Source organism: Rattus norvegicus, chromosome 11 (genome assembly GCF_036323735.1).
Source record: "Rattus norvegicus strain BN/NHsdMcwi chromosome 11, GRCr8, whole genome shotgun sequence".
In the NCBI taxonomy this organism is placed as follows: Eukaryota; Metazoa; Chordata; class Mammalia; order Rodentia; family Muridae; genus Rattus; species Rattus norvegicus.
Window position 1 is genome coordinate 48,972,588 of NC_086029.1, and position 67,570 is coordinate 49,040,157.

At 45.5% G+C, this 67,570-nt stretch overlaps 1 protein-coding gene across 6 annotated transcripts; it reads left to right on the forward strand.

The window, feature by feature from the left end:
• The first annotated feature begins 445 nt into the window (after window positions 1–445).
• Window positions 446–24,741, forward strand: Sh3bgr (SH3 domain binding glutamate-rich protein). 6 transcript variants are annotated; one of them, XM_006248184.3, is made up of 8 exons: window positions 446–807; window positions 5,930–6,115; window positions 12,903–12,983; window positions 15,970–16,041; window positions 16,843–16,935; window positions 20,565–20,618; window positions 21,234–21,348; window positions 24,331–24,741. In XM_006248184.3, exons 1-7 carry the CDS (start codon window positions 763–765, stop codon window positions 21,315–21,317), a joined length of 615 nt encoding a protein of 204 aa, XP_006248246.1. In that variant the 5' UTR covers window positions 446–762; the 3' UTR covers window positions 21,318–21,348; window positions 24,331–24,741. The 6 variants fall into 6 exon arrangements, with proteins under 6 accessions (XP_006248246.1, XP_063126768.1, XP_038944503.1 ...); XM_039088574.2 differs by having other exon boundaries at window positions 765–950; XM_063270698.1 differs by lacking the exon at window positions 24,331–24,741 and having other exon boundaries at window positions 515–807; window positions 21,234–21,349.
• Window positions 24,742–67,570: the final 42,829 nt, after the last annotated feature.

Below are 67,570 nucleotides of genomic sequence, written 5' to 3' on the forward strand. Positions count from 1 at the left end.
CAATTCAAATCACTATATAAATAAGATGCATTAGAACTCATTATAAACATACCTCAAAGCCTTTAAAATAGGGGAGATTATTTCTAGTTAGTCATTGGCAGCCACCAGCTCTGAAGTGTCAGTGAAGTTTTACAGCATCCAACAGCTGGTGGAGGGAGAAAGCAAGAAACAGGCCACGCACAGAGGAATCCTTGTTATGCGTCAGTTCGTTGGGTTTTTAAATAACCCTCTAGAAAACTAAAGCAGGAAGCCGCGCTTTATTTAAATGGCCACTGCGGCTGTTTCAGTCTTCAAAACTCTGTTGTTTGTCCAAAAGCCCTTGAATCCAGCCTCCTCTTGGATAAGGTGGATTTTTCTGGGCTTTTCCCTAGGCTCTGGACTCCTACGCTTCTTTTCCACACCCCACAGCCCCGCCTCTTCTGCCCTAGGCACCGCTCCAGGGTCTGTGATTGGTGCGCTTCTGAGCTCACAGCCTGGCCTTTTAGGGACTGTTGTTAGGCCTTTAAAGTGATAAGGGAAAGGGTCCAGTGGCCGCTTTTATCAGCCAATCATTTTCTTGACATCCCAAACGGAGGGGGAAGCCCAGGATGCCTCCCTGTTACTCTTGGTTAACCTCTTGGTTGGAGGGGAGGGTTGGGAGCAGTGGCTTGGATCACAGCCAGCGCTGACCTGGCACCTGCTCCCCCAGCGTCACTGCGGGATTTGTCCAGCGACTTCCCTAGCAGGGGTGTGTTAGGGGGAGTCCTCTTTCCGACTGTCGAAATGGTTATCAAAGTGTTTGTTGCCACATCTTCTGGGTCCATAGCGGTAGGTGTCTGGGGGCTTTGTGGGCTTTCTTCCTATGTGATTTTCTGGATCACTCTTAGCTGGAGGCAGAAGGAGTGGGTATGCCCTGGCTTTGGCCTTAAATGCTGTTTTTGTTTTTGCGTGGGAGTCAACTGCTCAGTGCGGTAAGCATGAGTGCCCTTCGCTTTTTGCCTCTGTCTTCGTGATGTTGGAAAAAGTTTGTGAAGTGTGTAATCTAGCATGTGATTGTGAAAGGTGACTGGAGGGTGGAGTGTTTCTCTTTTTATCCTGTGCTTTGTGTGCTGTTGGTATTAGTCATTTGGTTGTTTTTTTTTTTTTTTTTTTTTTTTTTTTTTGGGTGCTTTACCATTCATTCCGTAAGACAGACTAAAACTTGGAGACAGATGATGATGGGTCAGGGAGAGATGGATCAGATCGCCAAAACAACTCCTCCAGGGCATAGCTCCTCCTATATGTGAAATAGCTGGAAGCATTTCGAAGATAGTAGGTGTGATGCTTTTATTTGTAGAAAATGATGTCACAATGACAGCAGCAAACTCATCTGAGGCCATAGTTTTAAATGCTCTCAGAAATGAGGGCACCCAGAATGTGAGCCAAAAGGCCGGCTCCAAGCACGGCTTATCCTGGATTGCTCGAGACCACCCACCCTCTGATTCCGGCCTGGATTCATCCGCCGGCTGAAGAAGTAAGAGCGACTTAGAGGCTCAGTTCTAGGAATGAATCGTAGGAGACTGGATTCAGGTGGACTCCAGTATCTGTCTGGTGGAGGTTTCTGGCTCGTATTTTAGCAGAAACGAGGAAGGCCATGGGAAAAACAGCCTATTAACCCCAAGAGTTAGAGACCACAGAGAGGGGCTGTTTCCTTTTATAGCTGCTTCCTACAGGGTCTCAGGTTGCGACTGCAATTCTGACAGTCATTCCGCAGAGGTGTTTCCAGGCCTTGGCTAAGTACCAGCCCCAACCACAGTTTGTGGAAGGCCACCAATCCCAAAGCCCAGACATTCAGGAGAATTTCCAGAGAAGGCAGGTGAAAAACAAAAAGAGTTTGGCAATCCCATCCACCCGTCCACGATGGTTTCTGTGGTTCTGTTCATTCTGTAAGATATAGACTAACTCAGGCTTAGAAATAGATGACATGTCATGTGGCCCCAAGCTGATGCCCTGGACTAGGGGAAAAAGAGGCATACACAGCTCGAGTGGAGAATTCCAATCACAGAACTTGCCATCACAGACCTTGGCTATTGGTGACTGTGGACTTGCTGTTTGATGGGTATATATAAGAGCACCATCCATGTTTCTTCAGTGCTGGGTTCACACCCGGGGCCTCACACTTGCTGTGCAAACATGCCTCCTTACCACTATGCTGCATCCTGGGAGTTTATGCTCGTGCGGGGGGTTTTAAGATTGAAAATAAATTTTCAAGGAGAGTCGCTTTGGTGGGCCAGTTTTGAAGCGCGTTTCAAGCGTTAGCACTCAGTGTTGAAGACTTTTCACAGTCATTTACTTGTTTTTAGTTTTAGGTGCACGGATATGTTGTGTTCATGTATGTTAGTATACCACATGTATACCTGATGCCCATAGAGGCCGGAAGAGGTGTAAGATCCCCTGGGACTGGAGTGATAACAGATGGTTGTGAGCCACCACCCAGGTGGGTGCTGGGAATTAAAACCAGGTCCTCTGTAGAGCAGCCGTGCTCTCAGCCGCTGAGCCATCTCTCCAGCCTATCATTTATCTGATCTGTGTGGCTGTTTGTATTCTTCGGACAACGGGAATAAACCCACGGATTTCTTTGGTTTGTTTATTGTCCTGCATTCTTGAAGTCTGGGAGTCCATTCTGGCCTTGGAGAATCTGGCTGGCATGGTGTGGTGTGGTGTCTCCCTTCTTCATTCAGGACCTGGGAATGGCTGAGTTAACTGTGACTCCCTAGACGAATATTTCAGTGCCACTTGTAACTGGCCTTGGAGGAGGTATTTCTCCTTGCTAAGCCTCAATTTCCTTGTCTGTAAAATGAGGATAAGAATAGTGTTCACCTCATAGCTTGGTCATGAGTACTTCTGAGTTACCACACTCGGGTGCCCAGCACCGTGCCAGGGCCTGGGCAGGCGCTGGAAAGTTTTGTGATTATTGATGCTAGTCACTGGCAGCTGTTTGCTCATGCTAGCCGCCATTTTAAGTTCTACTAGCTACCACGAATTGATTATATCATCGACGATATATATTAATGATCACTATAGTTGTCATCATTAGTAGTCACTGTGGTTATTAGCAACTATTTCTAGGAGAACTAAGGCTATGGTCTACATATTACACGTTAGAACTGTCTAAAACCACATAAGTGGAAGAGCTTCTTCCATAAGGAATGAGGGCATGCCAGGTGGCGGTGGCACACCCGGGAGGCAGAGGCAGAGGCAGAGGCAGAGGCAGAGGCAGAGGCAGAGGCAGAGGCAGAGGCAGAGGCAGAGGCAGAGGCAGAGGCAGAGGCAGAGGCAGAGGCAGAGGCAGAGGCAGAGGCAGAGGCAGAGGCAGAGAGGCAGGTGGATCTCTGTGAGTTCGAGGCCAGCCTAGTCTGCAGAGCAAGTTCTATGACAGCCAGGATGACATGGAGAAACCATCTTAAAAAACAAAAACCCCTTTAAAAAAAAGAATGAGAACACAGCACCCCACATCTTCATGCCAAGTGTTCAGGAATGAGAAATTTCACCCAACCGCTTCTTGACAGGAAAATCCATACAGTGGCTGCTTGCACCTCGGCTGCACACGTGTTGTGGTCCACAAAGATCACAGGTTTAGAGAATGAGTTCTGAACCAACAAAAACCAGCCTACAATCTCATTGGCAGGACCTGAATGTGTGCATCAGCCCCATTTTAACAATCGCATTCAAAGATCCGGGCCACACTGTACCATGTTGAGGAGGGCTTTGTCCTAGGAGAATGTGGAAGGCAGGGGAGGGTAGGTGTCTTCTCTAGAAGGCTGTCCCTGTAGTGGGGTAGCAGGACAAAGAGGAGAGAGGAGAGAGTCTTCACTGTTTTCAAGGTGTTCAATTCCCTGCAGTGGCCACTCTTAAGGCAGAGTCTCACAGGGACTTCCAGGATTCTCAGTCCGCTCTCCCATTAGATTGATGGAATAAATGTGATGGGGAAAGTGGGACTCTTTGGGTGAGTGTGTATGTTAGTGAGCATGTGTGTGCATGTGTGTGCGTGTGTCTACCCACACATGCTGAGGCCAGAGGAGGGTGTCCGGTACTTTATCATTATCTGCCTTCTTCGCTTGAGACGGGATCACTCACGGAGTCTGGGACTAGGCTATCAGCCCATAGACCCACAATCCTCCTATCTCTGCTCCCCATAGATTGTGGTTACAGGTGTGCAGGTGGATTGTTTACAGGTGTGCAGGTGGATTGTTTACAGGTGTGCAGGTGGATTGTGGTTACAGGTGTGCATGTGATGACACCCAGATTTTTATACAGATTCTTGGATCTGAATTCCTGTTTGTGAAGCAAACACTCTTATGTGTCAAGCTCTCTCTCTACCCTTAAATCATTTTTAGTTTGTCTCTCTTTCCATCCCTAAAAAAAAAAAATAATTCAGTCTGAGTGCCAGTCTTGGAAAATCCACAATTCATCAGAGACTCACTGTTGTAATCTTAAAATACTGATCAGAACATGTATCTGACAATCTAGGCATGATGGCACACACTTGTAATCCCAGCACTTAGAAGGCTGAAGCAGGAAAAACATAGGTTTGAAGTTAGCCTGGGCTACATAGCTAGCTCTAGGCCAACTTGGGCTGTGTAGGGAGACCCTGTCTTGAGTAAAACAAAACCCCACTTGATGGCGTGGCCAGCCTAACTGGGTACTGGGCGCCCGGCAATGCATGTTCCCCACTGTGACATAGAACATGTTTCCACGGGTCATCTCACTTATCATGAACACGAACACCCCAGAGGAGGACATCGGTGTCTGGTCTGCAGATGAGGAAATTGAAGTTGTAAGACCTTGCTCATAGAACGTCCTTGGAGTTAGGACACCAATGTCATCCACAACCTCCATCCAGCAGGCTTCACACTACAGTGTGGTGACCTCGGTTGGAAAGTCTCCTCACTGCACCTGACAATAGACAAGAGGTGTCAAGCGAAGGGCTGGGAGAGGTTTGGCTGTAGATACCCAGATACGCTGACAGACACAGAGCCTACTTGTGGGCAAATGCCACAGGATAGAGAAAGAGCTCTCCTAACCTCCACTGAGGTATCCAAGGCTTCAAACAGTGACTCCCTCCATGGGATGGAGAGAGGAGAGAGAGAGAGAGAGAGAGAGAGAGAGAGAGAGAGAGAGAGAGAGAGCGAGAGAGAGCAAACTAATGTTTTTTTAAGGGATGGAAAGAGAGTTGAACATGTAACAGTGCTTGCTGTGTGAGCTTGAGTTCAGACTGGCAGACCTGTTCCTTAGGAAACAGCGGGGCCCTTGGTGTCCTGAGGATAGAGAAGGGACCCAGGGAAGATGTGAAGTGAGTCTGGAGGGGATCTGCTGGGGTGCCATGTGCACCCCTCTTCTGTCATAAAGTGGGGCGAGTCCTCTGGAGACTGATGCTGTGTGCATGGGGGTCAGCTCAGGAGGCTACCAGAAGAGCAACTCTTTGGGAAGACCAGTGGGGGTGCTTGAGCAAGGTCCCACAGAGGGACAAGGTGGGTGAGGGCACCCACCAGAGAAGAAAGGCACTGCCTGATTTTTCCTCCTCTGGGCTTGACTTTAGGACCCTTTCTTCTTTCAAGCTCCTAGGCCAGGCTCCCTCACTTGTTCCACTCTGGCTAAGGAGACTGTTCTGTGTGGCCCTTGGTGAGCCAAGGGCAAACATCTCTTCTGTTTCCTTTCTGGGGGGCAGGTGCTGAGAACAACACCTAGTGTAGTGTCAGCACCCACTTGTGTGTCATGCCCCTCTGCTGGTCCTCTCTGATGGGAAGGTGCGGTTTTCGTTTTCTTTGTTTTGATGCTGCCCACAATTATCTGTGCTGAAGAGAACAGATGAAGGGAAGGACTGAAGCTGTATACAGGTCGACAAAGCGTGCTTCAAAAGCAGCTATGCACGCTCAGTACATTCACGATCGTTTCGCTCTGCTCTTCACAGATTAGGAAAAAACAGCAAGAAGTGGTGGGCTTTTTGGAAGCCAATAAAATAGACTTTAAGGAGCTGGACATAGCCGGGGATGAAGACAACAGGAAGTGGATGAGAGAGAACGTTCCTGGGGAGAAGAAGCCTCAGAATGGGATTCCTTTACCTCCTCAGATCTTCAACGAAGAGCAGTATTGTGGGGTGAGTGTTCAGTGTTTTGGCAAATTCCTCTGTGCATTCATCAGAATCAACTAGTTAGTTAATGTGGTGTGTGTGTGTGTGTGCGTGTGTGTGTGTATGTGAGAGTGTGTGTGTGAGAGTGTGTGTATGAGAGAGTGTGTGTGTGAGTGTGTGTATGTGTGTGTAAGAGAGAGAATGTGTGTGTGTGTGTGTGTGTGTGAGAGAGAGAGAGAGAGAGAGAGAGAGAGAGAGAGAGAGAGAGAGAGGGAGAGAGAGAGAGAGAGGGAGAAGGCCAGGGGTTAACACTGGGTGTCTTCTTCAATCACTTTTTACTTTGTTTTGAGGCAGGGTCTGTCAGTCACTGACCTGGAGCTCACTGACTCAGCAAGGTGCCTGGCAGAGGTGTCTCTGCCTGCTTTCCAGCACTGCGCTAACACACATACACACACACACACACACACACACACACACACACACACACACACCCCATTGCACTCTGCTTCCACACAGGTACTGACAACCTGAACTCAGGGCCTTGTGGCAGGCACCGTATCAACGGATGCGGATCTTAGTCCATTTGTTAGGAACATTTAAAGCAGATTAGCTTTGAGGAGTTGCTTGGAATCGTTCATAAATCACCATTTAAGAGTTAGAAGAGGGGATTGGGGATTTAGCTCAGTGGTAGAGCGCTTGCCTAGCAAGCGCAAGGCCCTGGGTTCGGCCCCCAGCTCCGAAAAAAAGAAAAGAAAAGAAAAAAAAAGAGTTAGAAGAGGGTAAAGTCAGTGGAACAATAGAAGGTTTGAGGGTGTTTTCAGTTTTTTATTTTGAGGAATAGAGGTTACTTGTACTTTAGGTAGAAGGATTGATTCCAGTTAGCCTTATGACGGGCATATTCAGCAGACACGTGATAAATTCTTTTTTTTTGGTTCTTTTTTTCGGAGCTGGGGACCAAACCCAACGTGATAAATTCTTAAAGACTGACTAGCAGACATGTGTAGTGTTATACCAGACACAAGATGAATTTGTTCAAGCTTACCCAGTTAGTTTAAATGTGTTCTGGGCATTTTGATAATAATGGAAGCTTTATTCATATTTAAATTCATTTGTGTGCCTGTGTGTGTGTGTGTGTGTGTGTGTGTGTGTAAGAGAGTGTGTGAGTATGTGTGTATGGCAAGTGTGCATGGTGTTGTGTTTGTGTGAGAGTGTGTGCGGGTGTGTGACTGTGTATATGTGTGTGTGGTGTGTGTTTGTGTGTGCATGGTGTTGTATGTGTGCCTGGTGTGTATGTGTGTGTGTGTGTGTGAGAGTGTGAGTGAGTGTGTATGTGTGCATGGTGTATATGTGTGTGTGCATGATGTGTGGTGTAAGTGTGTGTGTGTGCATGGTATGTATATGTGTGTGTGCATGGTGTTGTGTGTGTGTGCATAGTGTTTGCATGTGTGTGTTCTTGAGTGGGTGTGTTTGTGTCTCCTGCATATGGAAGTCAGGGGACAACCTTGGGTTTTTCTCCTCAAGCATCTTCCACCTTGCCTTCTTGGGATGAGGTCTCTTATTGGCATGGAACTTGCCCAGGCTAAGCTGGCTGGATGGTAGGTGCCAGGGCTCCACCTGTCTCTGCCTCCTTGGTGCTGAGGTCATCGGTGTGCACTGCCATCCTTTTTTTCCCCTTCTTTTTACATGGGCTCTGGGGAAGGAACTCTGAGGTGCAAACTTAAAGGTTCTTTGGAAATTCAGTTGGATGGTGTTTTGCTGGGGCAAACACGTGGAGGAGCATCTCGTTCAGGTGGACCCAGGCGTGAAAAGCTAAGGCAGACGAGTGAAGGAACGTTTTGCTGAAGCGGACTCAGCAGAGAGGATGTTCTGCTAAAGCCAGCACCTGAAAGGACACATGAAAGATTCTTTGCTAATGGCACACGTGTATTGGTCCACCTTACATGCATAGCTGAGCTGCATTTGTGGGGACTTCGCAGAGAGAAACACTAAAAACCTTCCGGTGGCGTACTGCCGTTTGTCTCAGCCTCCAAGGACTTGGGCTGATTGGAAGCATGCGCTGAGGCAAGACCGTGCTGAGGCAGGGCGCATGGAGGACACGTGATGTTTGGAGATTATAAACAGGACTTGATGGAGTGACGAAGAGAGCTAGGCTTGCTAATAAAGCTGGCTGTGCAATGCCTGTGGGTCTCACTTCTTCGCTGATCTTTACTTCTCCGAGAGAGGCACAGCTGAGAAAGATCTTCCGGTGCTCCTGCTGGTCCCTTCTGCTGACTCCAGCCTAGGCTGAGACCTGGCTGTCTCTGCTAGGTAGTGTCACCACTGTTGCTAAATTGACTCTACCAAGCTGGACTGCTGGTGTGTCTGTGAGGCGATTGGGAGTGGATAGGGCTGCTGCCGCCAGCTATCTTGTGAGCTGAGCTGCCGATTTCTAGACAACACACACGGGAGTTGCCACAAAGTAGGTTTCTAAGTAGGTCCACTTCCCCCATATCCTTTCTTTTCCACTACCTCTGGTTACAAGGAAGGTTAAAGCGTTTAAGAACCATCACTAAAAATAGGATTTGAAAAAATTAAAAAGTTACAGAGCTCAGATCCTTGTGCCTGCAAGGCAAGCACGTCCTTGGCAGGTTACGGTCTCCAGACTCACTGTCTGCTCTTTAACACAAAAGTTTTTGAGCCTCTGACTTGATGTATGAGTTGTTGCTTGTTAGGGGCTTAGCTTGCTTGCTTTGAGTTTTTTTTTTTTTTAGAAAACTGCCACAGACTTTGTGGCTTAAAATAACAGATATTTTTTCTCTCACAGTTCCCGAGGCCATAATGGTGCTGGTAAATGCTTGGAACATTCTGGAAGCTCTTAAGGAGAGCCTGGGCCATTCCCTTCTGTCTGTCGCTCAGGTTTACTGATAGCCCTTGGCTTGTAGAAGTATCATTCCAGACACGGTGTCTGGGGCTCTCCCTGTTTATATCAGTGTCTCCATAGGGCCTTCCTGAAAGGATAACAGTCATTGAAAAAGACTCACTCTAATTTTAGTATGCCTTTCTAACAGGTACAGCTGCAAATATCTTACTTCCAAATAAGGTCACTTTCTGAGGTTACAAGTAGACATGGGCCTGTGTGTGAAGCACTTGAACCGACTACAGGAATCCACAGGCCAGATTAACTTCTTTAGAGGCTTAGCTACAAGTCCTGTGGGTGAGGGAGCGCTTTCGGCTTCAGTTTCCTCAGTTCCTGTTGTGGGGCGGGGGTGGTGGTGGTGGTGGTGGTCTATTTCAAGTCTTGTACTTGGGGCTTCCGGGAGTATAGAAAGGATTTCCTCTGTGAGCAAAGTCCTCTTCCATCCACTGAGGTGGCTAGTGTAAGGTACTCACTGCCAAGCCACTGAATTCTATCTTCGGATCCCATTGCTCCCAGAAGTTGTCTGCTGATCTCCACACTCTCCACACGTGCATGGCGGCACGTTCACCCTACCCCTACAGTAAATCGATGTAATCAAAATAATACAAAACAGAACCTATTTTTCTCTAGCCTCCATCCACCCCCTCCCCCACCCCCCAGTCCTGGGCAGGGTAATGCAGGAGGGAGCCGTGGTGGCAAGGAATTTTTCTGCAATAGGTTCTTTATAAAATAAAATAAGATTTATTTAATTTTATTTTTGAAATTTATCTGTATGTGCACGCATATGTGTTCGTGCATGTGTGTGTGTGTATGTGTGTGTGTGTGTGTGTGTGTGTGCGTGTACCTGTGCATTTGCTTGTATGAAGTTCCCACAGAGACCAAAAGAAGGCATCAGATTTCTTGGAGCTAGAGTTGCAGGTCTGTGTGAACCACATGATGTGGGTGCTAGGAGCTAAACGCAAGTCCTCTGTGAGAGCAGCAAACACTTTTTTAAAAAAAAGAATTATTTATTTAATGTATATGACTACACTGCAGCTGTCTTCAGACACACCAAAAGATCCCATTATAGATGGTTGTGGACCACCATGCACTTGCTGAAATTTGAACTCAGGACCTCTGGAAGAGCAGTCAGTGCTCTTAACCGCTGAGCCATCTCTCCAGCCCCGCTGGAGCAAACACTCTTAACTGCTGAGCCACACTGCTCCTGCACCCCAGTTTCTTTCAATATTAGAAAAATTAGAAAAATTCATACTTGTGCACATTGAAAGATTAAATGACTTCAAAGACTCTTCAATATGAATCCCTCTCACCCTAATCTCTGTTTATAATTTTAGTTACAGTCCCCCATCCTCCCACCCTGAGGTAGCCATCCAGGCCCTTACAGGGCCTCAGGCTCAGAAGGGCTCTACTTGGTCTAATTCTCTGCTGCTTTTAGTTTCCAGCCACGTTTAAACCAAGGGCCTGGTGTGTCTATTTTACCCTGGCCTCAAACAGTGTGTAGCTAGTCCTGCTTGGAGGCAACCAGTGTTGGCAAATTCCTGTTTGAAATGTTCTATGGGTACTTGTCCCTAAATAGGGACAAGGGCCACAGCCAGAGAGTGACATCGATCTCTCTACATAACCTTTTCTATTATTATATTTTAAGAAATCGTTTGTCAACACTGGTTTTTGAAACCTTTGAAGACTTTAGGGTGGCAGGAAAGATGGCTCAGCAGTTAAGAGCACTTGTTGTTCTTACAAAGGACCTGGGTTTGGTTCCCAATATCTGCGTGGTAACTCACAACCACCTACAAATCCAGTTCCAAGGGATTTGACATCCTCTTCTGGCCTCTGCAGACAGCATGCATGCACATGTACATACATGCATACATACATACTACAAAGGACTCGTGAAGTAAAAATCAAATGGCATGAACTAAAAAGTCTGTGCTGGCTGCTTTTCTGTCAACCAGACTTGGGTTAGAGTCATCTGGGAAGAGGAAACCTCAATAAAGAAAAGGCTCGCACCGGAATGGCCGGAGGGCGAGCCTAAGAAGCATTTTCTTTTCTTTCTTTCTTTCTCTCTTTCTTTCTTTCTTTCTTTCTTTCTTTCTTTCTTTCTTTTTTCTTTCTTTCTTTTTTCTTTCTTTCTTTCTTTCTTTTTTCTTTCTTTCTTTCTTTTTTCTTTCTTTCTTTCTTTCTTTCTTTCTTTCTTTCTTTCTTTCTTTCTTCCTTTCTTTCTTTCTTCCTTTCTTTCTTTCTTTTTTTTAAAAGTGGGTTGTTCACTTTCTTTGTGTCTATCAAACTGAGAAAAATTTGTGTGCAGATATCACAGAACAACATCAACCATTGAATAAATGTGATTCTTCAATGCACACTCGAAGAAGAGGAAAATTCTGTTGGTTTTAAAAATCTGGCATAAATATATTAAAGCTGACAAAAACCAAAACAAAACAGGGCCAGCTACATCACTTCTTCCTACCAAAAACGTACGAAACATTAGCCTCTAACTAGATAAGTGCGATACTTGTCTTCAGAGTTTGACTTGAGTAACGGTGTTTTGAAGTATTGAGCTGGAAGGCTGCTGAAAATAAACCGCGAACAGCCGCACGTCTCCATTCGTCTCAGATGACGTCGGTCATGGAGGCTGAGTGATTCTGTGCACTTAAGGTTTCCAGGTGATGAATTTTCTTGACTGATGACAGATGTGAGTGGGCACAGATCACTGCGGGTAGGACCACTCCTAGGCAGGTGATCCTGGTGCTATAAGAAAGCAAGCTGAGGGGGCTGGGGATTTAGCTCAGTGGTAGAGCGCTTACCTAGGAAGCGCAAGGCCCTGGGTTCGGTCCCCAGCTCCGAAAAAAAGAACCAAAAAAAAAAAAAAAAAAAAAAAAAAGAAAGCAAGCTGAGCAAGCCATTGAGAACAAGACTCCTCCATGGCTTCTGCGTCCGCTCCTAACTCCAGTTTTCCGCTATGCTTCAGTTCCTGTCCTGACTTTTCTCTAATGGACTGAGAGTGTAAGCCAAAATAAATCCTTTCCTCCCCAACTAGCTTTCGGTGAAGGCGTTTTATCACAGCAATAGAAACTCTAAGATACTGTCGATATAGTCTTACCCATGAGTAGAGTGCAGATTATAATCATTTCAGTTATTCAAGGGTTCTTAACGGTTCATGTTCTTGGTCAGCCATACCCTGGGCCCTGGGACAGCAGGGGCAAGCAATAGATGTCTCTACACCAGGAGGTGGGGTCATCAGGTGCTTGGGAGTCCTGAGCATCTGCTGTGCAGAGCAGATGAGGATGTCTAGGGATTCATGGCAGACAGACAACGATCAGAGAAAGGCAACACCAGATGGGAAGCCAGACACAGTCAAGGCCAGATTACCCGACCAAGAGGGAATCACTGTTGGAAGAAGCAGACATGACTGTCGATGATGAGTCCAACTGGGCCGGGGTGATTATCTGAGGACCAAGGCAGCCTGGGCTTTGGACAACTAAAGAAGGCTTGACTATTAGCATCTTTATAATATAGATGTGAGTGTCCCTGGCACTCAGGGAAGTAGGGAGGTCAGAATACAAACCCAGTGGGGCGAGGAAAGGCTTCTCTGCATCTGGTCATTCCAGGCACTGTGCACCCCCAACCCCCATCACATCCCTCCCTCTGTGCACCTGCCCCTGGTCACATCCTCCCTCCGCAGTCTTTCCTCTATCTCCTGTATGTATGTGTGTGTTCTTATGCTATGTAGGTACATGACAATGCACGTAGCAGACATAACATTAATGGATTTACTTTATAGCTGTATGGCTTAGTTATCAATTGACAAAGCAAACTGAGAGGCTGTTTTGTCCTTGATGACTCATAGAAAGGGGGCTGGGCTTGTGGCTTATTCTAGCTTCCAAGTGTATAATGGGTTTAAATATTCTCTTTCTTTGCTTCAAGGATTTTGACTCTTTCTTCTCTGCAAAAGAAGAAAATATTATTTATTCATTCCTTGGTCTGGCTCCCCCTCCTGGGTCAAAGGTAAGCTTGGACGCCCTGGGTGGACTAGTACAGGCTATAATGATAGAAGATAGACCTGGTAAATATCAGTGCTCATCAATGATACTCTAAGACAACATGATATTATTTTTTAACTTGCAGAACACTTCATGAATTTACATGTCACCCTTCTGTGGGTGCTCTGCTTATATCTATACATTTTAATGTGTGTGTGTGTGCACATGTGTGTGCTTGTGCATGAGTGTATGTGTAATGTTTATGTGTGTATACTCAGAACATTTGTGCATGAGTGTGTGTATGCATGTGTAATGTTTGTGTTTGTGTGTATACCTATGCATGTATGCATGTGTGTGCATGTGTATATACCTGTACATTTGTGTATGAGTGTGTGTATGCTTGTACTTGTGCATGTATGCATGTGGGTGCATGTGTAATGTTTGTGTGCATTTGTGTGTGCATACCTGTGCATTTGTGTATGATTGTGTGCATGTGTAAATTGTGTTTATATGATTTTTAATAGAGACTTCATTGAGGAAGTGTGTGCAGAGAGATAATACAAAGGTTTTACTAGACAATTTCCCAGTTTTGCTTTCATTCTTTTCTAGTTAGTTTTGCAGTATTTAATAAATGTGAATGCTGGGGTGAGGCCAGGGGGTGCAGCTCAGTGCAATGGCTTAGAAGAAGGCCCTGGGCTCAGTTTCCAGCATCAAAAAAGAAGAATAAAAAGGGGGAAAGTGTCACATCTTTGTGTTCGGTGATCTAAGTCTTTGTGAGGTGCATAGAAAAACCACTTGTATGACTCCACAGTTACGTCATCGTGACTGACTTCTCATCAAGCTCCCGAACGTTCGCTTCACATGGTGCAGGAGGAGCTGAGAGTCCTACATCTTCATCTGAAGGCAGCTAGCAGAATACTCACTTCCAGGAAGCTAGGATGAGGGTCTTAAGCCCACACCCACAGTGACACACCTACTCCAACAAGGCCACACCTACTCCAACAGGGCCACGCCTACTCCAACAGGGCCACACCTACTCCAACAAGGCCACGCCTACTCTAACAAGGCCACGCCTTCTAATAGTGCCACTCCCTGGGCTGAGCATATCAAACCATCACAGCAGTGGAGCCCCGACGTGGAAAAACACCTTCCTACAGTGTGCTGCAGCAAAGTTAAAGAAATACATGACTGTGCCGCTTGAAACAAATAATGGAAGTTATGATCACTAACCTATAGTTCTTTATTGTCTGATGACAAACTCTTGTTTAAAATATACGTTTTATTAGCTGGGCATTGTTGCCGCGCACCTTTAATCCCAGCTGGGAAGCAGAGACTGGTGGATCTCTGAGTTCCAAAAAGCCAAGCCACGCAGAGAAACCGTCTCAAAAAGACTCTCCCATTGTATCAGTAATAATTAATGAAAATTTAAAGATAAATTCTGTTCCTAATTATTATTTGTGCACAATATATGTGAATACATGCATGGTGTGTGTGTATATGTGTGTGTGTGTGTGTGTGTGTATGTATATATATATATATATATATATATATATATATATTGCATCTGGCTCCCTTGGAGGTCAGAAAAGGGCATCGAATCCCCAGGGACTGGAGGCCCAGATGGCTGTGAGCCACCATGTAGGGGCTGGATATTGAATCCACATTCTCTGCAAGACCAGTGAGGGCTCTTAACTATGGAGCCATCTCTTCAGCTTACCCACAGAATTCTTCTGTTTTATTTTAGCAAGTATCAGAGGACGATATCCAATTATACATGCAGCAGGAGTTCCGGCTCTAGTCAGCAGAGATAGATGATCATTACCATGTTACATGTTGATAGAGATAATGTTATAGCGCCACATTTGTTACTTACAATGTTACAGGACCACATTTGTTACTTACAATGTTACAGCGCCACATTTGCAGTACACTGCTAGAGTGTGGTTATTCCAGGTCAACATTTGTGTATCCTGGTGGCTACTGTCCTCAGGGAGTCACCTCATGATAACATAACAGACTCAACAGCAGATATCATAACAAACTCAACAGCAGCATCAACATCAAGATCTCTGTTATGGATTTTCTCTTAGGAAAATATCTGTTTAATCAATAAGACACAAATGACATCTCAAGATTTGGTTTTGTTTTGAGACAAGTTTCCATTGAATAGATTAGGCTGACTTTGAACTCAACGATTCTCTACTTGAAGCTGCCCCAGTGCCAGGGGCCATCCCTCTGAGATAATGTGATTTTGTGATCTATAGTCCAAGGTAAGGTATGATGAAACATTTTGATATAATTTATGTAGCAGTGACCAGCATGTAACAAATGTCAAAACATTTAAATGAATCAGAGGACTTAGGGGAACATGTCAAGAAGACTATGGAAGGTAGGAATTGGAGCTTCTAGAGATGTTCTGGAATTCTCCAGTTTGAAACTGGATAAGCAACAAAGACAATGAACAGCACTGAACATAAGATTGTAGTTCAGGTCAGAGAGAGAAGCACAGTAGCAAGAGATAAAAGACAAAAGGGTAGAATGTGGGAAAGGCCAGACATCAGACACGAAACATCTGATGTGTGTGCAGCAGGAGTTCTTGGAGGCCAGGAGTTCTAGGACCCCAGATGCCAGACATGAGAGATCTGGCATGTAGCAGGAGTTCTAGGAGGCCAGGAGTCCTAGGATCCCAAATCAGACATGACAGATCTGCTGTGTGCAGCGGGAGATCTAGAAAGAGTGGAGGTCCTGGGAAGGAAAGGAGTTGATACTGGTGGAAGAGTTGCACATCCTCTGTGCAGCCAGTGAGGAGTGTCTTTAGAGTCAGACACTATAAAGAGTCCCTGAAAGGTGGACATAAAAAGGCTTGGATTGAGGAAGGAAATCTCTAGGTGGACCACTGTTGCGTTGAGTAAAATGAAGGCTGAGGAAAGAATAATTGAATTAGTTAAAAGACACAGAAGAGAGGTACATCCTCAAGATAATTTTCAACTGTTTTCAACTATTTGGTGTAGGTGACAAAATCTGAGGAAGCGTCTTCCCTTCCCAATGGAGATGTAGCAGGAGAGGCAGAGGGGGCTGCAGAGGTAAGGGCTGGTGCTGCCAGTGTCCTCAGGGTGGCTGATTGTCCTGACATTTCTCTCTTTATTTTGTCTACCTATATATTCTATATCTGTCTGTCTATCTGTTCATCTATCTGTCTTCTTTCATCTATCAATCTAGCTCTACCATCTATTTCTCTATCATCTATCAATCATCTATCTCTATCTATCGATTATCTGTATCTACCAATCAATTGATCTGTCATCTAGCAATCATCTATGAGTTCTCTTTCTACCATCTATATAATCTATTATGTATTCTGTGTCTATGTATCATCTATCTAAGATTATCATCTATCATCTGTCTTTTATCTATTTTCTATCCATCCATTCATCCATCTACTCATCCATCCGTCCACCCACTCATCTGCCCATCTACCCATCCATCCACCCCAACCATACCCCGTCTACCCATCTGTCCATCCATCCATCCGTCCATCCTTCCTTCCTTCCTTCCTCCCACCTGCAAGCCCATCCATCCATTCATAATTCTATCTACCTTTCATTTATATTCATCCATCTATTCACCTGTCACCTTTACCACCCTTAAACTCAACACCTCACACTCAGCACTTTATGGCTACAGCATGCATGCAGTCAGCCTGTTAGCAGTTTGGGGAAGGGGGGAACTTGTGTCAGCATCTGAATGACCTTGTGCAGAGGAGGTCTCTGCTGGTGTCACTTATGTGCCATGGTGGAAATGGGAAATCACAGCAGGTGTGGTCTGCCCTTTTACTTGGGAGCTCACTGAAGGTCAGCGATGCCTTAAGTTTCTTTTCTAAACAGGGAACAGAGAAGGCTGAAGAAAGTGGAGAAACTGAGGCACAGAAAGAGGACAGTGAAGACACTGGCGAGCTTTCTCAATCCCAAGAGAAGAAGGTGAGTGCTTGTTCTGTTCATGGTAGTCTCTCTGAACCTTTTCTGTTACTGAGCTCCTGGAAGGTGCTGGGAATTGTGCGGTGTGCTGGGTTCACAGCTTTGAGAGAGAACGTGGATGCTGAGAGCTTAGCTGTGAGGGACCAGCTATTCACTCCTGCTTTACTGCTCTGGAGCAGATGTGAGAGGGCCAGAGCGAGGACTCTGAGCCAGGCTTGCTGAAGAACAGCCAGTGCGGGCCTCAGTGATCATCACGTGTTTGTGGATAAGTCATATTCATGTTCCTGTCAGACAGGGTCCTTACTCCTTCGTCTTCAATGATGACTAACCTATTATGGCTTCCCATGAGCCTTTTGGAGAAAAAGGGCCAAGGTGTTCATGTGTTGGCGAAACAGCAGCAGGAAACTTGAGGACCGGCGCTCAGCACTGGGAAAGAAACTCATTGAATTCCGCATCCAGAGGGCCAACAAGTTGCAGGGAGTCTGAGGCACACGTGGGATCTGATCCCAAAGAGATTTGCTGTTCAGGGACAGCCAGATGATCAATGATGTATGGGACTCTATAAGCACCAGAGCAATGGGTGTGGGAACCACTTGCAGAATTTGGGAATTTGGTTGACAAGACATAGGGGTGATGTTGGCTGTCCAGTAACCTTGTGAGTTGGGGAGCGCTATAGGCCTTGGGCTGAGCCTCCCCAGGGAGAGTGTGTCAATAGGAGCTTCATGAGAGCTTCACAGTATGGTGGAAATACCACAACTGGCTCATGTTTGTGTTGGCTCTAATCAAGGTAAAGCTACCTTATGGGAAAAGGTCAAATTATGTTGAGTCCTGTTGGTTGCCAGCTGGTTTTCCTCATCTGAAAACCCAAAGCCCCTGCCTGGCTTGGTGACACACGGTTGGGTTCCCATCACACAAAAGTGCCTTTTATAAGGACAGTGTGGCTGTAGCTCCAAACGCTTGCAGGCCCAAGGCTGGACTAAGGGTTAGAGACCCTGAGGCTACCCCGGCGCTCTCTCTTGCCAGTTCTAGGGCCAGCTGCACTTTCAGGCCATACTGGCAGGCCTAAGCATCATCACCAGCATCTGTGTCTGACACTCATCACCACTGACACCTGCCCTTGGTACTGTCCCAGTGCTGTGTCAGTGGCCCAACTCCCGGCTAAGTTCCCAACAGAAAATAGCTGCTGTGACAGGTCTGAGACTTCTCAGTTCCCATGTCTGCCCCTGGTGGCTCCCGTGGAGGACTGCACAGTGGCATCATGTGGATAATATGACACTCACTGTGCTGGTTCCCACCCAGTCTGCACCTGGCGATGACAGCCTTCTTCGTAAGTCTACGCGGTCATTTGCTAACCGTAAACTGGAGTTCAAGCACTTTGCATAGTTGGCTTTTTAACAGCTGCCCGTTTCAGACATTGTCTAATTCTGTGAGTTTATGTTAGGAAGCTTTTAAAATGGGTATATTGCACCTCAACCTAAGAAGGATTGGAGGCAGGAGTGGCATTTGCTAAACATATTCAATTCACATTTTATCGGTTGAATGAGCTATTGTCCCATACCGGGCAGAACTTCAGTGATTGGGAGGGAGCAATGGGACAGTAGAGTCCTGGCAGGAAGCCCGGCTCCGAGAGCTAACATCTCCAGGGCCCTCGAAATTACTTTTGGGGATAATTCCACAAGAGCACTGAGCAGACTACTGTTTGCATTTAGTACATATTCCAGGAGTGCTCAGTCCCTCTCCTGTTACTGACAGTTACCTGAGGTCGAGACCGGCAGTTACTGTGATAAAACCGCCCCCACTACTGCCCTCCAAGCACCATTTTTAAAAAAAAAATTTTTTTTTTATTAACTTGAGTATTTCTTATTTACATTTCGAGTGTTATTCCCTTTCCCAGTTTCCGGGCAAACATCCCCCTAATCCCTCCCCCTCCCCTTCCTTATGGGTGTTCCCCTCCCCACCCTCCCCCCATTACCGCCCTCCCCCCAACAATCTAGTTCACTGGGGGTTCAGTCTTAGCAGGACCCAGGGCTTCCCCTTCCACTGGCGCTCTTACTAGGATATTCATTGCTACCTATGAGGTCAGAGCCCAGGGTCAGTCCATGTATAGTCTTTAGGTAGTGGCTTAGTCCCTGGAAGCTCTGGTTGCTTGGCATTGTTGTACTTTTGGGGTCTCAAGCCCCTTCAAGCTCTTCCAGTTCTTTCTCTGATTCCTTCAACGGGGGTCCTATTCTCAGTTCAGTGGTGTGCTGTCCAAGCACCATTTTAAATAACACCTCGCTTCACTTAGATTTAGGAAAGTATGAAACCTTATAGAATTGATAATTCCATGCTGAATGTGGTGGATTTTAATCCAACGACAGGAGATTAAGGAAAAAACGAATAGAATTTGAGAGGCGGAAAGTAGGTATCAGGCCTCAGGTATTCTTGCTCCCAGGTTTTGCTTGTGTTTATTGAGTTTACATCTTGGCTCCACCAGTGGCAAAATCCTAGAGGTCCTGATAATAAGTAAGGGACAGGTCATACCCCCAGGGAACACACAGGACAGTCAGAGAGACGGACACCTCAGTGATGGCTGTGGGAACCAGTCGGAGGGCCTGTAACTCAGTCTTCTGGGCTATGAAATGTCTTCCCTGAAAACCTTATTTTGAATGAGTGCTGATGTAAAAGGACTTCATGTTTGGCTGAAGGAGTGAGGGGTTGGGAAGCTGGAGGGCTAGGCAGGGGCCAGCCAGCTTTTAGCCATTGTTTTAAACCACAAAGAAGATGTTCCAGGTTTGAGAGGAACGAGATGAAAGAATTATCCTTTAGGAGAGTTATTGGAGAGCAACAGCCCCTGGGATTCCCAGAGTGTGAGTGCCTTTGATGTGGGGAACTGAGGAAAGCCCTGGTTCTTTTTTTTTTTTTCCTGGGCTGGGGATTGAACCCAGGACCTTGCGCTTCCTAGGCAAGCGCTCTACCACTGAGCCAAATCCCCAACCCCGAAAGCCCTGGTTCTTAAAGGCTTCTGAGGATGGCTTGGAAGGGCAGAAGGTATCATACCACATGACCCAGCCTGTGGTCTGGGAGCCATGAGGGCAAGAAGGGGTTAAAGAAGAGAATAAAGTCATCCTGGAGTCTGGGCATCAGCTGCAAGTGGGAAGACTGCAAGTCCGTGGCTGGAGTTGCTGTGGCTTGAACTGAAGAGAGGCAGGCGGCAGGGTGATGGCAAGGTTTTAAGGTCTGTAGACAGCAGCCATGCCAAGGCCATGAGGTCTGAATGAGAACAAATGGGGGGGCTACAAAAGAGGAGTTGAAGAGAAGTGGGAAATGAAATCATTATAATCTCAACATTGTTTAAAGATTATCATCGTGCCATGCGCACGTATAGAGGTCAGAAGACGCCCTGTACAACCCGTTCTCCCTTCTACATTTATGTGGGGTGTGAGGATTGAACTCAGCTCATCCAGCTTGCACAGCAAGCTCTTCACTTGCATCTCTGAACCGAGCATTGTTAGGTCATCACAGCTGGGCTGTCTTATGCCGTGAGAATATGTGATGTTCTACTTGTGCAATGAGGTTCTATGCTATTAAAGTTTGTTTCTCTTAAAATTCAACGTAAGTCTTACTCCATTTTTTTTCTTTGTGGACCCAAGGAAGAAGAGGGAGAAGAGGGAGAAAAGGGAGAAGAGGGAGAGACAGCAGAAGAGGTAGGATCTGCCACCTTTAATGGTTTAATCAGCTGAGTGAAAACATTTGCTGGTGACACCCATGTAGCTTTTGCTACATTCCTCTCATGTGTGTGTGTGTGTGCGCGTGTGGTGGTGGTGTGTATGTGTGTGTGTCTGTGCATGTCTGTGTGCTTGTGTGTATATCTGTTTGTGTATATGTATAAGTGTGTTTGTATGTGTATGTATGTGTGCATATGTAAGTATGTATGTGTGTGTGCATGTGTGTATGTGTATATGTATATGTGTGTATATATGTTTATGCATGTATGTGGGCATGTATGTGTGTATATGTATAGGCATGTATGTGTATATGTGTATATATATATGTTTGTGTATATGTGTATGTTTGTATGTGTGTGCATGTGTGTATATATACATATATATGTTTGTGTGTGCATGTTTGTTTGTGCGTGCGCGCACATGCGTGTGCATGTGGCAACTGAACATCAATGTCAGATGTCTTCTTCAGCCACTCACCATTGTCTTTTGTGTGGCAGGTGTCATGAGAGCCCTCAGCTCTAGTTTGGTATCTTGTTCCCATTGTGTTTTTGGTGCTTGTGCTTCTCAGTAATGTCGTGGCTTTGTATAAACTAGACGGAAGAGGCAACAGAGGGAGGAGCAGAGGGAGAAGCTGAAGAAGAACCCGAGGAAGAGGGAGGAGAAGAGGAAGATTCTTAGGCTTTTCAGGCTGGTGCCTCAACTTTCCCAGGTAGGCCTGTCACAGGTGTGTCTCTCCTGCCCATCTCTGTGCCCTGCAGTCTTCAGAGTCTACCATATCCATGACTTGGCACTAGGGCATGGTAGGAAAGGAATGAGGAAGGGTTAGTGTGCATACCCTTCCTCCTTTATAAGATCATTATTTAAGAGCTGGCACAGAAGCAGCTCTCGGTGCGGCCTGTCCTGATGCCTCTATTTGCCGGCACCCTTGCATGTTCACAGCATGACTCATGCAAGATGCTGCCATCGAGATACTGATGATGCTGACTGCAAACTTAATCTGAAAGTCTCCGAGCTAGCTACTGCTTCATAAAAGACAATCGCTGTTGCTGTGCATGTCATGCTAAGGGTTGCACACTGTCTTCACTTATTAATATCAGCTGAAGACTCATGTGTGGACACATTGTGGACCAGGAACACTTGGGTGGACACTCTGTGGACCAGGAACACTTAGGTGGACACACAGTCACAGGACTTGATGTCTCCCCATATTTCTTTATGCCGTTGATACACACCACTACCACTTGGCTATAGACCTCTACTTTGTTTTGTTTTCTGGAGACAGGGTTTCTCTGTGTAGCCCTGGCTGTCCTGGAACTCACTCTGTAGACCAGGCTGGCCTTGAACCTCAGAGATCCACCTGCTTCTGCCTACCGAGTGCTAGGACTAAAGGCAAGCACCACCACCATCACCACCACCTGGCCACAGAGCTCTACCTTAAGGTCAACTCTCTGCCAGATTTTGGTAACAGCTCCACTGCTAAGGAATGAACTAGGACTCATATTTGAGAATTTTATAAAGTTTCATCTGAAGAACTGGGGAAAATGCAAAAGTGATGTGTATTTGTCATCAACCTAGGAGCAAAGCAAATTGCCACAGAGCCATAGAACCACAGGGCCACAGAACCACAGGGCCACAGAACCACAGGGCCACAGAACCATAGATCACAGAGCCACAGAGTTACAGGGCCACAGAGCCACAGAGCCCCAGGGCCACAGAACCACAGAGCCACAGGGCCACAGGGCCACAGGGCCACAGAACCATAGATCACAGAGCCACAGAGTTACAGGGCCACAGAGCCACAGGGCCACAGAACCACAGAGCCACAGGGCCATAGGGCCACAGAACCACAGGGCCACAAAGCCACACAGCCACAGAACCACAGGGCCACAGAACCACAGAGCCACAGGGCCATAAAGTCACAGGGCCACAGGGCCACAGAGCCACAGAACCACAGGGCCACAGAACCATAGATCACAGGGCCACAGGGCCACAGAGCCATAGATCACAGAATCACAGGTCACAGAATCATAGATCATACAGCCACAAAGCAAGACAGCCACAGAGTCACAGGGCCGCAGAGCCATAGATCACAGAGCCACAGGGCCACAGAATCACAGAACCATAAATCACAGAGCCACAGAGCCAGAGGGCCACAGAACCATAGATCCAGAGCCACAGAACCAGAGAGCCACAGAACCACAGGGCCACAGAGCCACAGGGCCACAGAACCACAGGGCCACAGAGCCACAGGGCCACAGAACCACAGGGCCACAGAACCATAGATCACAGAGCCACAGAACCACAAGGCCACAGAACTACAGTGTCACAGGGTCATGTGGCCACAGGGTTACATGGCCAAAGGTTATAGGGCCAAGGGTCACAGAGCCACAGGGCCACAGGACCATAGGGTCCAAGGGTCAAAGGGTCACAGGGTCACAGAACCACAGGGCCAAAGGCAGCTTCCCAAGTACTACAGATCCATGGCAACTCACACCACTTGCAGTTCTGATGCGATGACCATGAAATCCCGAATGTGAAATGGCACCACGGAGGGAGAAACCTTAGCGTGCGGTCTTCGCCCAGGTTCAATTCCAGAGTTAAAATGAAGGCGGTATGGTACTGTGCAGAGCATTCGGTGTGCTTCCCCGAGGGTTCTGGGCTGGAATCCAGCCCGCAGTGATCTGTTTCAAAGTCTGAACACCCGGACACGAGGGAGCGAACCAGGCAGCACCTCAGATTTCACCCTTGACTCCTACTTTCTTAGAGTGTGTCATGGCTGACAGCAGGAGTCCCTGAATCACTCAGCTTCCAGAGGTAAACCTGTCTCTGTGCCAGGGGATTTCACACTCAGTCAGGTTGGGAACACAACCTGCTGGAGAGCACGGCAGTGAACCGAACTGTGAAGACATTCTCCTGTCCAGCCTAGAGTTAGACTCCAGCCCGCGCCTGCATCTGAGGAGCCACAGTGCATGACATTCAGATCCTGCTTTGTTGTTTGATTTTTGTCTTTTGTCTCCTTCGGTCACCCTGCCTGGCCTTGAACTCATGAACTCACAGAGATCCTCCTGCTTCCGTCTGTAATGCTGGCTGTAAAGGCGTGGTGGCACATGCCCAGCACAGTATTCGGAATGAACAGATGGCTCAGCGGTTAAGAGTACTTGCTGCTCTCCTCCAGCGTTCAAGTTTGTTTCCTAGCACCTAAACTGCCTGTGACTCAAGCTCTAAGGGACCTGACTCCCTCCTGTGGCATCCATGGGCACCCTCACATACACACACAACACACACACATGTACACATGTGCATTAACGTACAAACATAAACAAACAAACAAAAAAACCCCGATGCTTCCCTGTGCATACCACTCAACACTGCTTTCTAATGGGCCTCGCGCTGTTGAAATGACCCCTCTGGGACTCTGTTGAAGATGCAACCGCTCTGCCTTCCACTAACAAATAGTCAGGAAGCTGTAGAGAGCTTGCCTTTCTCCTGGTGCTTGGTATATGTTAGATCTGACAGCCAGTACAAACCTGGCTCGGTTCTCATGGAGGACATTATTTTCTCTTCTTTACCTAGGGCCACAGATGGTAAAATGTGGCCCTGCCTTCCTGGTTTGTGTGTTGGATAGTGAAGATTGCAGTAAGTACTCTCTCTGTCTTTTAACAGTCTTCTCACGATATTTCCTTCCTTTTAGGATATTCAAGCCTCAAGGCCACATTTGAACTCTCTCTCCTCCTTTAACTCTATGAAATACTCAGCTGGAAGCCAGCCCCCTTCCCCCAGCACCCCTGGGTTCACCGAGGACCCGTGCCCTCCGAAACAGCTTGGTGTATGTGAATCCCTATCTCACCGTGTCAACATGAGGCTGGATGTGAAGACAGCACACATGCTGTGCCTACGGTTTATGCTCTTTGCTTAATGTTTGTTTCCTCTGCTGCCCACAAGTAGACCTTCTCGTTAATACTCTGCAAACGGGATCTTGAGGCGTAGTTTCTCTCTGTGATGCGGCCGAAGGATTTCTTTGTGTACCCGCTTGTTTTAGGCTTGGCTTTCAAAACAAAACACTTCCCAGAGAGCAATCATCAATAAAGATTGATAGCAAGAATCTGTCTGGTCTTATTATCCACCCTGTCCCTGCTCCTGGTTCATTCATCTCTCTGCCTCTTTGTGGACCTGAACTTGCTCGGTCTGTTCAGACTAAGTCCTGTGTACCCTGAGGTAGCTTATTTTTATTGCACTAATTGGTCCAGGTTTTCAATGGGCACTGATTGTTGTGCACTGTGTAGAGCCTGACTGAACTGTAGCACGGACACCCACACATGCAGGGATGTGGCTAGAACAAGGTGTCTGCAGCATCTTTGTATAATTTTGGCTGCAGGAACCCCTGATCCCCTGGCTGCCAATTGATTTGCATGGCCAGCAACAGCCGACTGCTCGGGATAGGTTGGACAACATCACTCTGCTTGCCTGCCCGTGTTACTTTATCAGAGATATTTTCTTCCCCGTGACATTCTGTAGTTCTCCCTTTCTCCCTGCCATTCTGTGCAGGGCTGGATGCCTGTGGGGGTGGGGGTAATGGTGGGGGAGGCAAGGCTCCTTCTTTGGTATACTGTCCTCTCTTGTCCCAGTCACTGTGTTAGTATCTCATGGAGTGAGGTGAACTTCCTTCCGCTGAGCCGTGTGTGCTGTTTACAATGTATCATGTAGCTACAGCAGTCACAGGGAACCCGGAACCTCTGGAAAATAGCTCTTTTCTTGTTACCTTGGTAACAAAAAGAGACATTTGTGAAGAGAATTAGTCTCCACCCCTCAAATCACTGAAGTAGCTTTCCTTTAAAAACATTTCTCTCTCTGTTAAAAGACTGGTGATACGGAAACTTAGTTGATTAAAGTGAATCTCCCCCTCATATTTTTACCTCACTGCACTGAATTGTATTCTTTTTAAAAAAAAAAGCTAGTAGCATTTAAAAAACAAACAAACAAACAAACAAACAAACAAACAGCTCCATGTCCGTCTTGTTAGTGCTTAGGGCTGACGATCAGTCCTTCCTTGGCCAAGGAGGAATGAGGTAAACTCTGCTCACTGCCAGTTGAACTTTAGTTCCAGATTCCTTAAGCAGGAGGTAGAGGCAGGTGGGTCCTGGGGCCTCATTGACCAGCCAGCTTATCCTGGGGAGTGAGACTCGCTTCCAGTGAGGAGTCACGTCTTGAGAAGCAAGGTCAGCTCCTGAGGAACGATGGTTGAGGTTGACCTCTCCTTCATGAGCACTGCACCATGTGCAACCCCAAAAATTCAAAATTCCATGCTGAAAAAAGGAATACCCCTCCCCCCTCAATGAATTCGATAATTTTATGGCAATCTGATGGGATAAAGAGCTTGGTTGGTCTAAAGAAGGCCAGAGCATTCAAAGTAAGATTTTTTTTAATTAGAAAATTCAGAGACACCAAAACTAATTTATTTCTTTAGGCCTGAGTAATCCTTGCCGCTCTTCCCTGGGGCGGGTCCTCTGTCCCGCTGGTGGAAGAATCTGCCTCACACATTAACTACCACTAGGGGGCGACAGAAGACAAGCTTCGTGGTCAGCTGCCTGCTTGTCCACTTGTATTTCAGGCATTTACCAAGGGAGAGAACAGGCAAAACTAAAACCTCCACACAACGATGAGCTGTGATTGATGACAAACGCATCATTCACAATGCTTTTATCCGAGATAATATGCAGGTCTAAAATTAATATATGCATACATGTGAATATATTATGTGTAAACACACACACACACACACACACACATACACACACACACACACACTACACCTACCTGTTATGCATTTTCTGCTGTTCCCCCTATTGTACTCTCTCATGTCCCCATTCTGCCCTCTCCAAGTTCCCATGTCCTCAAAATCTTTTTCTCTTTGAATGTGTATGGGTGTTTTCCCTTCATGTATGGCTGCAACACATTAGTAGTACCTGGCTCCCAGGGAGGATAGAAGAGGGAGTCAGATCCCCTAGGACACCACAAGCTACTATGTGGGTGCTGGGAATCGATTCTTGGACTTCTGGAAGAGTTGCCAGTGCCCTTAACTGCTGAGCTATCTTTTCAGTCCCCTCAGAGCTTTAAAGCGTATTAGTTACTTATGTGGGCATGCATGCATTAGTTATGTGCACCTTGTGTGTTCAGGTGCCCAAGGAGGCAACAAGATAGTGTGGAATCCCTGGAACGGGTGTTACAGGCAGTTGTGAGCCTCTCTTTCCCTCTCTGCCTCGCCTGCTGCCCTCACGGCTCTGTTTCCTGTGTGTCTGACATGTTCACATGTCCCTTGTCTTCTTCTGCTCCTTCCCCAGCTCTTCATTCCCCTCCCCCAATAAACCCCTTTTACACCAGATCTGTTGCATGGCATAACTTCTCAGTGGTACACCTTGGCTCAGACCCACCCAAGATACCACCACACCTCATATTTCATAGCAGAAATGTTTCATATTTCCTTCCTATGCTGCTTCTATGGTATTGTTATACGGAGATTTCTTACAGTTACCTGTTAGTCGGTTTTTCAACAATGTGGCTTTTAATAAAGATTTTTTCTTTTCTTTTATTGGATATTTTCTTTATTTGCATTTCAAATGCTATCACCTTTCCCAGTTTCACCTCCAGAAACTCCCTATCCCATTCCCCCCCTCCTGCCTCCATGAGGGTGCTCTCCCCTGACCCATCCAGCTACTCCTCCCTGCCTCCCTGCCCTGGCATTCACCTACACTGGGGCATCGAGCCTTCACAGGACCAAGGGCCTCTCCTCCCGTTGATGCCCGACAAGGCCATCATCTGCTACGAATGCGGCTGGAGCCATGGGTACCCACTGTGTATTCTTTGGTTGGTGGTTTAGTCCCTGAGCTCTGGAGGCTCTGGTTGGTTGATATTGTGGTTCTTCCTATGGGGTTGCAAACCCCTTCAGCTCCTTCAGTTCTTTCTCTAACTCCTCCATTGGGGACACTGTTCTCAGTCCAGTGGCTGGATGTGAGCTTGGCTTCTGTATCCATCAGGCTCTGGTAGAGCCTCTCAGGAGACAGCTATATCATGCTCCTGTCAGCATGCACTTCTTGGCATCTGCGATATTGTCTGGGTTTGGTGAGCCTGGAGTCGCAAGACTTGGATTTGCCTCTCACTGGTCAAAGGGACTCTAGATAAGTACAGCCTTTCCCCCCACCTCCCTATTCCAGAGGTTGGGATCTTTGTCCTGATCTTGGGACTCCTCCCCTCCCCCCCGACTACCATGACCATGGGCCAGAAAGTTCCAAATGTAAGATTTTTCCTTTAAGTCCCCTAAACTTTAACTTCTGTCCCTAGTCTACATCTGCCTCAACAGATTTCTACTCTGCCAAGAGACCGTCAGCTGGGGATTACAAATTGCTTCAAATGGCTCTGAACTCTGGACTTGCTGAAAGCTGGTGCGATCCAGTCCAGTCGCTGTGATTGACCAGTCTCTTCAGCTGGGTCAGTTAACCAGATGCTTCTGATAAGTGCCCCATTGCCTCAATTCCTCCCAGCCTTTGACTAGCATTCTGGTCTTCCTGGGCCCTGGCAGTGACTTCCTGTCTCGGCTGGAAGTAGCTACTGAAAGGAGTGGACCATCCCTTTTCTCGACAGCTGGACTACTGAGTCACAAGGGAACTTCCCGCATAGGGGACAAAATAGCTACCATAGTGCCAATCAGCACACCAGCAAAGGTACCTGTTTAAACCGGATAGACCCAGACCTATCAACATGTAGATTCATTAGCTGAACCAGTTCTAGAATACAATAGGGAACTCGGCCTGCTCTATATAGAGAAAGGAGGTATTGTATGGCTTTAAGTGTTGTTTCTATACACACTACTTGGGAATCATTAGAGACAATCTGGTTGTACTCAGAGAAACACTGCATAAAGGGGAGGTGAGAGGCAATAAACGGCTGGTGCTCAATCTCTTTTTGGGGTCCTCCTACATAGTAACTAATGCCAGCCATCACGGGACATTCAGACCCTTTTGTTTCTACTAATTACTGCTGGCCCTTGCAACATTAATGCCTTAATTAGATACATACGTTCCTTTCTGGGTGCTATTATGTTGATAGTTATTAGATCCTAATGTTACCGAATGCCTGCTACAGAGTCCATGACTTGACTCAGGGTACAATATAAGGGGGAGACATGAGATCCAAACAGGGCTCTGTACCTTGAAGGCTAAGGGTTCCGTTTGTAGTAAAAACAGTTAAGAACAAGTTCCTGCGTGTCCCACATTAAGTTATGGCAAGTTAAGGTTGTAATTAAGAACAAGTTCCTGCTTCTTAGATCTGGTGTGAACTGCTTGGATCCTGTTGTCATGATGAGTATCTTTACCCTGCTCCTTCCCTTTCACTGTCTTTTAGTGATGTGCAATCACCAACTCTCTCGTCTTACTTCTCCCGTAGAAAGGACCTCAAGACTCTGAGAGGCTCTGCCAGCATCTGACTAAGACAGATGCAGATACTCGCAGCCAACCACCGGACTGAGCCCGGGGACTCCAATAGAAGAGTTAGGGGAAGGACTGAAGGGGATTGCAACCCCATAAGAAGAACAATATTAACTAATTGGACACCCCCAGATCTCCCAGGGACTAAACCACCACCCAAAGAGTATACACAGAAGGACCCAGGCTCCAGCTGCATATGTAACAGAGGATGGCCTTATCTGGCACCAAGGGGTCGGGAGGCCCTTGGTCCTGTGGAGGCTTGTTGCTGCAGGGTAGGGGAATGCCAGAAGTATAAGGTGGGAGTAGGTGGGTGGGGGAGCACCCTCTTACAGGCAAAGGGGGGGATGGGATGGAGAGGAGACTGGGAGGGGGGACGACATTTGAAATGTAAAATAAATAAAATAACCAATTAATACATTTAAAAGAAGGCCCTAAAGAGGCCAGTTGGGGCTCTTGCTCAGATCCTGACTTAGGAAGGGACAGAAGGCTGGCTAGTTCCGGGTATACCCCAAAATAAAGCTTGCTTTAATTGGACAATCGTGGATTTGGTCTTTTCTGCTTGAGATTTTCAGGTTCAACATTGCCGGGCACTTTTACTCAAGCTTCGTAATTCACCTGGATGGACTTGTCGGTTCCCGAAGTTGCTCTTTGATTTGTCACCTGGGCATTTTGAGAAAGAGAGAGAAGCTGTTTGTGTATCTATCTCCAGGGGTCAGACCCTCACCTTTTGACAGTGTTCTAGGATTCCAACATAGATAATGGTCATCCAGTGCTTGGGTTTTCACTAAATAGGTTGAGGAGACAGGTTTATTCAGATCTGGAGCTTGAAGGAAACAGGTTAGATGTCTGAAAAGCCCCGTTTTTGAAGAGAGAAAGTCTTAGGGGGTGTGGTGAGTCCTGGACATTCCCAGTCCATTGGCAGCTTTTGTTCCTAGCCTCATTCCAGGCCTTTCTTTTGAGGATTGGGTACAAGTGTAACCTTCTGCTGTACTGGTGTATCCATTAAAGGTACTAACTGTGCAAGTGAAGGGGTGTTGGAGGTGAGTGGGGCGGGCGTCACCATTGTCTGTCTTTAGAGTACAAGTGAAAAGGATGGGTTATTGTAGATTAAAGGACAGGAGGAAAATGGAGTTACCAGGTATTGGTTTACATTAAATCTCAAAGCCTTCACTTGGAGGGTCAGCCACTGTCTTCCAGGTAAAGTACTCTCCGATGGCTTATGTATTTCTTACACTGGCCTCTGAGTTTTAGGTAGACACCATAAGCTCTTATTTCAGTCTGTCCCAGTGTTACACCACTTTCTGCTCTGTAAATGTGTATTGAAGTGACTTTGCCTTTTTGGTGACAGTCTGGGGTTCACAGGCTCGCTGGTTGGGTCCTGTGCTATGCTCAGGGCTCAGGATTCTCTGAAGGCCTCCTTTTTGCACCCCCCCACCCGCCAAGCTCCCTGAGGCTTCTTAATTGATGTTACTATTCTCACGAGACCAGTGGTTTCCTTTTGGGCTTATATTAGTTTCTATTCTTTCTGCGGGGACAAAATAAAAGAGAAGCAACTTGGGGAAGGAAGGGTTTAGTTTTGCCTATGTTTTGACAGCAGAGTCCCTGGTGGACGGGAAGGTTTGGTGCTGGCTGCAGCTACAATGGTGGCTTCAAGAGTGTGAAGCGTAACATATGTAGCTACAAGTAGAGACTGTGACAGGAAGCTCCTTAGAAAGATTGCACTTTGCAACTTTGTAACTTCCTCTGACCTTCTGCAAAGCTCCTAATGGGTTAGACCAGCAGTGATGAGGAAAGGTTCAGATGTCCAGGTCCAGATATAAGTCATCTTGGTGCACCTTCCCCATCCCTGTGGAAGGAATAAACAGAGCTCTCAACCAAACCAAAGGGCTTAGAGTACAGTTCTATACCATTGAAGGCCTCTAGTTGAGTTTCACTGCTTTACTGGAATGTGTCTACCCCATGCTCCCAGCAATGCATTGAAAAGTGCCTTTATGTCTTCAATTTGATATCACATTGGAACATGGGATTTGTAGCCACCCGAATCTGTGTTCCTGGGCTAAGGTCACTCATATTTGACTCCAGAATAAACTCTTATCTCCTTTGAGGTGAGAGTTGTGTTTTCATGTTGTGGCTCTGCCTGCTTCCTCTTCTTGCCGTTTCTATTCAGTCCCAGACTCCAGTTCCTTGAAATACGCCACCTCTCCTCTTCAGTCAAACCTCTCAGGAAGCACTCTCACTAACATGTCCTGAGGTGTGTCTCCTGGGCGACTCCAAACCCAGGGGAGTTGCCAGTCGAAAGTAACCACCCGTTACAAGGCTCCATACAGCACATCTGTATTTCCTCATAAGTAGTTCTGATCTCAAAAAGAATTTATGGCTATTCAATAGGAATTATAGTTTTTGATTGGTCACTATTAATTCTTACCTAGTGGTATCAGTAGTTCAAAATATTTTGTTTTGTGTGTGTTTGTGTTTGTGTGTGTGTGTGTGTGTGTGTGTGTGTGTGTGTGTGTGTGTGTACGTTATGAGGTAGGGGGAAAAGCCTCAAGTGTTTGTCCTTACCATAAACTTTTTTGAGGAAAGGGAGTGTCTATTTTATATGCATGACTGTTTTGCCTGCATGTGTGTCTGTGTACCACATGCTTGGTGCCTGAGGAGTTAGAACAGAGGGAGTTGGATCCCTTGGAACCAGACTTGCAAGCAATTGTGAGCTGTCATGTGGATGCAGAGAACCTGGGTTCTCTGTCAGAGCAACAGATGCTCTTAACCACTGAGCTATCTCATTAAGCCCCTGGCTAGCCTGTAACTCAGTACACAGACTCAGAGAGATTCACTTGCCTCTGCCTCCTGACTGAACCCCCATGCCTGACCCGGGACTCTTTTTGTCGTTCACTGTTTTGTCTCCCAGGCTGGCTGCTCCATCAGCTTCTGGAATCCTTCTGCTTCTTCATGGCATCTCAACCTTGGAGCCCTGGGCTACGGCTGCTGCTGCACTTGGCTTTACATAGGTTCTAAGGACCTGAACTCAGGTTCTAAAACTTGCCCGACAAGCCGTTTGCTCACGAAACCATCTCCTCAGCATCACTATTTCACTGAAGCTTCTTTTCCTGGGAGAGACCTGGAGTGGACTGGAAGCTGGCATCAGGATAAAGGTGACCATGCCATAGACTCAGTACTGGAACAACCATAGATAATTCTCCAGGGGCAAAGGCCACTGACGTCTTTTCAAATCCAGGGATGAACCCCACAGAAAGTGCAAACAAAAAAAGTAAACTTGTTTTACACAAGATCTCAAATGGGGAAGTACCCAATGAATTGTGCTCTAAATTGAAAATTCACGAGGTGAGCAATTACAGATGGCTTTGCGAAGTTCTATTTTCATATATAGTATGTGTGGTGTGCATGTGTGTGTGTGATGTGTATGTGTGCATATGTGTGGATGATGTTTATAAGTATGTGTATGTGTGGTATATATTAAAAAATATGTGTTGTGTGATGTTTATGTGGTGTGTGTGTATGTGTGTGTGGTGCTCATGTGTATATGTGAGTGTGTTGTGCATGCGTATATGTGTATGTATATGTGGTTTATATGTGGTGTATGTATATGTGTGTGTGGTGCTATGTATATGTATGTGTGGTATATATATGTGTATGTGTGTGGTATGCATGTGTATATGTGTGTATATATATGTGTGTGTGTATGTGAGTGTGTGTGTATGTGTGTATGATGTTTATATGTGTGGTGTATATATATGTGTGTGGTGCTCATGTGTATATGTGTGTATGTGTGGTATATATATATGTGTGTGTGCATGTGTATATGTGTGTATATGTGATATATATGTGTGTGTGCATGTGTATATGTGTGTATATGTGATATATATATGTGTATGTGTGCGTGTATGTGTGGGATGTATGTGTGTGTATAATGTTTATATGTGTGTGTATGTGTGGTATATATATGTATGTGTGGTGCTTATGTGTATATGTGTGTATATGTGGTGGTGTATATATGTGTGTGTATGTGTGTATATGTGGTGGTGTATATATGTGTGTGTATATGTGTGGTGTATATATGTGTGTGTATATGTGTGGTGTATATATGTGTGTGTATATGTGTGGTGTATATATGTGTGTGTGTGTGGTGTGCATGTATATATGTGTGCATAGTATGTATGTGTGTGTACATTTGGTATGTGTATATATGTGTGTATGTGTATATGTATGCGTGTGCATACGTGTATGTGGGGACAGGATGTACATGTGTGTGATATGCATATGTATATGTTTGTGTACATGGGTGCTTGCTTGTGTCTGGGTACACATGTGCTTAGAGGTCTGTGCATCTGTGTGTGCATGGGAGTGGGCATGTGAAGGTTGGAAGTTGATACTGGGTGTTTTCCTTGATGTATTGACGTAGAGTTCTTCACTGAACCCAGAGCTCACCAGTTTGGCTAGCCTAGCTACCCAGTTTGCTCCAGGGATCCAGTCTCTGCAGGTGGCCACCATACTTCACTGGCATTTGCATGGGTGCTGGGGATCCAAACTCTGTCCTCATGCCTACCCTCCGAGCACTTTACTGGGGAGCTGTCTCCCCAGACCGCAGTCATATATGTTCCCTCTGATAAATCAGTATTGTGTATTTGACACCAACAACAAGCCATAGAAACTAATTTGGTAGCCTGCAGTTCAATTTGGATTTTATTTTTTTCCTGAAGATCCACCCCCCCCCCCCAAGGTTTAGGGACTCACTGTGGAGGGCCGGCCTGGTAACCATGGAAACACCACTGCCATACGCAAAGTAGCTCCCAGAACTCAAGGTTCTCTGGCTGGGGGGGTTAATTCCTGCAACAAAGGCTTTCTGTTCCAGAGGGGACAGGAAAGCTCCTGTTTGTGTTGGTGGCTGGGATGAGCCTTGGGGCTGCTGACTCCGGAGGGAAGAACGTAAGTCATAGCTTCCCACCCTTAGTTGTTTTATGAACACGGAATAGTGAAAATGCTTGCGGGCAGGGCATGTTCCCTAGGATCCCACGCCTCGTCTCAGCGTCACCGCCTCCCGCCTCGGTGCCTGTCAATGAGCTCGTTCGCAACTGCGGTATCGCATCCTTTAAGCATTTCTCGAGCTGTACGTAGCGTGCACAGCACACAGCTCCGTGTGTTTCAAAGGGGTCCCAAAACCTGTCTTAAAATAACCCAGATGACTAGGATATCGTAGTACCGCCGGCTAGCTGGGTGGCTGCTTTGCTGGCTGCTTCTCACAGACTGCAGCTGCCTTAACGGTGGTTTCTGAGGTCATCCTCCGCAGCTGCATCGTCAAGGCTGTTAAATGTCCTCGGAGAAGCCACCTGCATGCTCCAAACTCACTAGACAGAGCACATTCTTGAGCTAGTGAAGTGTTCTTCACAGTGAGCATCGAGCATTTTCTCAGAAAATGATTTTTGTGTATGATTTAAATATCTAGTGATGTAAAAATGTGTCTGAATTCCGGTTTGTCTTGTTCCATGGCAGTAGTAGTTGCAAAGGAGGTTATGGTACCGAGGGCAGAGGCTTTGTAGGTAGAGTCTGGCTTTCTTTAATGTCCCGTATCCATCTATCTATCTATCTATCTATCTATCTATCTATCTATCTATCTATCTATCTTATCTCTATCTATCTATCTATCTATCTATCTATCTTATCTCTATCTATCTATCTATCTTATCTCTATCTATCTATCTATCTATCTATCTTATCTCTATCTATCTATCTATCTATCTATCTATCTATCTATCTATCTATCATCTTATTGTTCGCCTAGTGTTCATCTTTTAGTTTGCTGGGTTTCTGCATGTCCTCAACCATATTTTTCAGGCAGGAGTTTGCTCTCCACTTGTGAAGTGCAAAAGACAGTGATCTCGGGAAGTGAGAAATGGCCCAATCACAGAGATGTGGCACAGGGCTCTGCTGATGAACATGTGCTTGTTGCTGCTGGTCAATGGGGAGTGGGGGTGTGTGTCTGGATGGATGTTTCCAAGGATGATTCAAGATTACAAAGTAGCAGGAGTGGAGTGATGGCTCAGGTCTGGAAGAGCTAAGCTTTGTGACTATTGCTTGGGGCTTGCACGGGCTTCAGAGGAGTCTGGCTGTGAAGGGTATGGCACAGGAGGTTCTGTTTTGATTGGCAGGCTTGGATTATGTAAGCCTTTGTTCCCTTGCATAGGCATAAGACTCTAAGTAGGGGGACACACTTAACAGTTCACTCAGAGGCAGGCACCCCCATCTGGTCTAGGCTGCGTGATCCCTTTTCTGTAGTTCTGGTAGAGAAGAGGTAGGAATGTGTTTCTGGGTGTGTTTGAGTCAGAACGAAGCTGGTATGTATATGCATAGCTAAGTGCAGACAGAGGCTGTAGGCTGTTCACAGGTTGCTAGGCGTATTTGTACAGACCAAGATCTATCTATCTGCCTCTGTCTCCTGAGTTCTGGGGTTGAAGATGTGCACCACCACTGCTCTGCTCGACAGCTTGATCTTTTATTTTTTATTTTTTTAAAGATTTATTTTATGTATATGAGTACCGTGACTCATGCACACCAGAAGAGGGCAACGGATTCCATTACAGATGGTTGTGAGCCACTATGAGTTTGCTGGGATTTGAACTCAGAACCTCTGGAAGAGCAGCCCCCTTACCCACTGAGCCATCTCTCCAGCCTCGATCTTTTATTTTTTTTAAATAAAGGTTACAAACAGTTAAAGGTTTATTTGTTTTTGTGTGTGTAGGCGTTTTACCTAAACATATGTTTGTGTACTACATATGTGCCTGGCACCGTGTGTAGTACGTGTAGTATGTGTAGGACCTTGGATTCCCTGTTACTGGAAGTACAGACTGGTGTGAGTCATTATGCAGGTGTTAGGAATTGAACCTGGGTCTTCCGGAGGAGCAGCCATTGAGTGGGATTGAGCCGTTCCTACAGCCCACCGCTGATTCTTTATCTTTTCTTTCCAAGTTCTGGGATTGCAGGCTGTAGGAACACACCTCGATTCTCCGGCAGGTACATTCTTTTTACTTTATTTTAATGATTTATGTATTTACTGTGGACATAGTGTTCTGCCTGCATGTATATACCTCCAGGCCAGTAGAGGGCATCAGACCTCATTATAGATGGTTGGGAGCCACCATGTGGTTGCTGGGAATTGAACTCATGACCTCTGGGAGAAGAGCCAGTGCTCTTAACCGCTGAGCCATTTTCCACCCCCATCAGGTATCTTCTTAAACGGGATTCCGACAGGTCAAACCGTGCCATCCTGTACATCTTTAATACATGCAGACAATTCTCCCTCAGACACTGTCCTCGGACTATAAGCAGCAATGAGCAAGGGCCCGTTTCTCTATCCATCCTTGAGGATTTTTTGCCGATGTTGAAATAACTCATATTCATAATTTTATTTTAATGTCTTTACTTAAGAGTCAGTTTAGAGAGACGTTTAGCCGTGTGACTCTCTGTTTTTGCTGTTGGGGTACATGTGTACCATGTATGTTTGCATGCGCCTGTGCCTGGTGTGCTTACCCGTGGAGGTGTGCATGTGGAGGCCTGAGGCTGCTGTTAGAACGTGCTCCTCAGGTGACTGCCCACGTCCTCTTTTTGATGGGGTCTCTCAGAAAACCTGGAGCCCCCTGTTTCTGCCCTGGGACTGTCTGTCGGTGTCTGCCTTACCCTGGTGCTTGGGTTACAGATGCCTGCTGCTATGCCAGGCCCTTCTGTGGGTCTGGGGCCCTAGTTCTTGAGCGGCAGCACTGAGGAGGCAGCTGTGAACTGCCCGCTATGACTTTAGGATCTTCCGCGGTTGGTGGCCGGCTCCTTGATCCTGAAATGATCTTTCTATAGTGAAAACAAAGCCAAACGACCCATCTACATTCACTTTCATACCCAACCACTCTACAGTTGTCTGCATACCCAACCCATTTACAGTCACCTGCATACCCAACCCATCTACAGTCGTCTGCATACCCAACCCATCTACAGTTACCTGCATACCCAACCAAAACAACCCATCTACGGTCGCCTGCATACCCAACCCATCTACAGTCGCCTGCATAGCCAACCCATCTACATTCACCTGCATACCCAACCCATCTACAGTCACCTGCATACCCAACCCATCTACAGTCGTCTGCATACCCAACCCATCTACATTCACCTGCATACCCAACCCATCTACAGTTACCTGCATACCCAACCAAAACAACCCATCTACGGTCCTCTGCATACCCAACCCATCTACAGTTACCTGCATACCCAACCAAAACAACCCATCTACGGTCGCCTGCATACCCAACCCATCTACAGTCGCCTGCATAGCCAACCCATCTACATTCACCTGCATACCCAACCCATCTACAGTCGCCTGCATACCCAACCCATCTACAGTCACCTGCATACCCAACCCATCTACAGTCACCTGCATACCCAATCCATCTACAGTCGTCTGCATACCCAACCCATCTACATTCACCTGCATACCCAACCCATCTACAGTTACCTGCATACCCAACCAAAACAACCCATCTATGGTCCTCTGCATACCCAACCCATCTACAGTTACCTGCATACCCAACCAAAACAACCCATCTATGGTCGCCTGCATACCCAACCCATCTACAGTCGCCTGCATAGCCAACCCATCTACATTCACCTGCATACCCAACCCATCTACAGTCACCTGCATACCCAACCCATCTACAGTCACCTGCATACCCAACCCATCTACAGTCACCTGCATACCCAATCCATCTACAGTCGTCTGCATACCCAACCCATCTACATTCACCTGCATACCCAACCCATCTACAGTTACCTGCATACCCAACCAAAACAACCCATCTACGGTCGTCTGCATACCCAACCCATCTACAGTCGTCTGCATACCCAACCCATCTACAGTTACCTGCATACCCAACCCATCTACAGTCACCTGCATACCCAACCCATCTACAGTTACCTGCATACCCAACCCATCTACAGTCACCTGCATACCCAACCCATCTACAGTCACCTGCATACCCAATCCATCTACAGTCGTCTGCATACCCAACCCATCTACAGTTACCTGCATAACCAACCCATCTACAGTTACCTGCATAACCAACCCATCTACTGTCACCTGCATACCCAACCACTCTACAGCCACCTGCATACCCAACCACTCTACAGTCACCTGCATACCCAACCCATCTACTGTCACCTGCATACCCAACCACTCTACAGTCACCTGCATACCCAACCACTCTACAGTCGCCTGCATACCCAACCCATCTACAGTCGTCTGCATACCCAACCCATCTACAGTCACCTGCGTACCCAACCCATCTACAGTCATCCGCATACCCAACCAAGTTTAATTATCACTTAGGACTCTGTTCTCTGTCCAACTTGACACATCCTGGAGCTATCAGAGAGGAAAGCCTTGAGTGAGAAATCTCCTAGACCACAGTGGCTTGTGGGCATGTGTGTGTGCTGTGGGTGTCTAGATCGTTAATCACTACAGGAGGTCCTAGGGCACTGTGGTTGTAGGAGGGTCACTAGTGCTGGTTGTGGGCAGGTGATCCTGGGTTGTAGAAGCAAGCTGGCTAAACAGGAACCAGTGAGTAAGGAGACAGCAAGTAGCATTCCTTCACTGGTTCCTGTCTTGAATTCCTGCCTAACCTCTCTCAAGGATGGCCTGAGACCTGAAAGTCAAGGTAAGTGGAGTTAACCCACTCTCTTCCCAAGTTGTTTCTGTTCAGAGTATTTTACCACAGCAGCAGAAGAGAAACTAGGATTTAGGTCATGCCCAGACGATGTTTCACTCTCTAGCTCAGGCTGGCCTCTGACTCACGACAACCCTCTGTGTTAGCCTCCCCTCATACCATGATCACAGACTTGAGCCATTATGTGTGACACTGAGAGTGCTGAATACATTTGTTTTTCCTCTTACAGAAGCCACAGAGAATTATAAAATTAAATCACCGACCCCTTATAGCTTGTGTTTAGCATGGCACCCCTGTCCCGGGTGTCTTAGTTAGGGTTTCCGTTGCTGTGAACAGACACCATGACCAAGGCAATTCTTAAAAAGGCCAACGTTTAATTGGGGTTGGCTTACAGGTTTAGAGGTTCGGTCCATTATCATCAAGGCAGGAGCACAGCAGTGTCCAGGCAGGCATGGCGGAGGAGCTGAGAGTTCTACATCTTTTTTTTTTTTAATTTAGAGAATACTTTATTAGTTTTTGTAATCAAACCCACGTATATAAGACCTTACATATTTAATACAGTGTGTTACCCCTGTACAAATGGAAAAAACTTAAGTTCAACATTTCTAGACCAATATGGCTGTTAATTTCTGTACAGTGCCAACTCAACACAGTAAACGGGGATACTTTTTTCGAAAGTTGACAGCATAGGTAAAGTTTCAAAAAATTCAAATTATATATCTGTATATATATATTTATATTTATATAAAAAGACCAATAATAGCAGTGTGTTATGCATCAACAGCAGCAACAGCTTTTCCAGGTTCTGCAGTCATCTGAACAAAACTGTAGAGACATCCAGCACACTCCATTAAAAAAAAAAAAGTAAAAAAACAAAACCCGAGAAAACAGCACAGTTCTGTTACTCTTGTGGTACCTGGCACCATTTTTTTTTAAATTAGCTTCTCAATCATCATCTGGAAAGAAAACATTCTGAGCAACATCATTAAAAACAGCTCTGATAAAGCACAGTCACTACTACGTATCATAAAGCAGGTACAAGCTATTTTACATCCACAGAGGTATGATACAGTACTGTCCTACATCTATAATACTAGAGGATACAATTTAAAAGGCATTATTTGAGACTTGATTCTACTTTTCCAGCAGAGGGCCCAAAGGATGGTGTGACACAGCTTTGTAAAGAAACATACTCTAGACAGGATTTCCTTTCACTAGTGGCACACTTCTAAGGATTCATTCTCTCCATGAATGTCAGCTAAAACCGTTATTAAAAAAATGAAATATCCCTAGAACAAAACCGTATAACCACCGGATTCACATGAAGATGACCTAGTGGAGACAAGCTGGACCTCACCTTACCAACAAGTTATCAAATCTGTTATGTTTAAACAGTGAGACCTCCAAGGAAGGAAATGCCAAGTAGTGCTTCAAAGCTTCGGACCACAATCAAACACAGCATCCTTTTCAACAGAAGCAGAAGCTCATCTGAATATGCTCATGGATGCTGACATCAACATTTAATCATCTCCTCACTCATCCAGGAAGAGGGGGAGATCAGTTACTACTGTACTTTATTGTGTTCAACCAAATCACCATGTTACAAAAATAGCAAGCTGCCATAATAAAAAATAAGGCTCCTCTATCCAGCACCAGATAGCATCATTTTACTTTCAAGCCTAGAAATTGCACACTTGTATATAAACCAACCGAAGATGAGGATTGAGAGTTCATCTTGGTGGATTTTTTCCTTTGATGAATATGAAGTGTCCTTCCTTATCTTTTTTGATGACTTTTAATTGAAAATTGATTTTATTTGATATTAGAATGGCTACTCCAGCTTGCTTCTTCTGACCATTTGCTTGGAAAGTTGTTTTCCAGCCTTTCACTCTGAGGTAGTGTCTGTCTTTGTCTCTGAGGTGTGTTTCCTGTAGGCAGCAGAATGCAGGGTCCTCATTGCGTATCCAGTTTGTTAATCTATGTCTTTTTATTGGGGAGTTGAGGCCATTGATGTTGAGAGATATTAAGGAATAGTGATTATTGCTTCCTGTTATATTCATATTTGGATGTGAGGTTATGTTTGTGTGCTTTCATTCTCTTTGTTTTGTTGCCAAGACGATTAGTTTCTTGCTTCTTCTAGGGTATAGCTTGCCTCCTTATGTTGGGCTTTACCATTTATTATCTTTGTAGTGCTGGATTTGTAGAAAGATATTGTGTAAATTTGGTTTTGTCATGGAATATCTTGGTTTCTCCATCTATGTTAATTGAGAGTTTTGCAGGATACAGTAACCTGGGCTGGCATTTGTGTTCTCTTAGGGTCTGTATGACATCTGTCCAGGATCTTCTGGCCTTCATAGTTTCTGGCGAAAAGTCTGGTGTGATTCTGATAGGTCTGCCTTTATATGTTAATTGACCTTTTTCCCTTACTGCTTTTAATATTCTTTCTTTATTTTGTGCGTTTGGTGTTTTGACAATTATGTGACGGGAGGTGTTTCTTTTCTGGTCCAATCTATTTGGAGTTCTGTAGGCTTCTTGTATGCCTATGGGTATCTCTTTTTTTAGGTTAGGGAAGTTTTCTTCTATGATTTTGTTGAAGATATTTACTGGTCCTTTGAGCTGGGAGTCTTCACTCTCTTCTATACCTATTATCCTTAGGTTTGATCTTCTCATTGAGTCCTGGATTTCCTGTATGTTTTGGACCAGTAGCTTTTTCCGCTTTACATTATCTTTGACAGTTGAGTCAATGATTTCTATGGAATCTTCTGCTCCCGAGATTCTCTCTTCCATCTCTTGTATTCTGTTGGTGAAGCTTGTATCTACAGCTCCTTGTCTTTTCTTTTGATTTTCTATGTCCAGGGTTGTTTCCATGTGTTCTTTCTTGATTGCTTCTATTTCCATTTTTAATTCCTTCAACTGTTTGATTGTGTTTTCCTGGAATTCTTTCAGGGATTTTTTCGATTCCTCTCTGTAGGCTTCTACTTGTTCTCTAAGGGAGTTCTTTATGTCTTTCTTGAAGTCCTCCAGCATCATGATCAAATATGATTTTGAAACTAGATCTTGCTTTTCTGGTGTGTTTGGATATTCCGTGTTTGCTTTAGTGGGAGAATTGGGCTCCAATGATGCCATGTAGTCTTGGTTTCTGTTGCTTGGGTTCCTGCGCTTGCCTCTTGCCATCAGATTATCTCTAGTGTTACTTTGTTCTGCTATTTCTGACCGTAGCTAGACTGTCCTATAAGCCTGTGTGTCAGGAGTGCTGTAGACCTGTTTTCCTGTTTTCTTTCAGCCAGTTATGGGGACAGAGTGTTCTGCTTTCGGGCATGTAGTTTTTCCTCTCTACAGGTCTTCAGCTGTTCCTGTGGGCCTGTGTCTTGAGTTCACCAGGCAGGTTTCTTGCAGGGGAAAAGTTGGTCCTACCTGTGGTTCCAAGGCTCAAGTTTGCTCGTGGGGTACTGCCTAAGTCCTCTCCGCGGTGGCAGCAACTGGGAAGATCTGCGCCGCTCTTTCCGGGAGCCTCCGTGCACCAGGGTTCCAGATGACGTTTGGTGTTTTCCTCTGGCGTCTGGATGTGCACAGAGTGCAGTCTCTTCTGGTTTCCCAGGCGTGTCTGCCTCTCTGAAGGTTTAGCTCTCCCTCCCACGGGATTTGGGTGCAGAGAACTGTTTATCCGGTCTGTTTCCTTCAGGTTCCGGCGGTGTCTCAGGCGCAGGGATCCTGCCGCTCCTGGGCCCTCCCCTACGGGAACCCAGAGGCCTTATACAGTTGCCTCTTGGGCCAGGGATGTGGGCAGGGGTGGGCAGTGTTGGTGGTCTCCTCCGCTCTGCAGCCTCAGGAGTGCCCACCTGATCAGGCGGTGAGGTCTCTCTCCGAGAGTTCTACATCTTTATCTGAAGGCCGCTAGGAGAGAATATTAGCCTCCAATTAGTTAGGAGTAGGGTCTCATTACTCACTTCCACAGTGACACACTTCTTCCAACAAGGCCACACCCACTCAACAGGGTCACACCCACTCCAAAAAGGCCACACCTCCTCCAACAAGGCTGTGCCTTCTAATAGTGCCACTCCCTGGTCTGAGCATATTCAAACCACCACACACAGACATTGCTTGGTGGTAACAGTTGAACCATTAATGAACAATGACGCCATTTCAGGAAACCTAAAATACCTACACCCTGCCACTCTGGATGCTGCTCCCTAATGCTTCTCCTGAGTGCTAAGTTCCTGAACCCTTCCATAGTATCAGCCCTAAATAGGTGCCTGATGTGTTGGGTGGCTATCGGACAAGTGGTCATGGTTCTGGACAATGTGTGTCTAGCTAGTCTCTCCAGGTAGAAGTCACTAGGATGGCTGCAGAGGGATGCTTTCTGCCTGTCTTTCCTTCTCTCCTTAGCCCTAAGGACAGACTGTGATAGGGGGTTGTAGAGATGAATCAGGGGATAGACTTGAACACTGAACACTTGCTGTGTGACTTTTTCTTGGGAGAGGTGAAGGAACATCTGTTCTCCCTAGATGGAGCGCTAATGGCGGATGGTTGTACAGGTCTCCCTTGGTGAAGTATGAGTTTGTTGAGATTACTTACGGGAGTATGGATGAGGAGTTACTTACAAAAGAGTGGGTGACATCTCCAAACAGCTGCATTACAAAAGAAGTCCCACCTGAACACAGACGGTGACATCATGAAAACTGCAAAGATGAGTCTCTCCTAACAAGGACCCAGTTGCCCTCCACTTGCTCTAGGATCTCCTTAGATCACATGATTCTGGGGCAGGATTGTACACATCTGTCAGAGGGACAAGAGGGATGGAGTGGTTGGGTTCTCAGGTGAGAGTCTAGTGATCCTGCCCACTCTATCCTCCTATGAGAGCTCCAGGACTCAAGAAGTACTCACATTTGTTCTTATTGGATGATGGTCACGATTATACATTCTTGAAGGACACCATTCTCCAGGGACAAAGAGTGAGTTAATCAGCTACATACATGTTTTCCTTAGCCTAGAAGCTTGTCTCGGGTTAGAGAGTGTGTTCATAAGGGTTTAAATCAGGCTCTGGTTTTCAGAAGGCTTAATCCAGCTGTATTAGTATCCAAGGAGACAAGGTATCAGGAGAAAAAGTCTCTCTCTCTCTCTCTCTCTCTCTCTCTCTCTTCTCTCTCTCTCTCTCACACACACACGAGAGAGAGAGAGAGAGAGAGAGAGAGAGAGAGAGAGAGAGAGAGAGAGAGGAGAGAGAGGAGAGAGGAGAGAGGAGAGAGGAGAGAGGAGAGAGGAGAGAGAGAGAGAGAGAGAGAGAGAGAGAGAGAGAGAGAGAGAGAGTATTTTGGAAAGCAGAACTCTGCATCTGAGAGGCCTGCAAGGCCATGGCCCACCCTGGCATGCTAGAGAAGAATATTTAAGCCTCTCCCAGATGGTACCAGCTTGGACAGAATCACTCTAGTGTAGCATGTACTTTTATGTTACTGTCTTTTGCTCTGGGATCTGCAGTGCTGCCACCCCTCACCCAGTTTCCCTTGAATCCTCGGACCAAAGACACACCAACAGTTTGTTCATTTACAACTTGCCTTCTTGCCACAATTGCTGGGCACTGATATCTCCTGCCTGGAAACTTGTGCTCTTACCAATTTATCATCTTCATCGCTCCACCTGCCTCAAACTTCAGTGGCTAGTCCCACCTAGCCCCTGTCAAACATCCCTGGCCACCTGCCTGTACTGGTGGCCACAGGTCCCAACTCCCCTCTAGACCTCACATGGTTGCAGTGTTCTTCTTCCTCTAAAGCATGGCAGAGAAAACTCCTCTCTCCTTCCTTGAGTCTGCCTTCTCCTTCTGGGATCCGGAATCTGCCTAGCAATTTGGCCCCCAGCTTTCTTTACTGACACATTGAGAACCAACTGGAGAACAGGACCTTAGCATCAGAACCTCCTCCTTCACTCTAGTGTCTCCCTCTTCTCTACAGTCCTTCTCCTCAGTGTCTCTTGGCACCCTTGTCTCTTATACCAGCACCCCAGCTTGCTCTGAAGCAAGGATCTCTTGTCTTGAGATCTTTAGCATGGTTAAACCTGCAAAGACTTTTTCTGTATCGTCACACCACTCAGAGGTCCCAAGGGGACTTGAAGATTTCCCCCCTCATGATTACTTTATCATTGTATACATGTGAATGTTTTGCCTGCATACATCCTGTTTAGGTACCACATGTGTCTATGTGCTGAGGCCAGAAGAGGGCATCAGATCCCTTCAAACTGGAGTTACAGATGGCTGTCAGCTGCCATGTAGGTGCTGGGAACCAAACTCTGGCACAGTAGCTAGAGCCACCTCTTGGGCCCTGGATATGTGTTTTAAGTAGATTGTGCACGCCATTATGCCAAAGAAGGCAAATGGTCCCCTAACTTTAGATATGTGGAGATTGACCTTCAGGTAATCAATTGCAGTGCTGCAGATGTATGATGCAGACCAGCTTCTTGAGGTGGCCATGCAAGCCAGGACCATGAGCTCCTTGAGCCAGGGTGAGAAGGTGCACTCGATGAAAATCTGGCTGGAGATTTGTAGTTACTCCCATAGAGAAACACAGCCTTTATTGGCTGTGTGATCTTGGCCGTGAGTTTGGGAGTCCTCATCTATAAACTGAGCATGGCAATGGAATCTACTTACCAGAGTTCTGTGGATTCACTAGGAAAATGTATCTGGGATGTTGGGTGTGGTACTTGGGATGTAGTAGATACACAGTAGAGGATGGTTTTGAAAACTTAATGGCTGAGAAAAGGCATCAGCTCAGCATGTATAAAATGGTTGTGGCTGCCATTAGGGCAACATATGCAGGATACTGGGCCCTGGGTTGAGTTGGCCAGATCCTGCAGCTTTGGGCACCCGGTGGCCTGGCCCACTTCAGTTAGGAATGCCTAAGTAGGCTTCAGGAAGGTTCTAGTGAAAACCCCCAAGCAGGGAGCTGAGAAGCAGCCAGGGAGGTACAATATGGGAAAACAAGGGATGGTTAGCAACTTGTATTAGTTATTTTCCCATTGCTGTGGCAAAAAGACCAACAAAAGGCATGCAAGGAAGGGTTTGTTTTGTGTTTTGAGACGGGATATAGTCTGTCAGGGTGGGGAAGTCATGGAGGCAGGAGGATGAGGCCGCTGTTCATACCTCATTCACAGTCAGGACACAGCTAGAAGAATGCTGGCTTTCTCCTTTCTATCGAGTCAGGGACCCAAGCCCTGGGATGACCACCCACATTCAGGATGGGTCTTCCCACCTCAGCTCAATATATAAGCATTCACAGTCCTGGGGGCTTGTTCCTAGGTGATTGTAGGATCAAACATGTGAGAGGGAGGAAGAGAGAGAGAGAGAGAGAGAGAGAGAGAGAGAGAGAGAGAGAGAGAGAGAGAGAGAGAGAGAATATCATGTTGTCAGGCTGCCTGGGTGGGAACAGTGACCCAAGCACTCTGTAGGAGGGCTGGGCGAGAAATGGTAGGGGCCTGCTCCCCCCCCTCAGTCCCAGTCTCCCTGTGGGTATTTTTAAAATCACAGAGCAGTTTGTTTGTCACTGTGTGTGTATGTGTGTGTGTGTGCATGTGTACATGTTTGTGAGTGTGTGTTTATGTGTGTGTGCATGTGTGGGTATATGTGGCCTTCGTGTATGTGTTGTGTGTGTATGTGTGTGCATATGTATATTTTGCATGTGTATGCATGTATGCCTATTTGTGCATGTGTGTTTATGTGTGTGTGTGTGTGTATGGTTGTGTGTGTGTGTGTGTGTACATGTGCGGTATATGTGTGCCTGTGTGTATGTGTTCTGTGTGTACATATTTGTGTGCATGTGTATATTTGTGCATGTGTGTGTATATATTTGTGAGTGTGTATATGTGTGTGTATGTGCATGGATGTGTGTTTGTGTATATGTATTTTTAATCTAGGACCTGAGAAAGCAACTCATAGAGGCTAGGGAGGTGTGGGGAGATACAGGGACGACAGTGTCCTTATTACTATGGGTTCCTTGGCAGATCATGGAACCCTCCTTGTTGCAGATGGCACCGACCTTGCATAATAAGCAACAGGTGGTTGAGGCCCATCTGCTGTGACTGTGTGTTCTCTTGGCATCTGTTAACTCTTACCAGATGGCCTTAGACGGTTTTGCCATGTCACCACCTTCAGTAAGCGGTGACAGCACACTGTGTGAGCTTGGGTGCAGCTCCATGCACTAAAAGTCTATGTGAGGCTCATGTGAGTCTATGCCTCCACATGCTGAGAGGGTAGGACCCCAGGCTCTCTGGTAGCTACACCTGGCTGGCTTCCGTGGCTTGAATGATGCACCCATGGCCCAGGGGTGTGGCTCACTGTGCCCTCTTGCTGGACACAAGCAATCCTAGTGTATGTTGGTCATCTTGCACAAAGCCCTCATGTGGTGTTTAGCATGGCTGGCTCCTTCCAGCATTTCGTATCCATCCCTGTCCAACTGTCCTGGCTGGTTTTGTGTGTCAGCTTGACACAAGCTGGAGTCATCACAGAGAAAGGAGCCTCCCTTGAGGAAATGCTTCCATGAGATCCAGCTGTAAGGCATTTTCTCAACTAGTGATCAAGGGGGAAGGACCCAGTCCATTGTGGGTGGTGCCATCTCTGGGCTGGTGGTCCTGGGTTCTATAAGAGAGCAAGCTGAGCAAGCCAGGGGAGGCAAGCCAGTAAGCAGCACCCCTCCATGGCCTCTGCATCAGCTCCTGCCTCCAAGGTCCCTCCCTCCCTCCCACCCTCTCCTTCTTTCCTTTTTTCCTTCCTCCTCCCTCCCTTTTTCTTTACTTCCTCCCTCTCTGCCTCCCTTTCTTCTTTCTCTCCTTCCTTCCTTCCTTCCTTCCTTCCTTCCTTCCTTCCTTCCTTCCTTCCTTCCTCCCTTTCTCCTCCATCTCTCCCCTTGTGTCTCCCTTTCTCTCAATCACACCTGGACATCAACTTCAGACAACTAATCCAGCCACCCTTTTGGGCTCTGGGCATGTTTTTAGTGTGGCTTAATGCGAGGATCTGTATCATTTTATCCTTTAATTCCCTTCCTAATGGCCACCACTCCAAGACTTCTGAGTGCTGCCTTGAGCAGGAGGTATTGACACTTCCTGTGCACACAATGTCCTTGCTTTCCTTTAGTTTGTTGATATTGTATCACAATTCCCATCAGCCTGAGGAGCTTGCTGAGCCCCACAGGGGCCAAGGCCAGATGGTCCACAGCAGGGAGAGCCTTGACCCCTTATGTGTATCTCAGCCTCTACTGTCATTTCCCAACCACGGATTCATGTGGTTCTGTCACTTGTCCTTACAAAATGACAGGTACAAAATTGTGCCTGGGTCCTGCTTTATGGGCTGAGGGTGCAGCCCAGATGGCATGGTGTTTGCTAAGCATATAAGAAGCCCTGGGTTCGATTCCCTGAACTGTAGAGACTAGCTGTGGTGACTGGTAACCCCAATGCTCAGGAAGTAGATGCCAAAGGAGTAAGAAGTTCAAGGTAATCCTTGGCAACTCGGGATAGTTTTGTCAACTTCTAGCAATCGACAATCGCTTGAGAAGAGCCTGAAGGATTGTCTACATCACCCTTACCCATGAACATGTCTGTAGAGGGCGTCTCCACTATGCTAATTTATGTGTAAGATAGAGCTTAACAGTGGGCAGCCCTGTCTCCTGTGCTTTGGGTCCTGGGCTGTAAGAAATAGAAGGTGAGTGAGTGTAAGCACGCACTTACGCACTCGCCCTCTGCTGCGGACTGTACTGTGGATGTGACCAGCTGCTTCAAGCTCCTGCCTTGACTTCTTTGCACTGTAACCTGGATTTATCAGTAGAATAAACTCTCTCAAGGCTGCTGTTGTTAGGGTTCCTCCATTAGAACAACAGGAAGGAAACTAGAACAGGTCAGCCTGGATATCTTATTTTAAAAGCAAAGCAAAGCAAAACAAAACATGTCTTTTTATTATTAAGTGGCATGGCTAGGATTTGTCTGTGTTAATGTGACATCTAACCTTCCTTTCTCCCCAAACACTACTTCTGATTCTCTTGGAGAAAATTATGTCACTGTCTTAGGGTTTCTATGACTGTGAAGAGACACCGTGACCACGGCAACTCTTAGCATTTGAGACCAAAGCATTTGATTGGGCTTGGCTTACATTTCAGATGTTTAGTCCATTATTGTCATGGTGAGAAGCATGGTGACATGCAGCCAGACAGTGTACTGGAGAGGTAGCTGAGAGCTCTACCTCTGGATCCTCAGGGAGCAGGAAGAGACCGTGGACCACTAGACCTGGCTTGAGCGCTTGAGATCTTAAAACCCAGTGATACACACACTCCAACAAGGTCACATCTTGTGACAGTGCCACTCCCTGTGAACCTGTGAGGGGCCATTTTCATTCAAATCACCACAGCACCTGTCCCCTCTCCTAGTGGTGGAGACAGGTCACTAGAGCCTAGAGCTCCCATTGAACAAATAAGAGTATTGTGAGCATTTCCCTGTGTCATCACAGATGCTGTGCAAATATACCTCTACCTCTGATGTAGGATCAGACTTGTCTGGGCGCTCCATGGCTGAGTTGGGCCAGGCTGCTGGCTAAGCCTTGCCAACAGTAGGCACAGTCCCATATCTCCATACCCCTGCCAGCTTGTCCCAGCCTGCTGACTGGCACTAAGCTTATAGGTGTGAAGTGCTTCTCCATGGCCTTAATTTGTATGTTTGTCTGTATTGCTTCCCAACCCTGCTGTTGGCCACAGTGCATTCCTCTGTAAGTTGTGGGTATGTGACAGATTGCTATTCTCTCTCTGGTCCCCTGGAGCTCTCTGGTTTTTCATGTCTGGTTCTTGTCCCCACTGACTTTTCTCAGTCATGTCCTCTGTTTTACATCAGTGAGGTTGCTGACACTTTTGAAGGGTAGCTTGAGAAGTCCTATACTGTCCATGTCTGTAAGATATGTGGCTGGATATTTCCCAGGCAAAGTTCTTGTCTTTCCCAAGTAGGAATTGCCCCTCCCTAAGGGTCATCACTCCACCTGTGGGCAGTGTTCCCCCACACCTCTGCCAATCAGTGTGTGAGTTCCTCACTGCTTCTATCACCCTTGTCACGTGTTGACTGCCATGCATCCATGTGTGTCCTTTCCATGCTTTCTACTCTGTGTCTTTGGAGCACTGTTCTTCTCTCATCCTAAACACCCCCTCCTCCAGAGATGTGCTGCTCATGCTGGAATTCAGCTGTACATCCTGCATTCTGAAACTACAGAATTTCACAGAATAGGCCATCCTATGTGGTGGTTTGAATATGCTTGGCCCATATAGGGAATGGCACTATTAAGAGGTGTGGCCTTGTTGGAAGAAGTGTGTCACTGTGGGTATGGGCTTTGAGACCCAAGTACTAGCTGCCTGAGGACAGTCTGCTCCAGGCTTCCTTTGGATGAAGGTGTAGAACTCTCAGCTCCTCCAGCACCATGTCTGCCTGAATGCTGCTATGTTCCCACCTTGATGATAATGAACTGAATCTCTGAACCTGTAAGCCAGCCCCAATTAAATGTTGTCCTTATGAGAGTTGCCTTGGTCATGGAGTCTCTTCACAGCAGTAAAACCAAGACTAAGATACCCGTCTACTTCATTACTCAAGTCCTCTTCAGCTGAAGTCAAGTTTGATAGGCAATGACATGGGGCACAACAAGTCCTCACATTTTTGGCTCATTCTAAGAATTTATTCATATACTTCTTTCCCCACCAATTTTCAATTGTGTTCCTACCAAGTCCCTGACCAAACAGCTTATCCATTGGGTACAGACTATAAATCAGTGAACAATCAAATATCTGGACATTTCTCCTTCCAAGAAAGATGTACAACTACGTATACTGCCCAAAGTTCTGCTCATGGTGAAGATTTCTCTACACCAGCATCTTTCAGGATTGTCCCAAGGAAGGGGCTGTAATGCTGCTGCTGTCTACTTCTGAGTGGTTCTTGCCTAACATGCAGAACCATCAGTACAAAGGCCCTAGTCTTCTCTTCCTCAGTCAACTGATCATAGGGTGTAGCTCATGAGGCTACAGGTGCATGCTTGGCAGCAGATAGCACTGCAACAGGAATATAAACCATAAGCATTTGGGCAACTTCTTCATGTAACTTGCTTGAGCTTTCAGGACCTGCTCAGGCCCAATAACATATATATCACTTTCGTTTGATAGTGGACTGCTGCTTTACATGTCCTACTTTATGGTTTAGTGGGTAAGACAACACCCAGCTCATGATGGGTAGCTCAGGTCACATGGTAACTTGGTGGTTGTCTCAGTTAGGATTTCTATTGCGGTGACAAAATAACATGACCAAAAAGTAAGTTGGGAAGGAATGGATTTATTTGGCTTATATTTCCATATTACTGTTCATCACCAAAAGAAGTCTGGATAAGAACTCAAACAGGACAGGAACCCGGAGGTAGGAGCTGATGCAGAGACCATAGAGGGGTGATGCATATTGACTTGCTTCCCATGGCTTGCTCAGCTTGCTCTCTTATAGAACCCAAGACCACCAGCCCAAGGACGGCACCACCCACAATGGACTGGGCACTCCCCCATTGATTACTGATTAAGAAAATGCTTTACATCTGATCTCAGGGAGGCATTTCCTTTCAGATGACTCTAGCCTGTGTCAAGTTGACACAAAACCAGCCAGCACAACTGATCCCTTGTCAACTTGACACAGGAACACATCACTGTAAAGTCACATGTCTTCCTTTCTATTCATCCCTAAGATCTCATATTAAAAACATAAATAACGGGGCTGGGGATTTAGCTCAGTGGTAGAGCGCTTACCTAGGAAGCACAAGGCCCTGGGTTCGGTCCCAAGCTCCGAAAAAAAGAACCAAAAAAAACCCCATAAATAACAACAACCCCCACAAACCAAAATCATAAATAACAACACCCCCCAAAACTAAAAACATAAATAACTCTAAAAGTCCCACAGCCTTCACAAATTCAAACACACTAAAATTTCAGTCCTATCCTAGTTAAGGTTTTACAGCTATGAACAGACACCATGACCAAGGCAACTCTTATAAAGGACAACATTTAATTTAATACAGGTTCAGAGGTTCAGTCCATTATCAAGGTGGGAACATGGCAGTATCTAGGCAGGCATGGTGCTGGAGGAGCTGAGAGATTTTACATCTTCATCTGAAGATGACTCATGGGCAGCTAGGAGGAGGGTCTCAAAGCCCACCCCACAGTGACACACTTCCTTCAACAAGGCCACACATCCTAATAGTGCCACTCCCTGAACCAAGCATAGTCAAACCACAGGTCCCTTTAAAATAGCCAATTTCTTTCAAAATCTAAACTCTCCCAATTTTTAAATCCAAAATCTCTCAATTATAGGCATCTGGGACCAAGGAACAGCCTCATTCCCAATTCCCAGATTGTCAACTGTCATTCTCTGGATCTGGAAATAACCTCAGGGAGATGACATGGAAGATCCTCAAGATCTGATCCTAGACAAGGGCTCCCCACTTATTTCCCAACCTCCAAATCTCTCATTCTAAGAAGAGCTCAATGCAATCCACTGGTTCCCTGGCTGCCAGTGTCATGTAGTTAGAAATGGGTCTGGGGTTCCAAGAAAATGAGCATTCCAAAGTATTTGGACAAAGCCAAGCATTTGACTTGTGCAGAAGGTTACATTATCCTGTTATATCAAGCAGGGTGCTAAGGGGCCCTGTGCCTCACTCTGAGTGGTCAGTTTGATACACACTCTTACTCAGATGGCTAATTCTAAGTCAGAACAGCCAGCAGGTTGGTGGATCTGAGTTCAAGGTCAGTCTGGTTTAGAGAGTGAGTTCTAGGACAGCCAGGGCTACACAGAGAGACTTGTCTCGAAAAACCAAAACCAAACCAAGCCATACCAAACCAAAACACCCATCCTGACAAACCACCACAAAAATGAAACATCACTACTGACAAAGCAAAGCACAGCTTGTCAGAGCATTGTGCAACTTTGAGAAAGTTGACTCTGAAGGAATTTAGAGTTTTACCTTTTTTGTTTTGTTTTGTTTTGAGACCAGGCTGGCCTCAAACTCACAGGGATCTGCCTGCCTCTGCATCCTAAGTGCTGAGATTAAAGGCCTGCATCACCATACCTGGTCTTCTTTACATTTTTAAAAATGGAGTTTTGACTTATTTAATCCTTTGTCAGAAAAGACGATTACTTTCGTTTTTCATTTCCCACAATATCAGGCTGTGAAGCATCCTTGAGGTGTTTGATCATTTATCTTTTCCAATGTGTGCTTATGCCAATAAATAACCAATACCCACCCCTTCAGTTGATTTGTTAATTTCCTGGATCAAGCAATGTTCTTCTTGTCCATTACTGTAATTGCATATGGTAAGATCATTTACCTCTCATTAAAGAACTCTTTATAGACCCTGGGTAATAAAGACTTCCTGTGTGTCCTAGCAAAGAGTTTTATAACTTTTGCTTCTATAGTCATTCTATAATCCACCTCAAGGTGAATTATATATGATGGGAGGGAAGGTTAATGTGAAAGAATATGAGAATTATGATTATATTATCTAACAACAGGTACTCAGAATGTATAAAGTCTGGGCTACAACATTGCTCAATAGATGGTCACTTGTTTTTTTTTTAAAGCTGTAAGTTACAGGCAATGCAGTGTTTAAAGCAGCTATAATTGTTAAAGAGATTTAACACCATTAAAGAAAACTTGTTTCTTCACTGGGATCTTGTAAAAATGCAAATTCTCTTGAAAGGAAAATCCAAACTAATAATGCTATTATTAGTTCTCTACCAACAAACCAACAAACCAATGAACCAACCCGCCCTCCCACCCACCCACCCACTAACCAACCAACCAAACAATCAACCAACCAACCCACCAACCCACCAAACAACCAACCAAACAACCAAAGAACCTACCAACCAACCAACTAAACAACCAACCAACCAAACAAACAACCAAACAACCAAACAACCAAAGAACCTACCAACCAACCAACCAACCAACCAACCAACCAACCAACCAACCAACCTACCTACCAACCAACCAACCAACCAACCAACCAACCAAACAAACAAACAAACAACCAAAGAACCTACCAACCAACCAACTAAACAACCAACCAACCAACCAACCAAACAAACAACCAAAGAACCTACCAACCAACCAACCAACCTACCTACCTACCAACCAACCAACCAACCAACCAAACAAACAAACAAACAAACAAACAACCAACCAACCAACCAACCAACCAACCAACCAACCAAACAAACAAACAACCAACCAACCAACCAAAGAACCTACCAACCAACCAACCAACCAACCAACCAACCAACCAACCAACCAACCAAACAACCAAACCAACCAAACCAACCAAACCAAACAAACACAACCTAGGAAAGTGTTCCCCAATACTAGCACACAGTAACTGAATGGTGGTCCATGGAGATCAGACTTCTTACTGAGGTGGCAGCAGAATTTGGCAACATTAAGCATATACCACTGTTTTTTTTTAAACATAGAAGAGGCAAGATTGAGGGGATCACAGAGCTTCATAGTTTCAAGAGCCACCAAGGTCTGCCCATGTGTGACAAGGCCATAATTTCCTGCATAACAGCTCCGAGAGATTATGTTGTAAAGCTACAAGGATGAAATCTACGTTGCCACGGAGACACCAGGTTGTTGGAAATTCTGGGATCATTGGCTGTCCATTGAGGAAGAGAGAGGCTATGAGTGTTAGGCTGCAGACCTAAAGAGATGGAGCTATGCAAGCTCTTTGGGGGCGCAGACAATTCTGTCACAAGTCCCTGAAGCTGGACATGGGACTGTAAGCTTCATCTCTGTTTTGGTCCCACCATTCTTTGCTGTGCCCTATTTCTCCCTCTTAAAATGGGAATGTGTACTTTGTATCACCATATATTTCAGCTATGTACCTTGGTTTGATTTTAGAGGGGCTCCCGGTTGAAAGCCTCCAGCCTCAGAGGAGACCTATAATTCAGACTTTTGAACAATGTTAAGACTATTAAGGACCATGGAGGTTTCTGAAGTTGGACTGACTTCATATTGCATTGTCAGAAGGGACGAGGGATAGAAGGTTATAGCTCACATGTGGTATGTCAGGGTGTCAGTTGACAAGGAGTCGACTTGTGATGGTTTATGTTAATTGCCAATTTTGTTCATTCTCATTGGAGAGAATGAACATAAACTTTTTGCAGCCTACTTTAGTAATGTTCAACCTCTCCTCTTGCTCCTCATCCACCAGAGGTAGTAGAAGAGAAAGGTTATTAGGATATAGGGGAAGTGGACCTATTTAGCAATAGTTTTTCAGGGGTGAGCTCAATCTTCTTTGGCAGCAGTTCAGTTTTATAAACATCACATAGAAACCAGCAGCTATAGTCCAGTCCTAAAGAAACTGCAAAGCTTACCAACCAGTCTGAGGTGAGGCTGCAGAAGCCACAAAAAGCTGCAGGGACTTCGTAAGAAGTTCTTTGTCAAGTTTCTCTCAATGGCAGTGTTACCACAAGCAGAGCACGGCAACATTATGTAAGGTGAACCAATACTTGAATGTCCTTAGCAAAGAATAGGGAGGCAGAGCAAATCAAACCAATGCTTCTCTCCCACTGTCTTTGGGGTCATAGATATACTCCTACATCATGGGTCCTTTCATGTGTCTGCTATAGCAAAACATCCTTTCACTTGTGTGTCCCAGCACAACATCATTTGTCATAACCAACTTTCCAAAGAAACTAGAAGTTTCCACTTCAGGGAAATCCCTAGATATGTTGTGGAGGATTTTTCTAGATTAGGTTCATTGAACTGGGAAGACACCACCATAACGATGAGTGGCAGTGTTCCGTGGAGGGTTCTAAATTGCACAGAGAGAAGAAAGCCAGGTGATTTCATGTGCAATGTGATCAGGTAGCTTTCTGCTTCTGTCAGCATGGCTTCCACCATGGTACACTGCATCCCATGAATTAAACTAAAGAACACCCCTTATCCCCTAAAGTTCTTTGTGCCAGGTATTTGGTCATAGCAAGAATACAAGTGACTGCAGCAAATCTAACAATAATTTATCTCTATATCTATCTATCATCTATCTATATCTGTCTGTCTATCCATCCATTCATTTATCTATATCTATCATCATCTATCATCTACCTTTTATCATATTTATTATCATTCATATATCTATCACATCTATCTATCATCTCTTTATCTATCTATCATCTACCTTTTATTTATCATATCTATCCATCTATCTATCTATCCATCCATCATTTTATAGAATGGATACAGTAGGGTCCTAATGCCAGAGATAAGCTCAAGGAATTTTACTGAAGGCTGATAGAGATGCAAAAATAATTTCTGTCGGGGTTAACTGACTCTTTTAGTTACAGGCTGTACCCTGGACAGTTTGTGTTGCTTGTGCGCACTCAAAATGAAGTCTTATAGCATAAGGCACAGCCTGAAAAAAATGTGTTTTGCACAATCTAGAGTATTTTCAGGCAGTTCAGAGTCTGACCTCACAAGAACTATTTAGACTATGTCAGGATTCAACATAAGTATGATGACAGGAAAGACATGCACATATGGTTGTGTGTATACTGCATATCTGCATATTTAGACAGGCTCTTTTTTTTTCTTTTCTTTTTTTCGGAGCTGGGGACCGAACCCAGGGCCTTGCACTTGCTAGGCAAGCGCTCTACCACTGAGCCAAATCCCCAACCCCTAGACAGGCTCTTTGATTTGTATATGGAGGAAAACAGGAGAATATGCATCCTTCTAAAATGAATCTCTGCATAGCAGCTAAGCTTCCATCCTGTGTCCTCTAGGGAGGGTGGCTTTTACAGCAGCATCCTGAGCCATAATTAGGTTTCACCTTGGGCAGGTACTCAAACAGCTGAGTAGCTTATTTAAAAACAATCACAATCATTTTAGTATACAGGCTGTGGGACATTGCTAACTCCAGAGCTTCTGTTCTCCCTGTATACCTTTTGTCTTAATTACTTTTCTATTTTGATGAAGATACACCATGACCGAGACAACTTTTAAAAGAGTTTATTGGTGGACAGGAGAAGTGGCTCAAAGAGCACTGACTGCTCTTCGAGAGGTCCTGAGTTCAAAACCCCACAACCACATGGTAGCTCACAACTTGCCCTCTTCTGGTGTCTGAAGACAGCTACAGTGTTCCTAGAGCTTACGAATGATCCACAAACTGGAGAGAGGTTGTGGGATTAGGCTTTTGAAACTTCAGCTCCCACAACCAGTGGTACATCTTCTCCAACAAGGCCACACCTCCTGATTGGGAATCACACATTCAAACACATGAGCCTGGGTGTGATTCCCATTCATCTGGGAACCACACATTCAAACATATGACCCTGGGGGCCATTCCCATTCAACTGGGAACCACTCATTCAAACATATGATGACCCTGGGGGCCATTTCCATTCAAATCACCACACCTTCAATTAGGTTTTCAGATTAAGGACAGCAGGAAAGATCTTGCTCTTGTAGGTCCACATGAGCTTTTCTCTGTGGCTTGTCTCCTGGTGGGGTCTGGGACGTCTGTGGAGTATGCCACAATCAGTCTATGTACTTCTGATGTTTCTGGCACAAGTATGGAGAAAATCACATGATTCTTTGATTTTATCCCCAAATATCCCTTTCCATCCCGATACTGGTGGAAGTAGTTTCTATTGTTAGTGTTTGTGTATACGGCTTTGCCTTCGTGTATGCCTGTGTACCATTTATATGTCTGGTGCCCACAGAGGCCAGAAGAGGATGTCAGATCCCCTGGATGGGAATTACAGATGCTTATAAACTGCTCTTTGGGTGTTAAGAATTGAACCCAGGTCCTTTGGAAGAGCAGCATGGGTTCTTAACTGCTGAGCCATCTCTCCAGCCCTGACTTCATACTTTTGAGATTGCTATTTTAGAAATTTTGAATCTGATCTCATCAATGCCCATAAACTTTTCTAATTATTTTATTGGCATCCCTTCAACTTATCTCTTGTTTCTGTGCTATTTTTGCCTTGCTCAGTGGCTTTTTCTGCTTAAACAAAAAAAATTTTTTTAAACAAAAGATCCTAAAATTTCAAGATCTGACTACAGACTCTTGAAAGGGACAAAAATTTTACAAGATAGAAATGAACAAACGAAAAGTCCAAAAGGCTACAAATTATACAGATAGATCATCAAAAAAGACAGAGATCCACACAGGAAGACTTCCGGAATTGAATTTAGGACAGCACATGTGGTGTGTGTGTGTGTGTGTGTGTGTGTGTGTGTGTGTGTGTGTGTGTATGTGTGTGTGAGTGATTTGTCTCTGACTTGTATGTGATATATGTGTATGTGATGTGTGTATGATGTGTATGTGGTATGTCTGTGTATGTGTGGTATGTGTTTGTTGTGGTGTGTGTGTGTGATGTGTATGTGTGTGGTGTGAGTCTTTGTATGTGGTATGTGTATGTGTTTGATGTGTGTGGTGTGTGTATGTGTATGTGTGTGATGTGTATGTGGTGTGTATGTGTGTGTGATGTGTATGGTGTATATGTGTGTATGATGAGTATATAGTATGTGATGTGTTTGTGTGTGTATGTGTGGTATGTTTCCACACACACCCACATTTGCCCCCTCTCTGTGTAAATGAGATAAGACAGAGGCAGGGACAATAAGCTTTTCAAGGGACCGAGGGGAAGGTGTTCCCTAGAGGAGATCTTATTAACTTGTAGTAGAAGGAAGAAGGCAGACAATAGTCCTCAGTTCACTGTCTGTCAGAGAGGATTTTCCCGTTCAGGAGAGCAGAGCAAAGGGAGGAAGTCTCAAGTGAGCAGGAGGAACTCTAAGGAGCTTAGCCAGGCGCAGTCAGACTGAACTCTGGGTGAGTTACACCCATAGAGACTCCGGAGACTCAGTGTGAGTTCTCCTCTTAGGAAAGGGAGAAGCAGAGATAGTCTAGATGGATAAATTTCAACCCAGGCCCTGGAAGCTTCTGGAACGGCTTGTGAAACAGATGGCTCCCATCGAACATGTTGTGTAGTTTTAGTTTCTTATGAGCAAAATCCTGACAACAGCTTTACTTCCTTCTTGCTTTAACGGATAATTCTAAGGATAATTTATGTCTTCAATTTGTTAAGGTACTTGGGTATTTCACAGAACTGCTGTCCAGGTGGCTAAGAGACACGTGGTAATATGTGACAGTAGTGGTGTTTTCAGCAGAGTCTGAGATAACAAATCCCCAAACTGACCTTTACATGGAAGAATGGCCTGAACAGACTGGTGAAAATTCATTGTCTGATCTGTAACTTGAGAAAATGCGTATTCTCGGGGAATAGAGTTTTATAGAGTTAGGGTCCCAGCATGTAAATTCTTCACTGGCGAATGACTCTCTTGGAATGTTGGGTTTAGGTGGAAGCTGTGAAAACTCACTTTAGGTATGGAAGCTTAAAAATGAAAGCTTTACTTTCAGACTGGTCAGAGAGGTGCCCGGTCCAGGATCTGAACCTTGTCCTGGAAGAGAGGTTGTACATTTTTAAAGAATGGGAACACAGGCTGAGGGAAGAGCGGGGCTGGGCTAATGCTTTATCTCATTGCACTGCATTATCTGATTGTATTTCGAAACGATGGCTTAAGCAAGGGAGTGCCAGTTGGAGACGAGTCATATCCAGGGCACCTTTAAGGTCTTAGAATTTAGGTCGAGAGCAAAGCCCTTAACTCATCTCCCTAGACCTTTGGTCAGGCACTCAGAGATAAGGGGACAAAGGAATGGGTCACCTGCATGTATTACGGCCCAACAGCCAATTCATTGTATATTTTCACAACATATGCACCTTGGTTTAGATAACAGCGATTTCTCTATCTTTTACTGGTTAACAGACAAGAAAATGTTTGGAGAAGTGGGATAGGAGTTCATTCCTAGGCCTGGGAACACGAACTTGTTTCACTCTGCCAGCAAGATGGAAAAGTTTCCCTGAGATGGCCAGACTCAGACATCTGTCCCCTAACAAGCTGTCTCTAAGACGCCTGAACTCAGACAACTGTTGACAACAGAACACCTTTGGTATTGGGAAGTCCTCAGCTCCCCTAGGGCCTGGGGCCTTGAATAATTTTTTTTCCTCTGTGATTAAATGGAGTCTGAAAACAAAATGGTAGTACTTAGATTATTTTTCTTTCAGCCCGTTCCCAATATGAACAGTGTAGAAGAGAGGTGTGAAGTCCTAGGATGCTTTTGTTGTTGTATGACCTTTCTTGGGGAGATGTGATCAAATGTCCATTCACCCCAGATACAGCATCAGTGGTAGACTGAAGGAATGACTCCATTTAGTCTAGCTTAGGGAACTAACGAGTTTATCGGTGGACGTAATAGAAAATAATTTTGGGGTTATTTACAGGTGGACTGGGAACTTAGAGACAGTTATATCCTGAAAAGCCCATACCTGTATGGGGGATGTTCACAAAAGCTGCATTGCTGGTTGTGGGGACCCCAAGAATCCCTGAGGGACCATGTAGGAGTGGATGAATTCTGAGTGAACATGTGCTGTTTATATGAGAATCCCTGAGGGACCATGTAGGAGTGGATGAATTATAAGTGAACATGTTCTAAGATCAAGAATCGACAAATGGGATCTCATAAAACTGCAAAGCTGTAAGGCAAAGGACACTGTGGTTAGGACAAAACGGCAACCAACAGATTGGGAAAAGATCTTTACCAATCCTACAACAGATAGAGGGCTTATATCCAAAATATACAAAGAACTCAAGAAGTTAGATCACAGGGAGACAAATAACCCTATTAAAAATGGGGTTCAGAACTAAACAAAGAATTCACAGCTGAGGAATGCCGAATGGCTGAGAAACACCTAAAGAAATGTTCAACATCTTTAGTCATAAGGGAAATGCAAATCAAAACAACCCTGAGATTTCACCTCACACCAGTGAGAATGGCTAAGATCAAAAACTCAGGTGACAGCAGCTGCTGGCGAGGATGTGGAGAAAGAGGAACACTCCTCCATTGTTGGTGTGATTGCAGACTGGTAAAACCATTCTGGAAATCAGTCTGGAGGTTCCTCAGAAAATTGGACATTGAACTACCTGAGGATCCAGCTATACCTCTCTTGGGCATATACGCAAAAGATGCCTCAGCATATAAAAAAGACACGTGCTCCACTATGTTCATAGCAGCCTTATTTATAATAGCCAGAAGCTGGAAAGAACCCAGATGCCCTTCAACAGAGGAATGGATACAGAAAATGTGGTACATCTACACAATGGAATATTACTCAGCTATCAAAAACAATGCCTTTATGAAATTCATAGGCAAATGGTTGGAACTGGAAAATATCATCCTGAGTGAGGTAACCCAATCACAGAAAAACACGCATGGTATGCACTCATTGATAAGAAGCTATTAGCCCAAATGCTTGAATTACCCTAGATGCGCAGAACACATGAACCTCAAGACAGATGATCAAAATGTGAATGCTTCACTCGTTCTTTAAAAGGGGGAACAAGAATACCCTTGGCAGGGAATAGAGAGGCAAAGATTAAAACAGACACAGAAGGAACACCCATTCAGAGCCTGTGGCCCATACATATACAGCCACCCAATTAGACAAGATGGATGAAGCGAAGAAGTGCAGGCCGACAGGAGCCGGATGTAGATCGCTCCTGAGAGACACAGCCAGAATACAGCAAATACAGAGGCGAATGCCAGCAGCAAACCACTGAACTGAGAATAGGACCCCCATTGAAGGAATCAGAGAAAGAACTGGAAGAGCTTGAAGGGGCTCGAGACCCCTTATGAACAACAATGCCAAGCAACCAGAGCTTCCAGGGACTAAGCCACTACCTAAAGACTATACCCTGGACTCTGACCCCATAGGTAGCAATGAATATCCTAGTAAGAGCACCAGTGGAAGGGGAAGCCCTGGGTCCTGCTAAGACTGAACCTCCAGTGAACGTGATTGTTGGAGGGAGGGCAGCAATGGGGGGAGGGTGGGGAGGGGAACACCCATAAAGAAGGGGAGGGGGAGGGATTAGGGGGATGTTTGCCCGGAAACCAGGAAAGGGAATAACACTCGAAATGTAAATAAGAAATACTCAAGTTAATAAAAAAAATTTATAAGGGAAGTACTGAAATAAAGAAATTTGCAAAAAAAAAAATAAGTGAACATGTGCTGTTTATATGGGAATCCCTGAGGGATCGTGTAGGAATGGACGAATTCTGAGTGAACATGTACTGTTGACATGGGCTTGGCCGTGTCAAGGACCAATGCCTAAGACCCTGGGAATGGCAAAACTTTCCCAGGGTCAGACTCAGGACAGACAAAGCCTTCCTTTGGGAGTGAGGCCCGGAGGCATGCCAAAGCCTTCCTCTGGCCTGTGTGCCAACGGTGAAGGTGTGTGCAAGCACAAGTGATTAGGAACAATTGACCAGCGCATGCTACAACTTCAACTTTCCCTTCCTTCTATGGGGTGTGTACAGCTCACCTACAGAGACTGTCTTAGTTAGGGTTTTCTGCTGTGAACAGACACTATGACCAATGCAAGATTTTATAAAGGACAACATTTAATTGGCTCTGGCTTACAGGCTCAGAGGTTCAGTCCATTATCACCAAGGTGGGAGCAGGGCAGCATCCAGGCAGGCATGGTGCAGGAGGAGCTGAGGGTTCTACATCTTCATCTGAAGGAAGCCAGGAACAGACTGGGTATCCTCAGGCAGCTAGGACCAGGGTCTCCAAGCCCACCCCCACAGTGACACACTTCCTCCAACAAGACCACACCTTCTAATAGTGCCACTCCCTGGGCTGAACAAATGCAAGCCATCACAGAGACCTTCTTCTGAGACTAGCCAATCCTTCCCTCTGTGCTGGGGAAGTGCTGAGGCTTACGTTGTTGTGGGTAGTGGGTATGCTCACTCAGAGCAAGCGCAGTCCATCTGATCCCCCTGTTTCTGCCATGTATCTGTTTTTTCTTCACCCCCTTGATGTTCCTGGTTAGGTCAAGGTGCTAAGCCCTGCTGGGCGTGGTACCCAGATGCCCTGTGTGATTGGTAGGCAGCGTTTGTTAATTCTTAGGTAGCCTCGAGACAGTGCCTTGTGAAACGTCTAACTTGATTATGGCCTGGGATCTATACTTTACTTTTTGAGTCTTATAAGCTTCCTTTTGCTTCAGAAGGAATGATTTAGTTAGGAGAAAACACATGTGCACTAGTTGTTTCAAAGATGAAGACCTGGGAGGTTTGCTAATGAGAATGTGGGGTTGTATAAGTGCACAGAGATTTTGTAGAGATACAGGAGACCTTAGCTAATCACTTGAGTCTAACAGCTAAAAAAAGAAAAGTCGAGATTTATTAGGCGATTAGTCTTTTTAAAAAGTAAAACGTAGAGTTGTTTCCAAATGATAAAACGTGGAGTGGAGAATGGCTCAGAGGGCGGGGCACTTGCTGCTGGCCTGGGTGACCTGAGTTTGGTCATCAGAACCCACGTGCTGGAAGGAGAGAACCAACGTCTTCAAGTTGTCCTCTGAGCCCCACACATGTCCCTTGTGTGTACACCCCCCTGAGGATAAACACACAGGACCAAAGCTGAGTGGAGTGGCAGTTGGGTTTTGAAGATTAAAATGTTTCTCTAAGTGCTAGGACATTTACCAAAGACTGATCTGAGATGAGTAAATATACTTCTTTTCAGTTAAGTTTCTGTCATTTCTCTTCATGTCTGTATGTGATCTGCTTTTGGCTACGTAAAAATAAATTAAAGGTGGGGAATAGGGCTTGACAGGATGTGCAGGCCATTTTGATGGGAAGGCAATTCGCACTTATTTCCGTCACTGTCAGGAGTGCATGGACCACACCCAGAGAACTGTGCCCACTCCTGTGTGATGTGACTTTGTGGTTGCTCGGATCATCCAGAGATGAAACCACCGTTTTCCAGAAATCGCTAAGAGTATAGGTGACAAGTTAGGGTGAATTTGTCAATGACATGCTATACTAATGTTGATCTATGTGCCAATTGGCCGACCTTGGCTGGAAAAATCTTAAAATATGGATTTTTCTGACTAACCTAAGATCACAGACAGCTTCTGAAATCTATTACATGGGGCTGAAGCGATGGGCTAGCTGTTAAGGGTGCTTGCTGTTCTTCCAGGGGACCCAGGCTTCCCCAGCACCCACATGAGAACCAACAACCATCTGTAACTCCTGTCCCAAGGGATCTGACACCCTCTTTTGGCCTCTGCATGTATGTGGTGCACAGACATGCACACACATGATGACCCAAGTTCACCAAGAAGAGTGATGGCCACCTGTGCATCTAAGCTTTCTTTTTTTCGGAGCTGGGGGCCGAACCCAGGGCCTTGCGTTTGCTAGGCAAGCGCTCTACCACTGAGCTAAATTCCCAACGCATCTAAGCTTTCTATGGATCCATTGTGCTGGCATTGAGAGTGACATGGATAAATCCATAATTAGTCATGGATTAACTAATGACATACTGGGGTTCTTCTCTTCATGTATAATGGGACAAATAAGTCAACAAGGGTACAATGGATTTGAGTAGCCATTATGAACAGTCTAATATAACTAACAGGGTGATATGATAGCCTATCCTAACCCTAACCCTGATAGCTTTGTGTGTGTGTGTGTGTGTGTGTGTGTGTGTGTGTGTGTGTGTATACACTGGCTTCTAATGTTTACACAACGTAGACCAAGGTAGACTGTATTCTGGGCCATTGGACAAGACCCAATGGTCAAGTAATGAAACCTATGTTCTTAGACCAACAGGGAATCAAACCAGAAACCTTTAACAGAAAGATATCTTTAAATAACCCTCAAGCATTCAGAAATAATAGATAACCCACATGTGAAGAGAAAGTGACTAGAGAAGTTAGGCGCATTTTGTCTGAGCTGAGTATAAAGAAGAGAAAGTTACAGGAGTCAGTACCTTTTTATAGAAATGGCAGTTATTAAAATTCAATTGCGTTGAATACATTTCCATAATCTTAACATGCATGAGAACAGTGTTAGCACAGGGGCAGCAAGGCAGGTTCAGAAACTCAATAAGCCCAGACTGATGAGGTGTTCTCCAGGGAAGTAAGTTGCGTGTTGCATACATTAGAATTTTATGGTAGCATTGTTTTCACACTGTTATTAAATCAAAGCAATGTCTAATTTTTAATGCATCATCTTGACTAATTTTTTTTTACAGATTGCTCTCTTCTTTCTCTAAAATGTCAATATCTGTGAGTCAGTAGCCCTTCCTTTTTTTTAAAGTATTAGATTTTATTTATTTATTAATTTTGTATATGTGATGAGTACATTGTAACTGTCTTCAGGTACACCATAAGAGGACCTTGGATGCCATTACAGGTGGTTGTGAGCCACCATGTGGTTGCTGGAAATTGAACTCAAGACCTCTGGAAGAGCAGTCAGTGTTCTTAACCACTGAGCCATCTCTCCAGCCCCCTTTCTTCTTATCTAAAAGCCCAAACATAATTGATCAAGGAAATCTAATCAACTCTAGTTGAAATATTTTTCTCTTTTTATTGTATATTTTTTATTTATGTTTCAAATGTTATCCCCTTTCCTAGTTTCCCATCCATAAATCCCCTATCTCATCCCCTCCCCCTGCTTCTATGAGGGTGTTCCCCCCAAAACCCCACCCCTTCCTGACTCCCTGCCCTGACATTCCTCTACACTGGGGCATCAAGCCTTGGCAGGACCAAGGGGTTCTCTTCCCACTGATGCCCAACAAGGTCATTCTCTGTTAATATGCAACTGGAGCCATGGGTCTATCAATGTGTACTCTTTGGATGGTGGTTTAGTCCCTGGGATATCTGCTTGGTCGGTATTGTTGTTCTTATGGGATTGCAAACCCTTTCAGCTCCTTCAATCCTTTCTCTAACTCCACCACTGGGGACCCCATTCTCAGTTCAATGGTTGGTTGTGAGCATTCGTCTCTGTATTTGTCATGCTCTGGCTGAGCCTCTCAGGAGACAGCTATATCAGGCTCTTGTCAACTTGCACCTCTTGGCATCTGCAATATTATCTGGGTTTGGTGGCTGTATGTATGTGGACTGGACCCCCAGGTTGGGCAGTCTCTGTATGGCCTTTCCTTCAGTCTCTGCTCCAAACTTTGTCTCAGTATCCCCTTCTATGAATATTTTTGTTCCCCTTTCTAAGAAGGACTGAGGCATCTGCACTTTAGTCGTTCTTCTTTTTGAGCTTCATGTGGTCTGTGGATTGTATCTTGGGTAATCTGAGCTTTTGGGCTATCCACGTGCATAGTGTGTGTGTGTGTGTGTGTGTGTGTGTGTGTGTGTGTGTGTGTGTGTGTGTGTTGTGATTGGATTACCTCACTCAGGATGATATTTTCTAGTTCCATCCATTTGCCTATGAATTTCATGAAGGCATTGTTTTTTTTTTTTTTTTTTGGTTCTTTTTTTCGGAGCTGGGGACCAAACCCAGGGCCTTGCGTTTCCTAGGCAAGCGCTCTACCACTGAGCTAAATCCCCAACCCCGAAGGCATTGTTTTTAATAGCTGAGTAGTACTCCATTGTTTAAATGTACCACTTTTTCTGTGTCCATTCCTCTGTTGAGGGATATCTGGGTTCTTTCTAGCTTTTGGCTATTATAAATAATGCTCCTATGAATATAGTAGAGCATATGCTTTTGTTGTATGTTGGAGCATCTTTTGGGTATATTCCCAGGAGTGGTATAGCTGGGTCCTCAGGTAGTACTATGTCCAATTTTCTGAGGAACCTCCAGACTGATTTCCAGAGTGGTTGTACCAGTTTGCAATCCCACCAACAATGAAGGGGTGTTCCTCTTTCTCCACATCTGCTGTCACCTGAGTTTTTGATCTTAGCCATTCTGACTGGTGTGAGGTAGAATATCAAGGTTGTTTTGATTTGCATTTCCCTGATGACTAAGGATGTTGAACATTTCTTTAGGAACTTCTCAGTCATCTGATATTCCTTAGTTGAGAATTCTTTGTTTAACTCTGTACCCCATTTTAAAAAATAGGGTTATTTGATTCTCTGGAGTCTAACTTCTTGAGTTCTTTGTATATATTGGATATTAGCTCTTTATTGGATGTAGGATTGGTAAAGATTTTTTTCCCAATCTTTTGGTTGCCTTTTTGTCCTAATGACAGTGTCCTTTGCCTTACAGAAACTTTGCAATTTTATGAAGTCCCATTTGTCAATTCTTGATCTTAGAGCATAAGCCATTGGTGTTCTCTTCAGGAAATTTTCCCCAGTGCCCATGTGTTTGTGGCTCTTCCCCACTTTTTTTTTTCTGTTTGATTGAGTGCATCCAGTTTTATGGATGTCCTTGATCCACTTGGACTTGAGCTTTGTTCAGGACAATAAAAATGGATCGATTTGCGTTCTTCTACATGCTGACTGGCAGTTGAACCACCATTTGTTGAAAATGCTATCTTTCTTCCACTGGATGGTTTTATCTCCTTTGTCAAAGATCAAGTGACCATAGGTGTGTGGGTTCATTTCTGGGTCTTCAATTCTATTCCACTTTTTCTATTTACCTTTTTGTCTCTGTACCAATATCATAGGGTTTTTTTTTATCACTATTGCTCTGTAATACAGCTTGAGATCAGGGATGGTGATTCCCCCAGAAGTTCTTTTATTGTTAAGGATAGTTTTTGCTATCCTGATTTTTTTTGTTATTCCAGATGAATTTGAAAATTGCTTTTTCTAACTCTATGAAGAATTGAGTTAGGATTTTGATGGGGATTG

What these genes read in the sequence shown, in the direction of transcription:
- Sh3bgr (XM_006248184.3), top strand. Translation starts at nt 763, where the DNA reads ATGGTTATCAAAGTGTTTGTTGCCACATCTTCTGGGTCCATAGCG. An exon ending in CATCTTCTGGGTCCATAGCG is followed by an intron (nt 808 to 5,929) that starts GTAGGTGTCTGG and finishes TGCTCTTCACAG; the next exon opens with ATTAGGAAAAAACAGCAAGA. An exon ending in CTCCCCCTCCTGGGTCAAAG is followed by an intron (nt 12,984 to 15,969) that starts GTAAGCTTGGAC and finishes TATTTGGTGTAG; the next exon opens with GTGACAAAATCTGAGGAAGC.